Genomic DNA, 72,089 nt, shown 5'->3' with positions numbered 1-72,089 from the left:
CTATGCATTTTAATGAGCACCTGCAGTATACAACCTATTTTAACTTTAGTGCAATACAAAGCAATAACTACTTTTTCAAGAATGATAAAAATATCCTGAAGTCACACACCGAGTCTTCTTCTTCAAGTGGTAATATTCACATCAAAGCTTGACACCATTTAAATCTGTCATTACTGATGGCATGCCCAATGCAGAATGATACTGTTGATAAAGGATTTTTCCTGAGAAGAGATTTCCCCAACATATTTATAGATATGTTGTTTGAGTAAATTAAAGACTAGAGGATAATTTAATTAGGCAAAAATATTTTCATATCTGCTTTGATGCCAAAATTATTAATATATTAATCTGATCTAAAATAAAAAATTTAGGACATAAAGGTCAAAGCATGGAGCAAAATCATGAGAAATTCTTAGAAATCTAAGACAACTGATGTAAAAGGTATACTGTAGAAATGAGAAAAATGTATATATGTGTGCTCACAAGTGGGCAACCAAGATATGGAATATATGGAGCACTTGTTTGAGTAAGCACTCTGCAAAAGGTTGTATGCATGGGAATGCAATGCTGTAGTGCTCATTCCTGGATTCACATTTTAAAAAATGTATTTTCCTGTTGGTCAGTTGCTTAGAAAAGTGCTATACACTTGGTTTTCAGGGGAACTTATATCTTTGGTGAAGTAGTTGAAATTCAGTTTGTAATATGATTTTGTTTACTGCGCTTGATTAAGGTCAGCACTGTTACTACCCATGGACTGGAACAACATAAAATATGGATGCGCTTTTGCTGTGTTTGCAATGCGGTGAAACAGAAACTCACCTCTTGAACTTATCTGATGCATTGCATAATTGCATATATAGTCATACAGAAGAAATGAGAATATTGAAATAGAAATATAAAACATTTATTTTTACCAGCATATTACTGTACATGTTTGTTTTGTGTATAACATATATCCTTGGACCTTGAATATGATTGACATTTGTTCCCTCATATTTTTGTTCATATTTTCTTAGACATAGAATTATCCATTTCTGTACAAATATCTGGGACATTGTATGTTTTAAATAGATCAGGATTGAATGGCTACTTTGATGCAGTTGTGCAGACAGGAATTCATTTTTTGGGGGTTGAAGGATTGCGCAGAAGGATTGGATGGGTACACAGCGAGGAGGGGTGAAGGATACTCTTCCAGGCTTTCTGTAATCCTCATGTGCATGCATGTGCATGTATACTACTGTATATTTTACATGTTGTTGGTGGGGGGGGGCAAGCTGTGAATAAAAATCAACACACAAATATTAAGTTGCTTAATAGTCATAGGCCTCTAATATTCATGTACCAAAGCACAGACTGCTAGTATCTGGAATTTTGCAGTGGAAGAATACATTATATCAGCTCACACTTTGTTGATGAGTGGGAAAATACTGTTTCAGTCATTGTACCTGTGCAGAGTGCAGATAAGTCCTTGTGGCTTGTCCAAGGAAACTCTGACTTGGGCACCTTCTCTGGATCTCTGTTCCGCTGTTTGTAGAAAAACCGGTCTCCGTCCTGGGTTTTCTTGTTGATCCTTCTGCCTTTCTGGAAAGTTGTTGCTGGAGTTGGAAGCTGTGCTGGCTCACTGTTGCAGGATGATACATAGGCTACACCCGTGTACTTGTTTCCATGTTGTAGAACAATAGAAATGTGTAAACTTAATAAATAAACAGATCCCTTGATGGATCTGTTCTTTGGCCTACTTGCAGTATAGCTAATGTTATAAACCGCTGGTCGAGAGAGACACTGTCTCTATGCGTGTTCCTTTACAGGCAGGCTTTTAGGCTCTCTTTAGGCCTGTGCCCTTGGAGACAGTGCCTTGTGCATGTCTCTCCTTTTGAGCAGCAAATAAATAGAATGAATATGTACAAGCATGCAAATTTTACAGGTCCCTCAGGAAATACAGAAAGAACCCGGGTCCATGTGACCAGTTTCTCCAATCATGTGATCATGATGTCATTCTGACCTGTTGATCCAAAATCCAAAACCCTACATAGTGTTGATTACTGTGGTACTGGAAGCCTTGTATATCAGTTTTACTGTGTATTCAATTGTATACATTGCGTAGATAAGTTTAGCAATGTATTATAATAAGCTATAAGTTGTATGTTTTTTAAAAAGGCAATTTTATTTATCTAAATACCGTAATTTGTTTGTGTAAAAGTATAAACAATATATTTCTAAAATAGTAATTTATGACTTTACTGAAAAGTTACAATTAGCTCCTATGGGAGGTTTCATGTAACAAGCTAACAAGCCTTGATTCAATCATTATTTGACCATACATTTGACTCACAATTTGATGTCTTACTTTTACTTCTCAAACACTGTTAATAGCAAGTTCTGCATTAATCACCAATCAGTCTATGAAGGACAAAGAAAAACGAAAGAAATATATTTTGTACTTCAGCCTAATGCACATGCCAGATAGCATGCCACAGATCATGTTTTAATTGTAATCAATGAGTAATCTTTGCTCTTAATGCATAGATAGCTGTTTAATTAGAAGTTCTGTCATACCTGTTGGACTGATGAACACTGAGCCACTGATGCACAGCTTTGGTTCCAGAAATTAACAATTATAATATTTTGACACATTCTCTTGATTTAAACTTTTAATATGTAATCTGTATTATTCATGTACTTAGTATTCTCTTGGAAGAATAAAAATAGTTACCTAGAATTCAATTCGATGCAGTAATAAAAGTTCATTCAATTCATCATCAGAGTGGGAAGAAAGCTGGCTGGGCTTTTCTGGCACTGAGCTTGGCATTAAGTGTTAATCATGCTAGCTATCTTGGAAAATATGATCAAAAGCATAATTAATCCCAAGGAGTGAACACAGGCATCTTCCTTTCATCCTTACTGTTATTTATATTTTCTGTTCAAGTATAAGAAAATCAGCCTCCCACAAGAAGTTCAGAAGAATTATGTGAAACATAATTGCAGTTAGGTAAATGTAAGGGAACTATAAATACATAGATACAAAAAAGAGGCGGTTGGGTGCTTAAACCACCCACAGTGCTTTTAGCATTATTGCTAAGACCAAATTGAACCTGAGGTGCCTTATTAGGGTTACTTTCATGGTGTGCTTTTTCTCCTTCCTCAGTTGATAGTTATTGAGGCATATTCTGACAATTCTGGCTCAATTTGGTGTTTTTTTTTAATTTTTTTAAATGATTTATTTATTTATTTTTGCCATATTAGGGTTCTCACAAACAGCGAGTCACTATGCAAAGTACGTAATGCGGTGCTCACAATTTTCAAATATTGTTTCTCAGTATCAGGTGTGTCAGCCATATTTTCTGCTAGTATTACGTGTCAACGTTAATTATACATGTCCGAATATGTTAAGCAGAAGCCTCCATAACAGCGGCTCAAAACAGTGCCCTAAAAGGCTGAGTTGAAAATGTAGTGCCACTCATGCATATAAAATGACTCAGCTGACATGTCTCTAATCATCCAGTGTGTACGGTGTCAATGTGGTTAACAACACCACACAATTATGCTGTTGTGGCTTCGGTCACATCATAATTATGACCTTGCATCTAAATGCTTGTATAACTGAGCTCATATTCCGCCAGTTTAATCATATAGACACCAGAACAATTTCAACCTTGCTTGCCTCATTTGATTTCGCATATCTTTTCCAAGGTGAAAAGGCAAAGATGGAAAATGTGCTTGAGTAATGACTGTATCAGGGCTTTAGCATATGATTTATATTACATTCGTGGGAATTAGTGAAGGCTTACTTCTTTCTCAGCTTTATGCAAAATGAAAATTTATAGTGATCATATTTGTTTGACAGGTTGTTAGAATGAGATGGTATGATGATGTTTTGGATTATAAACATCATTAAATCATATATTATAAAATACACCACATTCCTCAGATCTGTACATAGGCAAAAGAGATGAGAATATGAGATTAAATTATCGTTGATCAGACATTAGTTTTTATTTTCGTTCATTTGTCATAATATCCGTCATCTCTGTGGTGATGCAAATTTGCTTGGTCGATAATACCACCTTTGTTTTATATCTTCCTGAATGCCGAAGGTGATGAATCCTTATCTCCATGGGCCGAGGGCAAATTTGAACTTCATTATGCATTCATGAAGAGTCAGCCAACACAGCTTATATATTTGTGAAGTCCAGCCTTCAACACCCCCCCGCTCTCCACACACACACACACACACACACTTCCCCATCTGCAGGGTGATGACTAACTCAGTTAAACCACCCAGCTCCTAATTGTCTTCCACCCCCCACCTGTGTGCAACTGTACTGTGCTTTCAAAGCGACGGGGAGCATCATGTGGGCCTTTCATATTTTTTTTTTTTTTTATATAAAGTAGTGAGTCACAGGTGTGATGTCACTCATTTCCATTAATCTGAAGTCTCTAGTCCCAATAAGTCCCTGGAGTCCATAATTGAACAGACACAAAAAATGTAATTGTACATGCCAGCCAGCTCCTCTGGATGTCATTGCCAAGAATAGCACTTATGGGACTATTGATATTCCATGGATGTCAGTTTAGGCTCGTGGAATAGAAACAGGATACTCTTAATGATATTTTTTTGTTATTGTTGTTCTATTGTATATCCTATTATGTATGCATAATTCATCAAGTCATTACTGTGCGTACAGTAAAAAATAAAATAAAATTAACTTTTGGGTCCACGAATTATTTCCTATACAAATGATCTAGTCAGTTAATTATTCATTGTCCTTCACTCAACACTAGAATAACTCAGGCTGAAAAAAAAGAAATAAATGAACAAAAATAGGCTGCTCAGCATTTCTGAATTTAAAACCACCATCTTTCCACTTAGGAAGATGGACTGCAAATAAACAATAGTTGAAATTCCTATGTAAAGTGACAAGTACACTGAGTTTATTTAACTAGTCACATGTGTCTGTCATGTTTGTTTGATTGTTTTGTAAAGTAGTAATCAAACTTTTCTACAGGGCTAAGCACTTGACATCCTTTGGTTGCTTTTTTCTTTTTTTTGTTTATATTTCACCTGCCGGCAAGGTAGGCCTTATTTAATGTCAATTGTTTTGTTTCGAATGATCACAATAATGACATATTTCACAAATTTGTTTAAATTGCTAGTTTATTTGCATTGATAAAATAACTTTTGTCAAAATATTATCCATTAATCTCCTAACACTGTGTGTATGTATATATTGTTGTGACAGTGGGGACTTTGTTTCACCAGTATGACAGCACAATGAAAGCATATTTCTACAGAGTGGTATTGTTGTCTTAAATGGTGTTGTGGGGTCTTGGAACGTGGAGTTCGTCTGGAGGGAGAGAGATAGTGGCTGCGTCCCAAATGACTCGCCTGTTCACTCATTCACTATTCCCTATATAGTGGGAAATATGTAGCACACTAAGGGAGTGAGCGGCAGAACGAATGTTTGCTTTGGGATACTGTTGTCATCACCCGGCGCCGCTACTATCTTTTGAATATCTGTCGCACAATAACGGAAATTGCGTTCATTATTGATGTGGCGAGAAAGGGACGTTGTCTTTGGTCCCTGATAAAATATTTTTTGAACGTAATATTTACATGTATATATGAAATTCTCGATTAAATATTCATTAATATTGGCATCGACCAAATGTATAGCAATATACTGTTCAAAAATCTTTTATCTGGGACCGAAAATGACGTTTTCCTTGATTTGCGCTGCTTCCGAGATTAGCTAGCTTCTTAGCTTAGAAAAACCGTTAACGTTACACTTGGCACTCTAACGAAAATTGGTGACTTTTTTGTATCGAATATGCAAATATAATTCATGATTTGACATAACTATGGACAACTTGCATTTATGCAAGTAGCTACCGCTCATTTTTTCCAACCGCCATCTTTGCTGAAAAAAAAAAACCGCAGTGTATTGTGGGATGTTGGGCTTCCGGATAGTGTACATAGCTTGTACCCTACATTTTGCAGTGCATTGTGGGGCGGAAGTAGTTCACTATATAGTGTGCTACATTTTTTTTTTCTCAGATGGGACACACTACAAAATGGCTGATGCTAAAAGTAGTGCACTATATAGGGAACAGGGAGTGATTTGGGACGCAGCCAGTGTCATTGTCCCAATTTTTAATAATTTGCAAACATTACAAGGCTTATCTAAAATATTGCTCAGGGATGAGCATTTTCAAGTTTAAAATATCAATAGGGCTAACAGCATTTGGTTTCACTGATGAACATTTATGTCAAAAATCAGCTGTAAAAGAATGCAAGAAAGCTCTTGACATGCGTTCTTATGATATATCCAAACCAGAGGAGTGTAGGCTAAATTTTATTTCAGGCAAGTGCAATTTGAAGCTCACTAGTTCATAAAGCGAGTGAGCAGGTTAAGGTAGTCGAATGCCTATGCCAATCTCTAGCCACAAAGCAAGTTTTTACAGCAACATAAATCCCCTCGCTATTTCAGAAAATCACTCAACAGCAACTTTTATTTCCAAGGACAGCATGGGAAGCTCCACGCACATCATTCTCATTTTTTGATATGTTTCAGATATGTTATAGGTAGGGCCAACAGTTTGTCTCCCCTTGTTTTTCGCATTGTACTTCAGTCCTTTGGCAGCCAGAGATTGCGATAGCCTGTTTCTCAAGTCCCTTCTCATTTACCATTGTCCAGTTTGCACCACCTCAGTAGTCTATGGCTGTGTTCCAAAGCTTATACTTGTGTTCTATCAAGAGTGTGTAGCAGGTGCTGAAGTAAGACAGCCATGTGATCAAGTGCATTCCAAACACAAGAGTACGACAAGGCAAGGATTTTACCGGAAGTTTTTCTTTGTGTTCTTGGAATGACTAAAAACAAAGTATGCTGCCGTTAGTGCGGAAATGCATATTTAAGCAAGGCGGCAGACTTTGGGTTGAATTCTAAACAGAGAGTGAGGGAGCGAGAGAGAGAGAGGGAGAGGGAGGGTGAGAGAGGGAGAGACCTTCCTCTGCATTCCCTTCCCAGTAGCCATTGCGTTTTCTGCTCTGTATTTGAGGGCATATAAGAACTTTTTACTCAGCCAAGAAAACTAACAACAGAAGGCAGGAGAATTTCATGTATGAGTGTAAGTATATATTATTTATGAATGTTTGTATTGTAGATGTGTTTCTTGCAAAGGTAAGAGGTCAGTAGTGGTGACGTCAAAGTACAAGTATGTGTAAAACTGAATGGCTTTTTTTTTAGTGTTTTTACACTAAATAAGTTTAGTCGTGTAAGTGTACTTGAGTCGTGTTAGGATTAGTTATATTTTTAAATGGTAATCCCTTAGTATGGGTGTGGGAAAACAACACATTGTGAATGATAAAGAGACTAGCATATAAACAGGTGAAAATGTATTTTTTTATTGAGAGAGTGTGGCACAGCAGGAGCTACACGGTTTATGTGTTAGGCCTGTAATTAAATAAAACATCCACCATGAGTGGTTTTGCTGGTGCCAGAGTCTGTGAGTTTATTCTAAGGATTCCACATTCTAGCTGTTTGTCTGTCCTTTTCATTTTAAACCTGCATATCCTAAGCAGGGAAATAACAGTGTTCTTATGGGAACACGAGAACACAGCACACAAGTATACAGTTTGGGACACAGCCTAAGTTGATTGGTGTGATTTTGTAAGAAGCAGTGGGAAATGCTCACATTAAAAATCAGAGCAGTTATATAAAATTGAACTTCCACAAAAAAGTTAAATAAAAAAGAAAAATCATGATTCAACTAATTAACTAATCATGGTCTTCTAAGACACCTCATTCAACTTACAGTAGAATCAGGTTTCTTTGTGCTGGGTTAAAAGTAAAGCCTGCGGCCACACCGGCACTTTTTGGATAAGATTGGTCTCCCCTGCTTTATATGGATGCATTTTTCTTTTTTACTGCAGTGATACTTAATCCTGGTCTTGGAGTCTGGTTTTCATTTTTTTCCCTTAAGATCAGGGACCAATTCAGACCCAAGAAACCAGGTGACCTGACTTAACTTTGCAGTCAGCTGCTTTAACTGATTCACTCTGTGCTACTCAAGTTCTGAGTAAACAACGATAGCCAGCAGACCCTGCGGCCCTCCGTGACCAGGAGTGAAGAACACTGGCTCAAAGACATGCTTTTCCTTTTCTTACCATTTAAACTTCCATCCATGTTCACTGTCCTTCCTGACTCTCCTCATATTAGATCAACTAATCATTTTATAAATGTCTCAATTAGAAAGTAAATGTTACAATTAGTCACTTGACTGTGCCATTCTAGTGCCTATGGGGACCCCTGGAGATTACCATTGAAATACAAGTTTAAATCCCTGCAGGTCACATGGTGGAGACAAGTTATAAATGGTGGCCCAAGTTATAGCCTATGTTATATTTAGCCATTCTTATCTAAATTCCAAAATTACATTTGCACCATTTTTTTTTCTAAAACTGTATTTAATTTCATGTTTTTTAAATGTAAAAAGAATTTAAATGTTCCTCAGAGTGACTGTTGTGCCAGTTTTGCCTTTCCAAAAGGCGATGTAAATGCATAGCCAGCACATAATGAACATTTAATGTTTGTTTGTTTTTCAAACACAGCTTTTCAGAATTCCAGTTGGGAATGGTTGAAAGCCAAAACACAAAGCTCTTAGGTTTTGTGAATACAGCTCAGCATTTACTTCTTGAAGGGGTTTTGCACTTTCATATAACATAAATAATTTTGTGAAGCCTACCCCATTTGGTTGAAATTCCAGTGTTCTGTAGGCCTATTCTGTAACTAGTGGATGGTGGGGCGGTAGTGGAATGAAAAGAGAGGGTCTAAAGAATTTTCAGACTCGCATGGACCACAGAATGTCCCTGCAAGAGTGGATGTGGGTACTGTGGTGTAGCTTGCACTTCTTGAAATTACAAGTAAATATGTAACAACACAAATTTGATAAGTGCAAATATGTCCCCAGACGATATTTTACATGACATATTTCCTAATGCACTCCAGTAGGCCCTCTGTTTTTATCGCTCTTTTTTTGTAAAACTACTCCTTTAGTATGATTACTTACTTATGGCAGTACTAATTTAGAGTTTTCTCCTTGCACATTATCTGCTATAAATCTTTAAATATTGTTTTAAGTGTTTGAATGCACTTTATTTAATATAGCTGGCTCGATGTATACTTTTTTGTAACATAATGTAGATCTTATGTTCTTTAAAGTCAATTAAAACACACTAATTAATCCCAAATTTCATTATCACTGTTTTGTTTGAAATGTGGACCAAATGGGAATCAGTGTGACAGAGGTAGTCTGGAGATGTTCTTTGTTCACAAAATTATGAACAGGCTACATACCATTCATGAAGAGCTTGGAGATTGTTGAACGTGATACATTGTCAACAATTGCATCAACAAATTTATAAAAGAAGATCCATTTGAAATTAAGAATATATTACAAACACATGCCATTCAAGTCTCACAAATAGACACATCTCAGCACACTAACACCACTTGGATGAAGAGGGGAACTGGTTGTCATTTGACATAAGTTGCCCCATAAGCTTACAGTCAAGTTGCCACATATTCCTACCATTGTCATCCCAAGTGACAAGTGACCTAAAAACTCACCCTGTGCAAACTGATGAGATCACACTATATAGACTACTGTCAAATGGAGCATCCCATTTTCAACCGGTATGACAGGAGACGAAAATCACTTTTCACTGCCACAGACCTCAGTTGCTGTCTAGTGGTGTAGATAAGAGCTTGAGGCATTTTCTTTCAACAAATATATTATAAACCATGAAATATTTGTAGATTTGCCATAATGTCTGGTTAAATTACTCTTGAATGGCTCTTAAATGACTCTCCTTCTGTTCGAAATTTGCTTACACAGTCTTAACAGAGAAGTCAAGACGGTATGCAAATGTGTAAATGTGCAATGTTTGGAAGATGCTTGAATGTATGACATATAGTTCCATTTCATCCACTGAATGACAAAAACAAACTGGATTACTTTTGATTACCAGGAATTTGAAAATGATTATTAAATATTATTGATGCCAATTGTACTTCAGAATACATATCAGTAACTGCAATCTTGAGCTAAATATGAGCTGAGAAACATTCCAGATCGATAAACAAAATCATTATTTGAGTTTGTGTTTGAATTAGGTAGATGTGGGAAGCATGTAGTAAACGGTACAGAGTAAAAACTCTGTAGCCAAACACTTCACGGAGACTGGCCCAGAATAAGGAACACTGGAGCATACGTTTCTCTGGGAAAAAAAGACACTGCTTTAATGAACAGGGTGGGACTGATGCTACGATGTATACAATGTCTTCCTCAGAGTCAAAAAACTCACTGGCTGTTGAGCACCTATCCAGTCCTCTTTTATTTAGCTCGCTTGAAGCATGTTGGGCATCGTTCTTTTTTTGCAAACAGCAAAAAGCCAGCAAAATGTCAAGAGATGTATTCATGTTTTCATCAACACACTGGCTTTCATACCAAAATATATATGCCAAATCAGTTGTTGAATGTGTTGCCAATTTGAGCTGTATGCATTGTATTCTTTGGATAATTTAACTGGAAGCATTAATATTTATTTGATGTAGGTATCCATCAGAAAAGTAATGAACAGCTCCCAAGTTCAGCATATTCTCAGTAATACAGAGCTAGAGTGTAAAACATGCAGAATCTACAAGGGGAAGAAAGGCGTTCTGCCTAAGTTGATTTTAATTTTTGAATCTGTCACTTTGAAAAAAACAACAGATACATCTTCCTGATTCAATTAAGGTGAGACTGCTGACATCGGTCCCTGTTAATAAAACAGTTAGTCTTGCATTGTGGCAATGATGGAGGCTAGCCTCTGAATGAATAAAACATTAGGTAAATATATTTAGCATAGAACAGCAAAAGAGCCACTTTGGACCACAATGAAGTCATACAGAATGTGAACATAAGCTAAAGATCAAGCATTGTCAAGTACCAGGCTTTATCTGTGTACATTAAAATTATAGATTTCATTTTTCCTTTGTTCCGATACAACATTCTCCATTCTATTGTATTATGCACATTGATAGGGTTGAACAATTTGAACAGCTGGAACAACATATTGAAATGCATTATGTGGTCTACACTTTTATATACCACACGTCTTAATTATTTCAAGAAAAATAGTCTTACTTCAAAATTTTAATGATTGCAATAGACATTTTTAAAATGTATCATATTTGATTCAGTAGGCATTTCAGTCCATTTCTTTGTTTGGTTTGTGACCACATTTGTCTGCTGAACTGATCAACATTCAAAGCAAGCTTGTTTTTAGAAATAAGAAGACAGCACATATTTTTATTTAACCATCAATTTTATCAAACCATCAAATGAAGCAAAATGGGAAAGGTCAAAAATTTAAAATACATTTTTAAAATCCAGTACATTTACATGTTTTTTTAAATGAAACAAGGTCAGCGTGTAAACTAAATTTAGGTTGTTTTCCTGTGTTAACCAGAAATTATATTTAAGCGTTTTTATGAATGTGAATTACTGTAACAGTCATAAGCCTTTCCTCAACTTTACATGGCATGGTGATAAGCATAGAAGCATTTCCACAGAGGTGTATCCCACATTTTCGACAGTACAGTAGATGTGTGGGAAGTGTGGAGTTGTGTGGTATTTGTATCTTCGCTGAGTACTATATCTGGTGGGGTAATTGACAAAGCCATTCCTTCTCACATCTGCCTATTCAAATGTATTAATTAATTAAATTAATTAATCAATATTTATATTTAGAGATATACATAAATATATAATGAAGTACATTACGTGTGTAAGTGTGTGTGTGTGTGTGTGTGTGGTCATAGTAGTAGTAGTGGTAATAGTAGTAGTAGAAGAAGAAGAATTGTATACATATTTCAATTAACTTGTCGGAATAACACTAAGGAATTGTTGCATCTTTTAAAGTGATATTCATGAGATAAAAATACAAGAGATTTCATTAAACACAAGCTCGCCGATTTGATTATTTTTCCCAAACTATTCCCTTTCATCTATTGCCAACAGAGGTCCTATAATATTCTGAAATTTATGTTTAAATTATTAAATAATTGCACAGACTATAGGGGGGAAAGGATGATCGTGTTCAAATTGGCTTGATGTTAAAAATTTGATTAAGGTATCTCATTTACAATGTTATTTTTTCAGGCTTGTCGGTGGTTCAGTATAATAAAGCTTGGTTTTAATGTGCAGCGTTTCCATTGTGGTGCACGGCAGGCTTTAGCCTGCACACATTACCTATACAATATGTAACAATTGTCTGCACAGCTGGGGAATTGCTGGTATTTATTAGAGGCTGGACACTGGTTCCCTCCCCAGGGGAAGGTTATATAGGGAATGCATAGAAATTCAGTCTGAAATTCGGCTCAAGGGTCTCACACGTGTGGAGCCCCCCAGGACCAGTGGCTGGGGGAGGAGTGTTTGTGTGCATGTGTGTGGGTGTGTGTTTGTGTGTGTGTCCCTTCTGGACAGCCAAGGCTGCAGCAGCAGCTGGGCTCGGACTGTTATGATACGATTAAAGGTCATGAAGTAACAGCTTTGCCCCAGGAGGGACTGTGTCATAAACACCCCCAGAGCTCTGGTTGGTCTGGAAAACCTGATTGGAGCAGAAAGCAGGTCAGCCGCCTGTTGCAATTCCCACATCTAGATAAGGAAAATATCAACATGTTGCTACACAGCTTTAAAGGAGACACATTCAGATGCCCCCTTCTGTTTTATTCAAGTGATTGGCTGGTGACTGAAGGAAGTGACACAAGATTAAATCACTGTGTAGTACCATACCAACATTGCCTTTTTATAGGCAGGTGTGGATGTGTCAGTGGCTACTCTCTACAGGAGTAGTCATTCATCTGATCTAAATTCAATTGCACATGCATTTCATATGCTGAAGAGAAAACTTAAGGCAACAAGCAGGAGCTGAAAACAACTGAAGTATAGGCCTGGCGGGGCATCAGTAATGAAGATACTGAGCACCTGGTGATGTCTATGTGTCGCAAACTAAAAGCAGGCATTGCATACAAAGGATATGCAACCAAGTACTAAACATGACTACTTTCATTTACAGAACATTAATATGTCCCGAGTATTATGGTGCCCTGAAATGGGGGGTTAGGTATAAAAACTGCTATAATTTATATGTGGTGAAACTGAAGTGCATAAAAATACCCTTAAATTACATTACAGGCATTTGGCAGACGCTCTTATCCAGAGCGACGTACAACAAAGTGTATAACCATAACCAGGAATAAGTATGACGAAACCCCTAGAGAGAAGTACCGGTCCAAGTACAGGGAACAACCGCATAGTTCAACTTGGACCCTGATGGTTAAACTGATTAACACTAACAACGAGAACGGCAACAACGCAATCTATGGATAAATAAAAATAAAAATAAATAAAAATACAAGTAGTCGTTAAGACAGTTGATGCGCCTAAGTCACCTATGAAACAAAGGCTGAGAACGCTGCACTCTAACTACATGTGAATTGTTTGATTATGAATCTAAAATTGTGAATTACAGAGCCAAATCAAATAATATGGAACTCTCTCTCTTTACCATGTATCTTTGGTAAAATTCCATGAAAATAATTCCGTTAGCCAAGTTAAATTATTATCTAAATCTGACATTGAGATGTGACACTGGCCAGCTTGCCGCAGAACATTGGGTAAAAACTTAAAACTGGAAGACACAGACACAGATGTTTACTGGGGAGAAATACTGCATAGCACACAAGCAATGTCTTAATGGTGTTCTTGCAATAGACAAAGCCATGCCAAACAAGGACAGTGATGCTGTTTATTCCATTTGTAAAATAAATGTTTAAATTTAATTCACAAAACAATGCAGCTCGAATATATGCAATGTCTCACAGGCCTGTTTGTGCAAGAACCGTTGAGAGGGCAGATTCAATAAAGTATTTATGAAAGAAATTCCAAAGGTCTTACATAGAACTTTGCAACCTTTTGCATTTAATCCAGAAATGTTCCTGCTTTTGTTCACGCTAAAGCTATGGTGGAAGATTTCCGTAAATCTTACAAGGTCGTGACCCGGAAAATTGAAGCAATGTCTAACACGGAAAATCAACTCTGGCTCTGTTCACACATAAGCGGACATAGAAAATTGCCAGTTAAGATTTGGGTTAAGATGCATGTATGAAAGGGGATTATTTACGGTTCATTACTAGAGGAAGAGGAGTACAGGTAGTGAGAGATAGCAGTCAAAATAGAGTATGAGAACAGTGAGGGGACATAGGGGTCATGCATTGACTGAAGTGGTGAATTATTACTTAATTATTTTATTTAAATTAATTTGCTTGCAGGGGACCACATTCAACCATTCCAGTACCACCACAGGATGCAATGTCCACTAGTAATGGACCTCCCATCTATCTACCCTAAGCTGTACTGTAGATATCCCAATAACAATAAACCAAATAGAGAAGAGAGATAGGAGATTGAGAGAGCAAAGGTAGAAGATATTACATTGGTGGTCTCCTGGGTGACACAAGATTTACACTATTTCTCTGTCCATTGTGTTTTTTATTGGTATTGTACTTACATGCTTCCTTTTGATGTAGGTTAGTGCACTACATTAAAAGACTATGTAAAACAGACAATGGGAAAGCACTTGAAACACCCTACACATATCAATATCAACAAATCTACACAATATCAAGTGCAAGTGGGAGTGGCTCCTCCGATACAGAATACAGATACAACAAAGCATGCCAATTACAAAATGAGGGACGCATTGGAGCATTCAGTTACTCTCCATCCAAACAAAACAGATGAGACAGACATTTATACAGCCATTGATTCATTGATTTACACATTCACATACAAAGCCAACAAGTAAGGCTACAAATTACAAGGTCTAGCTATAGAATATAGTTCAGGGCTGGTTCAACATGTTGTGAAGGTTCAACAGTTTTATCTAGTACAAAAATGAGGAAAATTGTAATATATTCAAATATTCATACTTGATAAACATGCTGGTGAGATGAAAGTTCTGAGAGTAAACTTGGAAAATTGGTATTGAGGTTTCCATGCCATCAAGCACTGGAACCCTTTCAAGAAGAGATGTGGAAAAGGAGCTTCTCTCAATCCTTATTTATCTCTCAGAAAATACTGAACAGTTACCATATATTTATGCAGATTCAAATTTCATCCAATATTTTATGACAAACTGAAGGCATTGAAACAAATAATGGTATTCATTCACAGGCAAGTGTGTGAGGGAATATTCCAGCATTTGCAAGAGAAGATTACGGTCAACTGCGACACCCACGTCTTCTCTGATTTGAATGCTGAAATGTCAAAGATGCTTTTAGGTGAAGCTTTTAGCATTATTATGGAGCAACTTGACTTGTCAAAAGACAACACTGTTTGTTTAGCGAAGGAGCAAAAAGGATATTATGTGTTATGGAAGGGCAAAGGAGGATGTGTTAAACATGCTGTCGACAAAGACTTGAGAGCATGCAACTGCACTTTCTATGTAAATTTTGACTTGTGCTCACATTTTGTTTTGTCAAAAGTGCCATGGTGGTTTGCAGTGACCCCGTATTAAAATGCTGACTGGAGAAAGTGCCACAAAAAGTCTTAGAAGGTCCTTCATAAGTCACATCATTCCTAAATGTATTCAGAGTGGAAATTACTGTATTACATCTATGTATCCAGTGGCAATGGATTTAGGTATGCTTGTCTCAGAGTGTGGAGGCAAAGAGTATGGAAACAATGCAGGTTACTGAAGAGTGTGAAATTGGTGACAGAAAAAAGCAAAGGCTTCTAAAAATCTGACTGGCCTAAAGATGACTAAGAAACCAAGGACCCTGAAATACAGAGCACTGTGAATGGCCAAAAGATTATATGACAAAGACACCAAGGCTAAAGCAGAAAACTAAGGAAGTAAAAAATTATGACACATCATACCAGTAATTTTTTATTTTCAGATCAAATTATTGATGTGGTAAATACAAAATGGGAGGGGAGGGGGGAATAAGGGCCCTTGCCCTGATGAACACGGTCAATAGGACCATATAGTAATGTAACCTATCAATAGAGTGGAAAAAACAATCTGAACCAATGTGTAATAATTCATTTGGAATAAATCATAATTCAGTGACTTTGTTCTTTTATGAAAAGCTGTTCTTTTTTACATCTCCTTTTTATATGGCGCCATTGTTACACAGTGTCTCACTGTGAAATGCAAGGGGAAAAAAAACAATCTGTACCAATGTGTAATAATTCATAGGGAAGTAAATCATAATTCAATGGCTTTGTTCTTTCACTGTTCTTTTTTTACATCTCCTTTAACACATGTGGCATTGTTTCATCAGCATTCACTCAAAGGAAGGAACGCTTTAATGAAATGGCCAATTTCCATATTAAAGTGGAAATTAAGAGGTTGCATGCATTATAAAAACCCAGGCATACAATGAAACCTATAATTTTAGTAAAATGCACGGAGAAGCTATTAAGACAAAATTAATCAAATAAGACAGACAATAGGCCTGTATTACTGTGCAAACACCCGGGCCTTGAAAGAAAGTAGACGTATGATGTGTATTAATGTGGATATATGAGTTGTTAACAATAAGTGATGTGCTTTAACACATTACTGCCAGTGATACTGTATCTACCACCTCTCGAAAAAGAATTTTCGAGAAAGCAGTTGATAAGCTCATTCAGTATGTTTGTGCTTTGCACTCAAAATTAAAATTAGCAAGTATTGCAATGTCTCTAAGGTTTTAAAGGTTCAAAGTTAAAACTGTCACAGCGATAAATGTAATTAATTTCTTTTTGTTTTCTCTAAGCAACAAGATTTGGTTTTCCCTTGGGGGTGGCTATCTTCAGACTGCATTCTGCCCTATTTGTCCTTATTTATAGCTTGGGACTACCCTGACTCTCTTTGGCAATGATACCGCTAACACCATTCAATTAATTAATTTAACAAAAAAATGTACATCTATTTATCCTTGAGACATACCGCCATGCACAGCAAACAATAGCTTATAAAGAATGTCACCTTGAATCTGTACATTTTGATTGGCTTATTGAATTCAGCTTGTGAATCTCAAATAGTCTCTCTGTTCACTTGGTTGTATGGTTGTCTGGTTGTCATTCTAAGATGTAAGGAAAATAGCAAGCATGTCTCTTCAGTTCTTTCTTTAAGTCTGTTATTTTAACCCTAGGGGACTTTCAACTGATTGCAGACCTATCGGGCCTGTTTCACAAAGCAGGATTAGTGAGTTTGCTGGATAACTGCACTGAGTAAAATCCGGAACTCTCCCAAATCTGAAACATGGACTGTAACAAGTAACAAGAGCTGTTCAGGCTTTTACTCAGCGCAGTTATCCAGCTACCTCAGCAATCCTACTTCATGAAATACCCCCTGGCAAATTTGCTGATTTTATTTACTATTTATCACACAGTTTACTGATTTTAGAAGGAACTCTTCATACCATAATTTATCCTGGAATAGCTTCTGAATTTAGTGAGTTTATTTCACGCAACAGCAAACTGAACATTATAACAACAGCTTGGTCTTATTCACATGCATCTAGTAATTCATTTAGTGGGGTTTTCATGCCTGCATTGTCTTATTGTGTGAGTAATGACAATATACTGTATTTTTGAGTATCTGTGGTTAAGTATCTGTGTATTTTTGAGTATCCTTAGTCTCAAGTTCTGTGGCTTTAAATAATTTCAATAAAAATTCTGCCCTTAAAAGTCAAAGCTATAATAATAATAATAATAATAATAATAATAATAATAATAATAATAATGTCAACGTGTGAAATGCACAGTCCAATTATAATGGACTGTGCATTGCATTGTGGGATAGAATAGTTAACATCCACAATCTCCACCTCCAACAGAGAAATAGCAGCGTTATCCCAAAACAGGGGTTTTGTCCAGTAAAAAACTGTTTCTGGCTCATATTTCTTACAAAAATTAATTTCACTCAAAAAGATACTGGACCTGGTCTTGTGAGACAGTATCAAACACTTGTACGCACTGCCTCCCACTAAAAGGTGTTAAAAAAATAACTTATTTGATGTACATTAATCCATGTTATTTTTTTTAAGGTTCTGACAACAGATGCTTTAAATGTATTGTTTCATCACCTCCCAAGTGAAAATTGCTGGAGATATCTCTCAGTCATTTATTTATTTATGTATTTATTTATTTATTTATAGTGTGGGATGTTTACAAAAATAAACTATGTGCAATTCACTTCTGGGAAATGTTTATAAATATTGTATGTTTCAGGGCATAGACAAACACTGCTCCCTTTTCCTTGATTTAACTGCAGAAAAGCTATACAATACAAGCTGCATACTAAATATATTTTGCAACCTATACAGGATGATTGAAAGGAAGGAAAATTGTGTCACTAAACCACAAGGTGACAGTTTTCCTCACACACATATTTTCCAGTGTGTATCCTATGGATGTTAAAGTAATATTCATGAACAAGAAACAATAGAAAAATGTGGTATCCAAAACCTGGCAATAATAGTTCTGCTAGAAGACTGTTCCATGCTAAATCCCTTTGTTGTCCAACACAATGCTGCTCAGGAGAATAATGATATGGATCAGGAGAAAAAAATGCTGCCAATATTCTGTTTTACAGCTTGTGTGCACATTTTCTCTGCACCAATGGGGCATATCTGAAATACCTTCTCAATCCTCTCAGTCTCACGCCAGGTTTATTTTTACCATTTATGGCACCGACAGCAAGCCCGTTGTAAATGTGAATCATTATTACATTGACAGGCAATATTTTTGTCCATATTGACAGGATGCGTGTTGCAGCATATCGCTCTGTATACCCATGTGCAGGTGAGGTCTTACAACACCAAACTGGGATTCAGTGAAGCTTGAGCTCTGCTTGGTCAGACGAGTGCTTAGTCCGTAAATTTCACAGTACTGAGTCCAACCACACACACACACACACACGTGCACACACACACACACACACACATATTGAACAGAAGGACAGCAAACACCATAGGCTCATGATATGACTGCAATCATAACTGAGGTATGGTATGATTGCAATTGTTACTTAAGTATTGTTTGCAATTGAGTATGGCATATCATTTTATTATTTTTTTATTTATGAAAAACATGTTCTCATGTGTTTAGTTATTACAAAGGGTTCTTGTAAAAATTGTAAAAACAAGACTAGGCAAGCCTGGGTCAGGCAGAGCCTGGATACAGCCTCTGTCAGAAACTGGAACCTTTGGCCTGTGCCTTTTTGTTCATAAATGATACTGCACCTTCTTTTCATGTTGACTCCAGACAATACATCCTATCGATCTTTATTCATATTGTTTAATGAATAACAAAACAGACTATGCATCCAAGGTATGGAGAGTACCATAACTTGCCTTACCTAAATATGGTCTCTGGCTACCGATAGCCAACCAGCTTCACCATTAAATGGACATTAGGTAAGTAGCTAGTTAGCCACTAGTAAGCATACCATTAAATGTTAGCTACTTGTAACTAGCTATAATATAGAAACTAGTAAGCCAGCATGGAACTAGTGAATGTTTTTGGGTATCCAACAAATATACAGTAGGCTATTTACATAATATTAGCCAGCTGCCTACAACACGAAAGATCGTTTCACATTCAGTTTTTTCTGTCCTTCAAAACTATACTTACCTGCACTGCACACCACTGCTGCTCACGCACGTTTCAAAATTGGATTAATGCCACCACCTACTTACACCACTACTCCCACATGTTTAAACAGTGGATTGACACCACCACCTACACCTACTTACACTACCACTTCCGCATTTTTCAACAGTGGATTAATACCCTCACATACACCTAATTACACCACCACTTCCACATGTTTCAACAGTGGATAAATACCACCACCTACACCTACTCAATCCACCACTCCCGCATGTTTAAACAGTGGATTAATACCACCACCTACTCCTACTCACACCACCACTCCTGCATGTTTCAACAATGGAGAGTCAGCAACCCAGTGAGTCAACTAGTCTCTTTGTAAGAGACATTGTTCTTATGTATTAATTATTATTATGGGGTGGAGTTTTTAGGGCAGTATGACATGGGTCTCTTCCATAGAAGTGAAATATAAAATATATTGGACATATATTGGACATAATTGAAGGTTAAAATATGATCAAATCCCATGGTGTTGCATACATGAATAATGCAATCCATACTGCAGTGTTTGCATAAGGATGACTCACCATCTCGATCACTAAACTCATGTTTATAACCCTAACCATAGTGAGTGTAAAACCATTTTTGATCTACATGCTGTATGTTTCTTGTTAGTGAGAAGCAGTGTAGAAACAATGGCCTTCATTATTAATGATGTGTTTGTGATTCAGCCCCACTACAGCTACTGTACATGGCACAGTACATAGAATGCCCATAAATTCATATCCAGCATGATTAATCATTAATATATTGGTGCATTTCTGAGCTCATTCATCCATTCAGCAATGAGATAATACACCAATGATGTCGGCACAAATATAACTTACTGCATAGCATGCTTAAGAGTTCATTATGGGAGTTAACGGGGTGGGATACTAGGCTCGTGCACGTATATGTAAAATTTAAAGTTTATTGTGATTTATAAAGAGAACATCTTGTGCCGATGAGCGTACAGACAATTTAAAATCAGGATATGATTGACAATATGCACTTTTCAGTACCATTATTTAACAACTGACATCACCCCTGCCTTCTAAAGATGTGAGTGCAGCTCCACCAGGAAACTCCCCCACCAACACCATTATGGAACCACAAGAAGCCTTCATTACTGAAAACCTGTTTGTGTTTCCAGTTTTCCCTACCTACACACATATATACAAGGATGAGAGTGGAATATGAATAGAACACATCCTTCCAGTGATATGGATGAAGGTAGAGCGACATATCGGCAGTGGGCTCTCTGGCAATGGAAGCAATGGAAAGAATGGCACATCTGAAATGTTTCAGACACAGTTTTAACATGGAACATACCAGTGGTAACCAACCCTGTTCCTGGAGACCTACCAGGTTTTCATTTGAACCCTCATTCTACAAATTAGCAGCTCAAAAAATCTGTAGCTGTTGAATGATGTTTGTTTTGTTAGGGTTGGAATGAAAACGTACAGGATGGTAGCTCTCTAGGAACAGGGTTGGTTACCACCAGAACATACGTAGTAAGAACAGATTTTAAAAAACTTTGATAAGGTGCCTTGTAGAGAAACAGGGCTTGTGAGCACTAGTGTATGGGGATGGATCAGAATTTTAGGCAGCTCAGCCACACACAGATTCCAAAAAAGAAAGCGAGACCCAAGTACATGGGACCCATTAGTGGGACTGATTTATAGATATGGGACAAGGCCATGATCCGATAACATACCAGGAGTAATACAGTACAGAAAACTGTAATGGAAAAGTTTCCTTGTATTATTTAATTTGGAAATGTTAGTAAATCATTCAGAAAAACTTTACGATAGCTCAGGGGAGTAAAACTGGCTTTCATTTAAGACACACTGAGGTACAGGACTATGATTTTTTTTTTCCACATGAGTGTGTGTCATGAATTAATATGAGTCTATTTTCAAATTCATTTGAGGGGTAACTTTTCTTTATCAGATTCTCAACATGCATATTTAGTAGTATATCTGTAATTAAATCTGGATTTGGAACCTTGTATACACATGTTCATTGTATGTATTCATTGTAGTTCATATATATTATTTGCAGTACATACATACATGTATGATACAAATTTTGAATGAAGATATAGAATAAGAAAGTTACTTAAAGAGACTAATTGAAAATATAGTTTAAAACAATACTGTATATACAGTAGCTGAGAATCAGCTGTATACTTTTTTTTTTTTTTAAGGAAATATTGGGACCCAATTCCAGCTTCATAATCACATGGCCATTGAAAATTCAAACTAAAACTGATGCTGCAAGATGCATTTTATGATACAGTGTATTTTGCAGGCTCGAGTGTAAAGCATGGAAGGATTTGTAGTATTTAGACCACAATCAAAATGAAGAAGAAAGTTCACTAAGATATAATTTGGACATATGCAACTTGTGACTTCAAGGGTACTGGGGTGAGGGATTTGTGAGGGTGGACAGTCATCGTAATGCATATAATCAAGGGGTGCTGAGAGTTGTGCTTGATATAAATTTCAAGTGTTCTTTTGCAGAAAATCTGGTACTAAAAAACAGGATTAATTTAATGATATATCAGTTATCTGATACCAAAATAATGTTTTAACCATTTCTCAGTTATACATAGAAAGAGACTGTAAATGTTCTGCCAGTAGTGTGGTTTAATATGTATTGCAATTGTGTATCTTGCTACAGCACTAGTGTACAGATGAGTGGCTATGGGGTGCAGATATCCTGAATTCTGTGTGTATGTTAGGACCTTAAAACTGCTCGGTATGCTGCAGTAAGAGTCAAAGAGGAATGCCAGGTTAAAGTGAATGCAATTTATTGTACAGGACGTTCAATGATGGTAAAATACAATTGTGAAAAATGTGTTTGTAGTGGAATGGTTATTTGAGAATTGCGTGCAGAAGGTCATATTGACAAGTTTCCTTGAAGCATTCCACTTTCCCTTTTATATACCCGAGGAGCAAAGGAAAACCGCAAGTCGTCAAATAAAGATACAATCATAACACAACAGTAACATTATTGATCCTGTTTGTCCTACCTCTGTAAGCCTATCAAACAGGGTTAACCTTTGTAGTACAGCTGCATGCTGGCCTGTTCACTTTTGAACGGTGTTCCAAGATCTTTAGCCAGCCCCCAATGTACCACACCATCAAAGACACCAACTTAAGCTTTACATAATGCTGATCCAGTGGAATGTTTAGCAACTGCCATCGCCGTCTCCTTATCAAACCTTGCTGACTCCCTGCCCGCACTGTAAACACAGACTGTTTTCCTTTGAGGAGTCTCATAGGAGCACACTTCTGTATACCGTCCTACATTTCAAATAAGATGCATCAGTTTTGTTGTAGTATCTATATTTCAATGAGATTGCCTAAGCAAACTTGCCATGTAACTTTGGTGCAACGTGAATAACATAGAACAGTTATTGGCACACAACCTGTTTTACAGTAGTTTCATTTGTTGATATTATCAATGGTCAAAGGTTGCTATGGTACATAAATAAGGATGTTATATAAACTCACTGAATAGTAAAACAGGTGAATACAGCACCCACTCATAGTAACTGCAATGTAAGTAATGCTAGAATTGCCTGGCTGTGTATGAACAATTCCCACCCTAATTTTGAATTCCCAATGTGGTATTTGAAATTGCAGCTGTGTTCAATGTGGTCCCTACTGCCAAATCGGCAGAGTAAAGACACATGTGGTTCTCCTCCGAAACATGTGCTCTCACCAATCTACTTCATTTCACACTGTAGACCAGAGGTTAAGTTTACATAGAATGGAGTCACGTAGCGATAGACCTTTCATATGCAGCTTTGTCATGCAGCCTACAGGCACCCTATCGACCAGTGCTGATCACTATGAGAGGTATGAAACGCAGATCCCTAATCAACTGAACCGTCCCATACCCTGGGCACGAGATGCTCTCTGGAGCTACCAGCTGCAGTCGGCACTGGCAGATTCTATCCATGACCGTGGGGCTCATCCCTGCACCACAGCGTGATGTCTTGACTGAATGCACCACCTGGTAGACCTAATCTGCTCTATGCTTAATTAAAGCACAATTTACAGTGCTATCTGAGTAAATAGTATAGTGCAGAGCTAAGAAACATGCAAATAGATATGTGTCAATTTCATTTGTTTCTTTATTGTATCTGTGGACCAAATTGCTATCTTGCAGTTCTCTATTTCCTCTAGTTGTGTGCTATCAGAATTACCTCGCACAACACAGGAATGTAAAACCTTTAATAAAAAATAACAAAAACTTGAAAATCATGAACTAATCATGTTCACCATATACAAGACCTTGAGCACAAAAGCCTGAATAAGACTAGCTTGTTCTGAGTAGCACATGTCCATGTTGCTATAGCTATTTGATTGATTGTTCATTGTCTGTTTTGAGTAATATTGCACATTCTGTTTAATGCCCAGAAAAATAAACAGTTGGCATTTCTGTTTCCCCAAATATAGGTTGCCACCTCCTCCGTGCAGGGTTTCTGTCTTTGTGACATTTGTGGAGCATCCTACACATCCCCAATTTTGACTATATGAGACATTTTTCCATCTCAAATTCTTGCAAAAGCTCTATGGGACTTGACGATTGAAAATGGCAACATAATGTCTCATATGCCTTTTTTTTCCATCTCTGATGTTCTCTAGGATTACAGTTGGCAAAAAAAAAAAAATAGAATATATTTTTACTGGATGCCATAATTCAGAGTAATTTGGCAAAAAAAAGAAGAAAGAAGCACATTTAAAACTGTAGGAGGAATGCTATTAATTTTTTTTCTTAAAAAACAAGGAATGCCAAGGGAAACAAATCATGATAAATAACAACAGCCTTGAATATGCCAAGGGCAAAATAATTACAAGGAGATTTAAGTAGAGATAAATGTTCTTCAATGGTGCAGATTAATTCTCACATATGTGCAAATCATGCCATTTCAAATAGCTGTTATATTGTTGTGACAACAAACAAACAAACAAACAAACAAAAAAATAAAAACATTCCTGTTCACATTTACCACCTCAATCACAAAACAATGTTCTTCTATTCTGCATCACTGAGAACTATCAAATTGTGCCTGCAAAGTTCTGCAGAAGCTGATGAACACTTTTTTGGGTGAATGTCAAATACATCACATTTCCTAAAGTATGCGGACACCCCTTCTAATTAGTGGTTTTGGGTATCTACAGTAGCACATGAAGCAATTTTGTCTTGGATTGTGATTGTTGGTTTATGAAACCCATGGTTGGCAAGGAAATTTCTAATAGTAAGCATTGTGCATGTAAAGACCTACTGTTCCATTTATCATTTGCAAATGAGGACTTATTTTATTTTAACTTTATTGATGGCTTCTTTTTGCTGCTGTTTCAAACCTCTCCAGTCTACCCATTGGGTATCTCAGACTAAATCAGCTTTTACATATCAGTAGTATTTAGATAAAACCTTCAGTTACACAGAGTTAAACTTTTTGGATTGTTCACAAAATGATAATTCGACAAACTCTTGAGTCTTATAGATTTTCTTTGCCGGAGACAATGTTACAGAAAGATTTTAGAAAGTTTCATGCAGCATTATTTATTAAACTTCCACTTTTGCTTCCATGTCGAGATCTGAAATGGCAGGTGCTCTAACATTTCTGCACTTTGGCCTTTTTCCTCTACTCATCAAAACCCAATCTAGGTGATTTTCTTGCCATCTTCCCATTTTCATGAAAAAATGTGCACCAATGATAAATTAATGCAGGGCTCATATCTTTCTGGTGAATTGTTTCCCACACACGAATAAGAAGACAGTTCTGTCACCATGCCCATTTAATCTGTGTGCTCGGGAGCAGTCTGTTGCAAAGATATTAACCCCTGTCTCTCCACGAAATGGGTTTGAACTCGTTCCTTAAAGGTTCAAAAATGAAATTAAAAAACACAGTTCTTGGCCTTATTCCCCCACCGTGTAAAAACATTAAATTGCTCATCTTTATTTCAGAAACGCATTGCCTGAAATATGCTGGGGAAAAATGTTTTCTATGGTCTAACAAAATCATGAAAGTTAGAAAAAAATTGGTATGTTGAAACATCAGGAGACGGCTTTTTAGCATGTGTAAGTTTTTGTCATACTAGGCCTATATAATTTCAATATCTCATAGATATTTGGAAATGTTATTAAATGGTAAGGATTAATTAATCATTAATCAACTGATCATGCATTCACTTGGAAAAAACAATTTATTTTCATGAAAACTGATCAAGAGCATTTCAAATGCAAATTTGCCTCAATAAACTGTATCAGTGCCACAGAAGCTCATTTTTGTCAATATAAATGCTTTTTATTCTATATAGATCTTTAAAGGAGCAACTGCTGATCTTGAATTCTGGAGAAAGCAGCCTGTTGGATCTTCAAAGTACAGTATGTGCCATTAATCGATACAGGGTTCTCAAGCCGCTCCCCCTGGAGTTCAGAGAAGACACGCTAAAACCTTTATACCTTTATCTGGAACTGGAAGAGGTGGGAAGGTAAAGCCCCAGCACTTTTCCTCTGAGGCCAATTCATACTCAGAAGAAAGGAATACTACACTGTCCAGTCTGCCACAGAGTTGTGAAAAAGTACTTGCCCCCTGATTTCCTCTATTGCATTTTTTTCACACTGACTGGTTTCAGATCTGTATACAAAATGTAATATTAGACAAAGCGAAACTGAGTAAACAAAAAACAATTTTTTCCCACGTCGCGCAGGCAGGACTGCCGCCATGGGCTATGCATGGCAAATTCTGGTCACTCACGGACGACCTTTGAAGGACGTTTTGTGAGACGCATGCGCAGGTGGTGCTTCGTTTAGTAGGACATTTAGTAGGACGCATGCGCAGGTGGTACGGTACAACATATTTAAGCACAGCTGTATCGCCTAACATTACTTTAGCTAACCCTAACATGTTATGGCACTCCACTGAACCACTGTGAGATCCATTATCACCAAATGGAGAACAATTCCCAGGGGCCAGCCTGCCAAAATGTCTCCAAGGGTACAGGAACACCTCATCCAGAAAGTCACAAAAGAACCAGAACATCAAAAGAACTGCAGGCCTCTCTAGCCTCAACTAAAGTCAGTGTTCATAACTTCGCAATAATAAAGAAACTGGATGAAAATGGGATACATGCAAGAACAGCAAGGCAGAAACCACTGATAATCAAGAGAAGCATCAATGCTCATCTCTCACATTTGCTGAAAAGCCCCTGTATGATCTTCAAAGCCTTTTGGGATGAGGTTCTATGGACAGATGAGTCAAAAGTGAGACTTTTTGGACGACACAGGTCCCATTATGTCTGGCATAAAGCAAACCTTGGTTCTATCATAAAGATCATGTACATGCAGCAGAGTTTCAACAGGACTTTGTTACTGATATACTATGTTTACTTCTTTAAATCCAATGTAGTTGCACAGTAATAGTTTTGTTAGTGAAATAGTTCTGTGCCCATAACTTTGAAGGACAATCAGAGCAATGTTGATGTAATGTGCTGCTGATTGGAGTGGTACTGGAATCCACTTATGTCAAAAAGCTTCATGCTTATAAATGCCACTTCTGATTTCTGAACATTTTCATGATTATTTTTCATAAAGCATTGAAACTTTGTTATGAAAGACCATGGGTCTCCAGCGGTATGCCACAGACTGTAATTTTACAGTATTTTCTTTTACTGTTTGGTAAATAGATTATTATTGTCACATGTAAATAAGCACCCCAAGAGGTAGTGGGGATTTGTAATTTGCCCACATTAAATGCTAGTACAATGCTCTGACATGTGGTTACCCATACAGTGAGAGTATGTTAGATCTTAATATTTTATCATTTACAACTCACATCTGTGTGTGTGTGTGTGTGTGTGTGTGTCTATATGAAGCACCCCCATATCTGTGAAACATGGCAGTGGTGGCTGTTATGGTTTGGGCAAGTATGGCTTTGGATACTGGCTCACTTGTTTTGATTGACGATGGATAGCATTGTATTCACCATATGGGTCTTCCTTGGCTTACCAGGCTTTTTGTGATTTCTGAGATCACCAGGGCTGTTTTTCTTCTTAATGATGTTCCAAACAGTTGGTTTTGGTAACCCTTAGGTTTGGCCGATGACTCAGGCTGTTTTCTTCTTATTTCCCAGCCACATAATGGCTTCATTGACTTTCATAGACACAACTCTGGTCCTCATGTTGGTAAACACAAATAATAGACTCAAAAAACAATCAAAAGTCTGGAATCAAAACTAGATACTGGAAGCTCTCTTGTGTCTGTACTAAGGAAGCAGTTGAACACAGATGACTGCTCAGAAACACCTGTGAAGCCATTTGTCCCAAACATTACGACATACTGAAATGTGGGGTCTTTTAATAAAAAGTGCAGTAATTTGTACAGGATGAAACCAAAATGTATAAGAATGCTCTTAAATAAGAGTAGAGAATGTGCACTTCAACCAATTGTTTGATTCCAAATTTAAAACTGAGTACAGAGCTTTTTCCCAGACATCATTGCGTACACACATATCACTAGCCCCTTTAAAAACCAACAAGAAAGCTGACGGCTTTGGGCTCTGAGAGTTAAAGGGGACATAGTATTGAATTGAGACAATTTGCATTCTCCAGCTCCTCTAAACTATCTGACCCAGGCAGATAATTAACTGATACAGACTTTAGAACACACCACAATCAGTTATCTGTCTGTGTCACTCATTCCAATTAGAGCCAGATATGCCTGGTAGTTCTTTCTTGAGAGAAAGTAGTAAGCAAAACAATATACTCTTCAGTTGCAATAGAAGCTATCAACAAAATAATAAATATCAAAACTGAAAAATGATTCACATTAGAAATGGCACCATTTTGATTTGTGACTATGTTCTTTTCCCTTGAGCGATAGTTCAGAAATACTATGTGAGCAAATCTGAGGTCATATTTCTATTTCTATTTGCAATGTGAGGATAGATGCATTTGATCTGCCTTGAATTATGATAATAGGTAAAGCAACTGAAAATCAATGTATTTCATTTTGGATTCAGGCCGAGAACTCAGGCTGCAGTTTCATACAGTACAGTCTGTAAATACTTGGACAGTGACACAATGTTTGTTCTTTTGGCTCTATACTCCAGCACACTGGATTTGAAATGAAAAAAAAAGAATATGTGGTTAAAATAAATACTGTTAGCTTTAATTTGAGGGTATTTACATACATTTTGGGTGAACTGGGCAAGAATCACATCCCTTTGTATATATAGTCTCCCATTTTAGGGGACAAAAAGTAATTGGACAATTGGCTACTCAACTGTTTCTTAGCCTGCTGTGTCCTTGCATCATTAGTTAATGCACAAAAAAGCTAACAAAAGGTTTAGGGTTGATTCAAGGCATGGCATTTGCATTTGCCATCTGTTCTATTTTTAAATGTTGTACAGGGGCATACTAGGTTTTGTTATAAGCTGTATAGAAAATATAATTTGCACAAATAAAGTTAAATATATATATATTTTTTTAAAGAATGATTCCTCTGATTAACCAAGCATGGTCTGCAATCAAGACATAAAGTAGAATCAGGTGTCTCAGAGCTGGGAGAAAACCTACAGCCACACTTATGTGCTACTCGAGTTCTGACTAACAGTGAAAGCCAGCAGACCCTGTGGCTCTCCATGATTATGAGTGAGGCTGAAAGATGTGCTTCTCCTAGCATTTAACGGCATACTATGCAGTAGGGGTGGAGGGAGATGCCACTGTTTGTATTTGTATCTGTATTTTTTCAACTAACAAAAATATTTCGATCTGAATTTGTATTTGGATAAAAACCAAAAGTGGGCATGGCGTAAACAGGAAGTGGGTGGAGTTTAACACGGAAGCTTACAGATCTTTACCATTATAATCATTTTTACCATTAAAACCATTATAATAACACCATAACTAGCCAGAGAAAAAAATCTAGTTGTTTTGCTGGTGTGTTAACTTTGTCATCTTGTGGGTTTAGGCAGGGTTGAAAATAGAGGAGATGTTTTTGATTGTAAACACAGGAGCGAAGCAAGGAAAGAAATCCTGCATTGTATGCCTTTAAACTTCCATCTGGGTTCACTTTCCTTCCTGACTATCCCCATATTAGATCAACAAATTGTTTTTGTAAATGTCTCAATTAGAAATTTAGTTGTACAATTAGGTGCTTGACTGTGCTATTGTTGTGACTCTGGGGAACCCAGGAGGATAACCATTGAAATAGGGGTTTAAATCCATGCAGGTCACGTGGTGGAGGCAAACTGCAGGTCTCATGCCTAGTCATGAGGCTGAACAATCAGAATGAGTCGATGAGAGTTGAGAGTCGATGTTTTAAGAGTAATAACAAAATAAAATCAACTGGTTGGCATATTATAAAGAAGCAAGAATTCAGTGGCGAACTCAGAAATAGGAATTATCTGGTAGACCACAGAAGACCAGTGTAATAGTGGATGGCTGAAAAACACTCTGAATTGTGAAGAAAACCCCCTTTTTAAATGTCAGATACTGTAGATCAAGAATGCTCTCCAGGATGCAGTTACTACCAAAAAGTGAAGACTACACCAGCAGAACCTTAGATGGTTCACCACAAAGTGCTAAGCACTGAAAAGCCTCAAGAACAGACCAGCCAGGTTAGGTTAGCACCCACCTCTCATCTGTGAAACATGGAGGAGGGAGTTTTATGGTTTGGGGCAAGTGTATGACCCAATCTGAATCCAACTGAACATGTTTCACTTGCTGAAGACAAGACTAAAGGCAAAAAGCCCCCAAAATAAACAGTAACTGAAGATGGCTGCAATACAAGCCTGGGAGGGCATGCAACCAAGTGCTAAATATGACAACTTTATTTAAGATTATGTTCATTTGTCCAATTACTTTTGGTCCTTAAAAATGGGGGAACCATGTATAAATAATAATAATAATTATTATTATTATTATTATTATTATTATTATTATTATTATTATTATTCATTAGAAGAAGAATAAGACATTTTACAAAATACTTGTTCATACATATATCATGGTGCTCATCACTACAGCAGATATAAATCTGGGCTCAAGAGATAGGACAGTAGGTGATGTAAGAACAAATCTGCTCCCTGTCTCTGACTGAATCTATGTAGGCAAATGGTTTGTTACCACAGAATGTAATCAATAGTGCCAAATAGGGCTTAATCTGATAAGTCTCAGAGAAGCAATTACAGTTCTTTACACTTGACTAATTGAACTGTCATGAGCACTAAAGTCTGTACAGAACAAAATGACAACACAGCCATATTCTAAGTTTAACTTGCCTGTGGTATGCATATTAAAGTCTGGAGTAATTTTCTCATGCATCTTCTAAGTTTGGCTACTGGCTATTGTTGATTACAAATGTGCCACTTCTAAATAATTGCTTTGGGGGGACAATTCAGGGAAATCTAAATGACAAATATGCTTGATATAATTTCAGCTGTTTATCTAGCTTGCTCAATGCCACTAGTACATCACATTGTTATTGAAACACATTTGAATATATTTAAATAAAAAATAGATTACAGTATTTAAATGATACATAAATCTTGTCGAACATCTTAGCAAGTTATCAAGTTATTGTGTACTACTTGCTGTTTATATATATTGTGTACCATTTGCTGTAATTGTTAATATAAAATATTTGTTTTTGGTGTACATGCCTTAAAAAGACATGAATGGAAATCATGCTTATATGACCTGTACATAACTGTGTGAACTAAACAATATTTATTAATCCTTAGGATTGGGAAAGTCGGGTTTCTTAAACCTCAAAATGGGTGTGATATCAGTGACTTTAAAGAATGATGTTTTATACACATTGTTGGGGTCTGAGAACAGTAGAAAATTAATCTCACTAAAAATATTTCACAGAAATATTTTTTGAATCTTTCAGTTTGGATAACTGAAAAATAACACAACACAAACACAATTATTTTAATTATATATATTAAAAACAAAAAATCCACAGACATAATCTGCATATAATCAACTGAGTTTCTATGATTTATAATGAGTACACATGTAAGGTTTAATAAGATTACAGCACAGCTGTGGTAAATTTAATGAAACCCTTGTTAAAGCATTATTCATGTTATCAGTTTAATAAAATGGGTAATAAAACTCAATCTATGTGGATAGCAACCGCTTTTATGAAAGGGGTTAGTTTCTCAGTTTCTTATTTACTCTGAAAATCTGTTAATATTGGATGCAGTCTGCAGAAGATGTCAGTTTGCCGAAGATGTTTTGGTTATTCTTTTGACAGAACTATGATTATCAGCTTAAATATTTATAAATTACACAGTGCAACTAACAGTACTAACAGAACAAAACATACATAAATGCTGATTTACGATATAGTAAAAGCATACAGATTTCACGTTTGCTCTCAGTGTAATTGTCATCTGTCCGAAAATGAATAATTTTTCAGAGGAACCACATACCAGCAGTCAGTATTTTCCAGGAATGGAGGTAACTGGAGGTCTGTGACTCTCATTACCATGTTTGAGGTGGAGATGTTGGGTAGTTAGAGATTGAATCATGGATGCATACAGAGGATAATGCATACAGAGAATAATTCCACTGGATACAATCACTTCCACACAATGAACTAATAGACTAGACATTTGATGGCATTCTGCATTCTGATGTGTTTCATGATTATTATCATGAGTTCAAAATTTTATCGTGCATTTTGTGATACATGCACATACTGCAATGTGTGCCTTGTTGAAATGGTTAATATAGACTCCTGAAGAATACCACACCAAACAATTAATCAATTAATTGATCATTTTTTTGCCGTCAATTGGTTGTTGTAAATCTGCTGAGTATTGCTGGCTCAAGCATCCTGGCATGCTTTGTGGCACTGCATAATAAACTTTTTTTTTTTTTTTTCACTAAGCAAGGAAACAAAATTAATTCAATAACTAGTTTATTCATTTTTTTTTTTATTGTAGTATCAGGACAGTAGAAAGTCATCTTTAAGTGGCAACCGTCTATTTTCCTACAGTTTAATATCATTCTGTGCTACAGAGAACACTGAACTGAATTTAGCATACTTGAAAATGTGTGACCCAGAGCTTTGAGCATGAAAAGATGGGTAATTTAAAATTGGTCTGACCAATGAATTACAACCATGAGTATAATTTTTTTTTAAACTCATTTTCATTGGCACAAATTCATTGGTCCCTGTAACTCAATACAGAGATCAAAGTAGTCTTTACAGAGATAAAGTGCTAAATCGATCTGTCGGGTTTAATAAATTGCATATGCCCTTTACAAACCAATAATTCCAGTTGATGAACACATGCTTATGCCGCACTGAAACAATTTAATAATGTGCTTAGATATTTTAACCATGTGCCTTTTGAATGATCGGGTTTGAAGTTTTAGAGGTGAGAGGGGGAGCACAAAGTATTAAAATTAGTGCCAAAGTCTGAGAGAAAAATACCAGGATAGTCTACATGTATTGAAGTATCAAGTATCTGTAATTCTATAGGAGGAATAAAACACCATTCTTCTAGGAGAAAGACAATCAAATCACACCTATTTGATGGGAGTGGGAAAACGCCTCAAGAGTTATTCAAATGGGCTCATATGTGGTATCTGAGAAGGTCATGGCATAGGAATAACATCAGTGTCAGGTTCCTCAAATCATAAGCTGACTACCCATTGGGAATGGTGGCACTGAAATCTTAAAGGGGAACTACATCCAAAAAATGTATTTCCCCAATTATTCTATAAGTCCATCATGAATATGTCCTCCCCCCCCCCCCCCAAAAAAAAAAAAGTTTATTTTTTAATTTTTAATCATCTGCTGTTTTCTAGATTATATAATGTAGTAATTCCAAATCTCTGAAAGTATTATTCTCCAGCCTTCTGCTGTTAATTTCTGGAGAATAGGTCTCTGTATGGTGTTGTCCAATGACAAGTGTCTATTTGTCATAAGTTTCGGTGGTCAAAAAGTAAGGTCAGCAGCTGTAGCTAGCTGGTGAAGAGAGCAAAGAGCTCTCTTAGCGTATCAAAATGCCGTATAAACACAAATAGTGTATCTAGAAGAGAAAAGAGAAAACAGACCAGAAGAGAAAGATACACAAGTTGCCAGAGTTGGAAGGTTTTAAAAAAAAAGGAGTTGCCAAACCATGAATTGCAACTCAACCATGTGAAAAAATCAACAACCATCCTTCCTCAACTTCTGGCATTCAAGGCATGTTTTAAAACTGAGATCGTCAACACACACCTCAGTCTCCTAACTTGCAAAATTAGTTTTGTGCATCATGCAGTAACCTTTGGTGAGGGGTATAGATTACTGCAGTCTCAGTAGAAACAGCAGAGCGCTGTTTAAGTGAATGAATCATTTTTAAAATTCAAATTGATCAAGAACTACCTGTGGAGCTGCCTCGGACAGGCAAGCCTGAATGGGCTGGCTATTGGTTACTTTCTGTCAAGCGCGTCAGAGCTCGGGAGCTGAAATTGAAGGATATTTCTGATAATTATTTAAATGAGGGCTCGCCAGATACCCGTCAAATGAATGAGTAGAGAAAGTGCTTTTCAAGGGGATTTGTGTTGGGTTTCTGATGGTGCCAGCCTGTTATAGTTTGAATTGGGCCACCGCTGTGTGTCTCAACAATAGTTTTTATTTATACAGCAAAGGGGCAGTGCTAAGTGATAAACCTTGATGATCCAGTAAAATTTCATATAACCATAATTCCACATGTGTTTCTTAAAGGGTTAGTTCACATTTTTAGAACCAGGTCCGCTGAGCTACTCACCACAAATTATGGGATAAATTGGGGGTTCAATCTCTCCAAACTTGTCTACATGCAGCTCACTCTCTGTTTGCTGTTAGCTTTGTTAGCCAAATAACACTGATATTGAACAAAAGCTGTGTAAATATTATGATCAATAAATAACACAAATGTCAGACCAATATATGTGTTTATAGAATGCAGTGTATTGTTTTTCTCTATTTTGGCTCTTCTTATCGCTGTAAAAAATGCAGAATCCTAGGTTAACACAATCTCTGACACTGATATTAACCTCTTGACCACAAGCACATAATTGAGCATGTGCATAAAATTAAATGGAAAAGATTGAGTCAATGATTTTGAGTTTTAAAAAAATCACTAAACAATGCCGGGCTATAAAGTGTGTGGAACACACTGTGCCTTAGTTGCTTAAAAGTTTCCCTGCCAAAATCTCTGTCTGCCAAAATCTTTGTATAAGCGACTAGCAAAGTATGTGTAAAATCTATCAGGCCAGATGGTTGTTCTTTACATATGGGAATGTCACAGAGTGTTATGCACAACATGTCTTATGTGCATGTATGCTGTGCATGCAGATTTTTCATTTATAACCATTGCTTTACTGGCTGAGAAACATTTAATAGGTTTTCCAGTAATACAACAAATCATTATAAAAAGTGTTACCTAACTACGATTCCCACACAATTATCATTTGCACACACAGGATGTGTTTTAGATCTAAATGAGCCAATCCAAATTATCAGTACCAAATTTAGTTCTGAGTGCCAGTATTTGATTAATGACAATAGCCTGAAATGAACTTGCAATCTAAAGAGCATGTATACTGGACAAGCCAGTAAATAAAGAATGTGGGGAAAGTGTCCTCAGAACTTTGATGAATGAGGTTTTTTCTGCATACATCCTGCCAATACTTTGGATCTCTGGAGAGAAGATGGAATGGCCACTGCAGACAGTAGAAGATCTTCTCTCAGTGTTGGTTATCATAAACAGACAACATCAGGCTGTCAGCAGCACACTTCAACCCATCAGCACTGCTGGGAGGCAGCTGCTAGAACTTATTTTGGAATTCAGTTCCTCCTTGTGCTCATGCACACCTCACTGCTCCCCCACAGAGTCTCCCCACTCTTTACTTCCAGTTTGACTCGGGTCTCATGGCACCCCCATTTTCAGGTTGCTGTGGAAGTGATGCAGCAAAGCTTGTCCTTCCTGCACACATGTAACTGTGTCTATGGGACCTGGCTAAAAATGGAGTTTATGTGTGGATTTGAATGTACAAAGTAAAGAGGTGACAGTCTCCATTGACTTATATCATGACAGGTTGCTGCTGGTTGTTACATGTGATTCCAATTTTCTGATGATCTTTCTCAGAAGTGGGATCAAATACCAAATATTAACAAATTGATTTATATATAAATCAAATAGGTTATACCTGAAGGATCAATTTTCCTTATTTGTAATATAAGCACATGCATAGTTATATATACAAAGTAGGCCTACTGACATTTTTATTTTGCCAGAGCAAACATAATTCCCATTAATGAGTGATACATTACAATGACACCCTTTTTAAACTTCAATGCAACATCAAAATTAAAGTTTGTTTAATCCACTGGTTGTCTGTCACAGTTCACTAATTATAATACAACTTATTTTAATCCTGGTACCAATATTGGTTTGTCAATGTGCAGGAGTCTGAACCTATTTTTTCTGTCCACCATCACCCTGATCTGAAATTGTGCTTTCAAAGAACACAGTATTTTGAATAAACTTAGTATTGATTTCACCAATTGAAATTTCACCAATAAATTTGTTTACATTCTTACATTGTTCATGGCAAGTCAAATCTCTGAAAAGTATGAAACTTTTGAATATACAATTGAAACATGTTGGCTCTCTATTTGGCACAAACAATATGTATTATTTATGATGTACTCACATAAAATGGTAAGATGGTGTTTTTAAAGGTATACATAAACCCAGGCTATTATATTATATACATCCTAAAGGTCTGCTTTCACTCACTAGCCACCAGTAGTGGATGGACCTGCAGTCATCAGAGCTGTCAAATCACTTACCGTGTTCCTCCTCCACCTAATAACCTGCTTGTTCAAACTATATCTTGTTTCTCCAGAACATATCCTACACCTACACCACGACACTTCAACTGTCCTGACCCAGAGCAAAACCAGATATCGTGTCATAAATCCTTGTTAAGAGCTGTGCAAATGCTAGTGTGAGGGAAGCCTATAGCCCTTGTGCTTCCAAGCCAGCCTCTTTTAAAGCACTGTGATTATGAAAGGCTTTCCTTGGGATAATTTTCTAAAATGCTTGCATCCACTTGGTCGCATTGCTTTATTGCCACTGTTTAGCTTGTCACTTTATGTTACTTAAGGCGTTACTTACTATTCTGCACTCATGGCCTTCTTTTTATGACTCTTGTGTTATTCACTTTATATGCCTGCTCAGTCGCTCTGGATAAGAGCATCCACCAAATGAATAAATAACAATAGGGAGATTAAATTCCTATGGGCCCTCTTCAGAAACCCTCCACAGGGACTTAAGGGGAGTCGAGAAGTGGCAAACACACACCTCCTTCCCTGTAATTGAACGGAGGCACAATGGATTACAGGAAAACATGATGCTTTGAATGACTTTGACCAAATGTTGAAGATTCCACTTTATTACCACAGTGAGTACACTGATTTTTTTTTTTTTTTTTTATGTAAGCTTACAGAGTCATAAATCTCAGTGTTGGTTTGACACAGCATGGCCAGCTATTGGGACCAATTGCTTTTCCTATATATCTTCCACCTTATTTATTTAGTTTGTTCAACGAGCTTCAGTGGCTGTGGCAGTTCTGGCAGGGCAGACCTATTGAACCCGAGTATAATAGATGTAATACATCAATGCATTTGAGCTGAACAGCTTTAATTAGGCCTTCCTGGTCATTTTGTCAATTCACCCCAATACCAGAGGGATTCGGGTTATAACAAACTGCCATACTGAATGCAAATTAGTGCTCTTCCATGGCTAGTAATGCCGCAAGGTTATACAACAAATGTTAACTCATCCTAATATATTTATTATCAAGCAAGGAGGTCACAACTGAATCAAAGTACATTGTGATGTGGGAAAAAGATCTGTATAAATACAAAATAATGTTTGTACTATTTCACATTTGCATTTTTGCAGACACTCTTATCCAGAATGATTTACTTAAGTGTGTACATATAGGTATAGGCAGTACTGATGCAACTTCATCGGGGTCACAACTGATGGTAGTAGTCTCAACATAATCTTATAAAGATACCAGGAAGTTACAAGAGGGAAGTACAGGAATTGCAAAGCAAGTGATTTTTATGATATTGTTTCAGATTAGTAAGGCCATGAAAAATGTTCAGCGTTCAGCATTAGCTAAGCAAATGTGCTATGCAAATAGATACATTCCCAGGCTTTAACAGAAGATGAGCGGGGATGCCAGGATAGGGAAGACATGATCAGAAGGCAGACCCCTATATAATGGCAGTAAGGTGACCGGTGGATGTGAACTGGAGTGGCCTGGCATTGGTGTATGGTTTTATAATAGCTTGCAGGTAAGAGAGTGCCATTCCTCTTACTGCACCAGAGGATAGGACAAGAGATTTGTATTTTATTCAGGGTGTCCACAATTGGTAGCCAGTGGAGGGGATGAGGAGGGGTTGACATACGTGTATTTTGGCTGACTACAGACGAGACGAGCTGCAGCATTCTGAATGAGCTGGAGAGGCCTGATGGTACCTGCAAGGAGACCAGCAAGGAAAGAGTTACAGTATTCCAGTCAGGACATCACAGAATAATAAGCTGGATAGCATATATAGTAAGAAAAGGACTTTACTAATGTTTTGAGTGAAAGACAGTGTGTTATTCATAATGGCAAATTGGGCTTTGGAACGTACATGTGAGAAAGACATTACACTTCTTGCAAAAACATAATTATTATTTTTTTTTTTTTTGCTTTGCTTCAGCAGCGGTCAAAGTCTCAAGTGCTACCAAGTTGTTAACCTTTATTGACAGCAGTTTTATGAGTCAGTATGCATAACTACCACAAGCTAACAGTACTAGCCAACAAAAAGATCCTTAATATTATTACAACCAAATGATCAAAAGTGTTTCATTATGGCCAATGGAAATGGAAATTTCTGTCACACCCTTTCATATTGCTGATTAAAACAGATAAAACAGATATTAATAAGATGGGATGTTGCCTGATAATATAGCTTTTATCCGTGGGTTTGTAAGCAGCTTATGTAACTACCACATAAGGCGCCATTAAACATGAAATGATGAAAATATATTTAATTACATAGGAGTCAAAAAAGGTACCATAACCAGGTACTGTTTGATCCCACGGAACATGCATTTCATTTCATTTCAGAGTGGACAAATCTAATACATTTTCTTTAATCAGTGCAAAGACTTATTTGAATGTCTTTTAAAAGAAATGCATAGGTTAATAGGTCTTGATAATCTACTTTTCCATGGTTTCAGCATTGACTTGATAACACATCACCCTGAACTATCAGAATCCATCAGAAATCAGCAAGTTTTCAAGGAAAGCAAGTTTCCAAGGGAGTAGCTTAATGAAACAAAATTTAAATTTGACACATTAATGGATTCATTTATTCATCAACAGTGCCAAATGCAATTTAAGTTGAGCTGGGCTGGGTAATCATAAGTGGATCCTCTGAGGACAACTGCTCCCCTTTCAATGTTCCCTCACTGTTGTCATATCTTTTATGACACCTCAAGAAGCATTCATCACTAGCATTACGCAGTCCAGCACATATGACCTATTGCATAGTGCAGTAGCTGTGGAGGAGCACATCTTTCTCAAGTGAATGTAAAATAAGGTGAGAGGCATGAAGTCGATATTCTACAGTAGATAAAGTAGATATTTACTGCAAATGACAGTATCTGTTATGATACTATCATTTGCAGTAACATATCAACTTTATCATCAATGAGTAGGTATTTGTGGCCCCGCCATGTAACATACAGTTAAATATAAAAGTATTGGGACAATGATACAATTTTTGTTGTCTTGGATCTATACTCCAGCACATTGGATTTGAAATAAAACAATGAAAAAGTTCAGACTGTCAGCTTTCATTTGAGGATATTTAAATCCATATGTGATAATTTGTGTAGGTATTGCATCAGCAAATGTTTGGTATCTTCGCCGGTGATGCTCTGCCTGGCCTGTACTGCAGCCATCTTCAGTTCCTGTTTGTTTGCCATAGCACTACCTCCATTTTTATAGATGAGGGTGGGGGTAGGTGTGGGTAGTTATTTACTTTCTCTACACTTTCCTCTGTCCATCACTTTGGTACAGGTTAATACTCATCTCATCTGTCCAAGACTTCGTTCCATAACTCAGTTTTTTTAATATACGTTTTAGAAAACATTAATCTGGCTGTTCTGTTCTTCAGGTTTATCAGTGGATTGCATCTTGTGATGAACCCTCTGAGATTATGCTAGTGTAATATTCTCTTTATGGTATTTTTTGACACATCTATACTTACATCTTGGGGAGTGTTGTTGATCTTTTCAACAGAAGAAAAGGTTTTTTTTTTTTCACAACTGAAAATATTCTTTGGTCATCCAGTTACATTACATTACATTACGGTCTACCAGGTTATTTGCCATTGATGAGCTCACTAGTGCTTTTGTGGTTCTTAACAATGTATAAAACAGTTGATTTTGACACACCCAATGGTTTGGCTAAATCTATGATCGATTGATTCAGATTCAGCCTCATGATGGCCTGCCTTACTGGCATTGAAACGTTGGTCCGCATTTTGAGAGACAACAGCAACTGACATGAAATGCAAATTACACACTTAGAATCAACTCTAGACCTTCTGTTAGCTTTTTTTTTGCATGAACTAGTGGTACCCTAAATGGGAGGCAGTAATTATTACATGGATTACCCAATGTGGATGTAAATACCTTCAAATTAGAGATGACAGTCTGCTCTTTAACCTCATTTTAATTGTTTCATTTCAAATCCAATGTGCAGAGGTATAGAGCCAAAACAACAACAATTGTGTCACTATTCAAATATTTATAGACTGCACTGTATAACACTTTACAATGGTAATTACAGAATATCAAAATAACTCATTCTATTTAAACTAATGTTACTGGTACTCTGGTACCAGTAGGTTAAGTGTGTGCAGACTATAAGGTTAGCTATACTTCCTTTCAGGGTACAAAACACACGTCTTGATTTATAGAACTGGATAAATGGATTGGTTTTTCTGACAAAGAGCAAGCAATGGAAGGTTCTAAAAGATCCAAAAGACAATTAAAATGAAGAATATTTAAAATATCCCATTGTATTTGACTTCTGAATCTTTCCAGAGTTTTCAAATGTCAAATTACTTTGACTTTGCTGCCTGAAAATGGGGCTGCTATGTATAAAAAGCACTATAATTCCTACATCAATCACTCAGTATGGATGTAATACTGGCAGGCTGCACTTTAACCTAATATTGTTTTATTTAAAATCCAAGTACAGATCCAAAACAACAAAAATGTGTCACTGTCTCAATACTTTTGCATTTAACTGTATTTTGATCCTCTGATTGTGGATTCTTATTGTCTTCTTAAGTTGGAAATGTTGGAAAGAGAAAGAACAAACTGGTGCATCACTGTGGACTAGACAAGCTGACAATGTGCATCAAGAGAATTCCCCCTTTCAAAACTACCACGAACGAAGAACCAATGGCTTCACATCACTGGTAATTACGGTTAATCTAAGGGGACAGCTTAACGACCACAGTGTTTGGCTTCTGTAAACAACAAATATCCAGCGATGTGGAAAATCAGCGGAGACTTTGAGTACATTTCTACAAATCAGTTCAATGTTGGGAGGGACACAATTTGCATCCTAGTATGCAGACAGCTGCTGCCTATTCTTTAAGGAAATAACACATGCTGTTGTGCTTTAAAACATCATCATGCACCAGTATTTATCTTCATATATTTGACAATAAAGCAGGAAATTGAGAGAACAGAAGGAAGGATAATGTGAAGTAATGCATCATTCCATGTTTGTATAATGCAGCATTTTGCTTTGCAGTTGCAATTCACCGATTCTAAGATTGCAACCCAGGCTGCCCCTCTTGGAGGGTTAGAGGGGCGGGGGTGGAGGTTGGGGTTGGGGGTGTGGGATTCAGTTTTTTATTTTTTATTATGCATGAACTGTCAGTTAAATGACTACTGGCACAGATCATTTTCCCAACATGTGATAATTACTGTTCCACTGATTTATTCATTCATTTTACATTTCCAAAGTGGGGAACAATGTGCATTAAGGTTCAGAGGTCTGGATTGGAACAAACAAGCATACAAAAAAATACATAAAAGAAGTCTCCTCCTCTGTCTTTAACTGCACCAACCCGACCGAGTCACAGATACACAAATTCATTAGAAACTACTGGTAGGTTTCTCCCATCAATTACTCGGACCGGATATTATGGTCAGGTGGGAGAGGGACCATGAAACGGTACAAATAATTTAAAAACCAGCCATCTGACAACCCTAGCAGGATAGCAAGATGTATGGTTACTTATAGGTCCAACAGAAAACAAGCCAACTCCAACCCCGCTTGTCATATCCATGCCAAACTTCAGCTAACGCCACCGAAGAAAAGCAATTCCAAGGTTAAATCTAGTTTTTGAACGAGCCCTGTCGGCTTGTCTATTTGCTTCTCTGTAGCTGGGCCATACAGTGGACAGTTTGCTGGAAACAAACACTCAGTTGAAATCTATTCCCAAACCCCAGGCTCAGTAGCCACACCCACCCCTCGTTGCACAGAAAACAGCCCCACGCACAGAAATGTCCTGAATTTTAGAATAACAAATACTGGTTGCCAGCACATCACAAATGCCTTAGCATGGTTATTTTATAATATTTTTAAGTTAAAATCCTGCATACTATTTCTTTAAAAACAACACACACCTCCCAAAGGAGCCAGTGTTGCTGGATGTTTTGTGCAAAATAGTAGTTAACCTAAATTAAATTAGAGAGACAATTACTAATTAATAATATTTTTCTTTAATGGTGATTAACAAATAAATGATAGCAGTACTTTTTTGCTCATAGGCACTGTTTATAAGAATTTTACATGATTAAAGAAAAATATGTGCAAAAAAGTAGCATTAATTTATAAGCCAATTTTGGAAAATATTATTGATTCCAAACGTGTTAGTAGCTAAGTTAGCACCAGGTTTAACAGCTGTTTGGTTTCAAGAAGTTACAATTAAATGAAGGCCTGCTGGGTGGCTCATGCTGTTAAGGTACTGTTCAAGGGATGGATGGGACTCATGACCTGGTATTGAATCCATACCCTGTCAGTAGCACACAGCCAGGTCAGGTCCACAGCCTCACGGGGTGATGAACAGTTGGCTCTTGTGTCACCCAGAGATGGGAGGGATTCAGCTTGCTGTGATGGTAATGTCTTCCAGTCTAGTCCTGTCTATGGTGTACATTTTAGGACATCCTCAGACCTCAGCTTCAGTTTTCAGAAATCAGACAAAACAGCATTTTTCTTCAAAGTAAAAAGCTTCATGTCTCAGGAAAAAAAGACTGTTAAGTCTAAGGTGTGATACAATTGGATGTGATGTGGTCACAGACTAAACTACCTCAGACAAAATGGTCTTGGACAAAAGGCATCAGACAAAACAGGCTTGGACAAAACTGAATCCGGCGAAGTTGCCACAAGCACAACCGTCTCGGACAAAAAGGGATCAAGCAAAACAGCATCAGGTGAAGCGATCTCAGACAAGAAAGCATCAGGCATTAAATGAATAGGGGTTGACTGTGGACTTGGAACAGCAAGGAGAGATCCGTCGCGAGAGGTCCCTTGTTCTTCCTCGATTAAATGCTAGACAGGCGTATAATATGAGGTGAAAGACCACCACTATTTTGTCATGCCAATAAAGCTATTTAAATTGAAAAAAATGTGAAACAAATACAAAATATAAAACCATAATTTGTCTATAAATACAAATAGTACAATAGAAGTAAAACCCAGGTTGCATTTGGCTTCAAATAATTAGTATACATATTATGAAAAAAGCTTAAAACCATAACAGGATTCCCTCACTAGCAAACATGCTAATGACGAACACTAGAGCTAGGATTTTAATTAATGAGAGCTTCAGTTAGCCTTAATAAGTCAGGCTGAAATGAACTCAAAATATACAGCCATTTGTGTCAGTAAAAACATATTCGACACAGTTGTCTTCTTGACCATGAGTGGCAATGACATATGTGGCCATCAGAAATTTAAAATAAAGTATTCAAGCCAAAAAAGAAAAAAACATGAAAATAATCATTTCATGTTGAGAAATACTGGACAAGGAAATACATGTTCAAGCTGATTATAAAATGCACAACAGTGAGATATAATAGACAATTACGTCAGTTTTGTAAGTATGAAGTAATACATATTGGAAGGTGTAATGATTATTACTTGTTTAACACAAATGCAAATTATTTCTTATTTTTTTCATGTTGATTTTACATGTATTACATGTTTGTTACGTGTATTATTCCAAAAAGAGAAATGATAAATGCTAACCATTGATTACATATGAAAACCATTGATGACATATGACATATGTTTCAGGGCATTTGTAACATTTCTCAGCATTTTCTGAAACCTTGAATTTTGCCAACATAGCTAAATAATCCAACCAGCATTTAGCCAACATAGCTAGCTTATCTATTTTGGGCTGGTGATACCTGGCTAGCTACTAAAGGAAAATATTCTAATTACATAATCCGTTTACAAGCAACCAGCTCTGGATGTCAGATATAGGCTTAACTAAAACCTAAATTAATCTAAGTCAACATGATGCCTGATCCTTTTTTTTCAGAGGCCGTTTCACCTGATGCAATTTTGTCCAATGCCGTTGTGTCTGTTGATGCTTCACCTGATACAGTTTTGTCCAAGGCTGTTGAGTCTGTTGCTGCTTCACCTGATGCAGTTTTGTCCAAGGCTGTTGTGTCTGATGCCATTATACTTATTGTAAGATTAATAGGATAACCATTAAAATAAGTATAATATATAATGTAAAAATATATCATATAAATATATGCACACATATATAATGTAAATATATAATGTAAAAGCATAATAGTTTGCTTAGTAAACAAAAAAAAAAAACTTTTGAAGGCTGTTGTCACTCATGATGGCTTTATTTGTTTAATCTAAACCAGTGAAGGTAGTGGAATACGGTATAACTGCGATTTCCTTCCCAAGGGCATATTTAAGCTGACTCGCAGGTCAACAGCAATTTCTTTAGTGATATACCAGTGAAGAAAGGTCTTGAATCCCCTTACAGAGAGTGGCTGTTTTCCACATTCAGGTAGCGTCTTGTATGTCTGTCTTGGGACATCATTTGGAGATACCTTGAGAACATTGCCCACTATAAACTAGGGTGCAAAATTATGAGCCAGGATCTTCCAGAGGTATCTGAAAGTGGAATGCAATTCAAAGAAAAATCTAATAATTTTGCTGCTTTTATCTTTATATATAACACAGATTAGACTACAGTCGTAAATGGCGTAATATTTATTTTTATAAAATAATAGTGATACACTGCAGTGTTTCATTGCAATATTTCTTATAAGAATGCAAAATATTGTTGTGCATGCTTTCATTGCCTTAGAATACTGCAAATGTAACAGACAGTGTATTTAAAAGAAAAAGAAAAAAATAATCCTTTAATGTTCAAAAGGTGTGAAATGGCTTTTTGGGGGAGATTTAGCCTGCTGTTGCATTGTGATGGATTTTTCTCATGCTTCAGGGTTCATTCAATGCATTCCGTTCTTAAGTGCTGATTGTGGTAAAGCAAGAGAACCCACATCTGTTATGCTCAAACACATAATGGCAAAAATAGGCCTCTCTGTCCTACCCAATGACAAGCTTATATATTGTAATGACACCCAGCTCACTAACTCTTCAATTCTCACCTGGGCTGTGGGAACATTAGCCATGCCCTTTGCAAATGTAGTTTAAATGTAACTTTGGAAGTCACAGACACACTACCAGAACTTTCTATACCTGAGTGGACTTCACATGGGCACATAACAACTTCACTATCTATCCACTTGATCACCAATGGGATGCCACCATAAATCACAGAATGAGATCAGCATTTTCTCAGCTGTTGTACAATTTATATGTACTGTAATACTAACATGCATGCATGCTGTGCACTGGCATTATCTCAGGCAGGGGATATAAATCTGACAGGATATCTCTCAATAGAAAACCATTAAAATCTGCTGCTTAGCAGTGTTGCGTACTCTCTGAGATAATAAATGGTCACAACAACATCCAAACTGCCAGATCTACAGCAATAAAAAATGCATTATGTTATGTCTGTATGAAAGGAACACCTGCTGAAAAAAAAAAAACATTATAAATAGATGCATACAAGAATATTAGGTGATGCAAGATTTTGAATATGCAGCACAATGCATTCTGGGTAAGGTCTGCACACTGTTGGTGTGCTTTCACATTAAGTTTCATAAGATGCCTCCTGACTGCCAGATTGGGAATCGTTGCGAACAGCGAAGGCACTGTACTTTTCTAGGACTGTGTCTGTCCCCTGACACACAAAGGCTTGTCGACAGTGGCAGATGGCATGGTGATCATAGCAGCCTGTCAGGGGGATAGACTCAGGCACCTAGCCAGACCTCATTGGCTTCACCAAAAACAAGGCCTGCTGTACATTAGTCTGAAGGCATGTCTGAAATATTAACTTCCTATGCAGGTCAACATTAATAGTGCCTTCACTCTTGACAGAAAATAGAACTATGTCTGATATTCAGTATACGGCCATTGCTTTGCGAGTGGATGGAACAGTAGACAATATATGGCAAAAACAAATTTAAACAAGTTTTAATTTTTTTGTGAGTCACAAAGACAGAGATATGGTGGCAGATACTATTCTCCCTTGAATGTATCATAGCTGGATGGTGCCAGTAAACCCAAAGTATGTCTGGGAGTCTTATGCGACCATAATTGACTATAGCATCACCCAGGGATGGTGGGTGGGTTTCGGTTGTCAGGATACTCCCTGCCTCATGCACGCTCACTTTTATGACCTGTCCTTGTTAATTCCAATCTCATATGTGTAGGGTAACAGCACTTCATAGCACTATTTAAATAACCAACCTTAATAAATTTTTGTATCTGCAGGTCGTGGCTACAGTTGATAACAACTTGTAACATGGGTTCAGAAGCAGTGGTCAGCCCAAAACCCTGTTTAGAGATTTTACAGGGTGTTTCAATTTTTTATTCACAAAACTGTATTTTGTCCTTATAGAAGTACAGTTTCAGCTGAGACAAAGGGCCAGTATGCAATAGTTGATAGATTAATACTCTATGATGAATTTCTGAATTCATATAGCCTCTTAACAGCACCCTTACTGCTTCTCATCTGCTTATCATGATAAATATCGCATTTAAATATAGAACTCATACAATATCAGTTGGGGAATGTCAGTACGGACTGGTTTTCATCAACTTTAGGCTACCCATCTCAGCAGGTTACATCTAGCTATCATAAACTATATTTTTTTGTGCCAAAATAGAAGCCACTTACAGCTCATCATATTTGAATTTGCCAAATCATAATTGATGCAGTACAGTGAAATCAAAGTTAGCTTGCTTCATTTTTCAAATACAAGGAACCTGCTGTTCATCACTCTGGATAAGTGCATCTGCCAAGTGATTGTAATGTAATTTAAAACCTTGATTGAACTCAACCGAACTAGTAAACAAGCTAGCAAGCCTGCTGTCTCCCTTGCTGAGAAGTGACAAGGACTTGGGAAAGTAAAATGAAGACACTGCTGTTTGAATCATATTATTTGTCGAGCAAACCATTTTTAAGGAGCATATTATCACTGTTTCTGAAACATTTGATGAAGTGTGTTGGCCCATACTGCCACCAGATGAATTAATTGCAGTTGTCAAACAAACCAGGGTTTAATTCTCACTAGCTTATATCTTACAGCTTGGTTCATTAGGTGTTTCTCATATTTGCAAAGCATGTGTGCAGCATTTTAAAACAAGTGAAGAAAACTTCAAAGGAAAAAGAACACTTTTGAAAGTTCATTATTTTTCAAAGACGAAAGCACATCTCAGTAACTCTACCCCCTTGTATTATGTGTGAGAGCAGCAGTAGCTAAACTAAATAAGGCACGTGTGACCCAAAAAATGTCTTGAGAAAGAAACATGAGAAATGTGTGATTAAGCTAAAAAAAATCACATAACAAAACAATTCATTATATCTATAAGCAAGAGACAAAATAAGCAAGGCTTTTCCTGACAGTTACAACTAATAATTGATGTATTTTCATATTGGCTGCTTCCACTTTATTACTTTATTACTATTACTACGCTTTATTACTATTACCACGCTATTACTGTATTTGTGTGTGGCTCAAAAACAACAAAAAATGCTTGAATCCAGACATTTTAACCTGAACGTATCTTTTTTCTTTCTTTCTCACAAATACAGCTTCCCCATCTTACAGCCGGCAGCTCTCTGCATGTCACACTTCTGACACAATGCTCATCTGTCTGCTCTCACCTCAGTGGGCTGTGCGAGCTTTAATTAACGTTCTAGGAGGTAAGGCCTTTTTTTCCATATGGTCATTGTGCTGGCTCTTCTGAAACTTTAATGCGCAAGTTCTTTCAGAACTTTTGTCGACAGAGAAATATTTTCTGATTTAAAAAAAAGTGTCAAGGACAAAATCGGCCTTTTAAAAAAATGGCGGGGACGTGTCTCTGTTTTGTCCCCAGCGGAAATTACTCCTACGGCTAGAAGCAATTTCAGTTGAGCTGGGTAGTATAAAGCAGCCTGCACGTCCACAAACCGTTGCTCCCCTTTCATTTGTTCTCTCACTGAGGCCCTGCATTTTATGACATTTCTAGAATCCCCCCTACTTGTATTGAACTGGCTATTTTCTCCATGTGTCATTCTTGTGTTTGTCTACGTAAATAGTGGTCCATTTCTATTGTAATCGACACACTGAGGCTGCATTCTTTAAGCCACTGAGTTTGTAATGTTTTGGTTTTTGAAAATGCAAAACATCTGAAGAATCTGCTCCTTCCTCACGGCTACACGACTATATGCACAAGCCCTTGTAATTTCCCATCTGAACTACTGTAGTGCTTTGCATTCAGGCTACGTCCAGGGTGGTCCAGGGTGTTGCTGCGGGCCTGGTCTTCAACATGCCAAAATGCACACATGCTGCTGCACTTTTGAACACACTTCAGTGGCTTCTGGTGGCTGCCTGCGTTCAGTTCAAATCCCTCACACTGGCATACCGCGATGCAAATGGCACTGTCTCTTCCTCTCTTCCAGACAATGATCACATGACACACGCCTATCCATCAGACCTATCCAATCGGCATCGTCCCACCAGCTGGCTCTCTTGTCCCTCGGAAATCACGGCAGCCACTCCTCGCAGTCCTGGCTCTTTCTCGGCCCTTATCCCCCAGTGGTAGAGTAACCTTCTGCAATCAGTCAGGAAGGCAGTTTCACTTGCTCAAAACTCAACTTTTCAAATTACTCCTCAAATGCTTCCATTTCACTCAATGATACATTCTTAAAAAATAAATAAAAAAATGACCCTTTTTCCTTTTTATCTGACAGGTCCTGAGGCAATGTCCTTACAGTGGCATTTACAGTATAAGAATGTGACTGTGCCTATTTCTAGCTCCTATTTCCTGTATAAGTAACAATAACAGTAAGTATTATAGTAGCAGGTTGTATATCTAAAAAAATGTTCAGTGTTTCATTATTTGCATTTCAGCTGTTTACAATTTTGTACCTTCACTAATTTACAGACCGTACCATGTACCGTACAATTCATGAGCATTTTCACTTATGACCAATTCTCATTATTATTCTCACTGCTTTTATGTTGTAGCGTGCCAACTTGAAGCTGAAATGGTGGCTATAACATATTTAACCAGCCTAAGCAGCTTGTTTGCTATTGAGATGGTTTATCTGATATCAAAGATTCAAGATAATTTGTTATTACAAATACAGATTTAATTGCTAAAATAGTAACGAAAAATATACTACTGTGCAAAGTATTGTCGTGTGAAAAACCAGCACAGCTCGACTTGAATGTAGTGAAACAGCCGTACCGTTGCAAGTCCGACAATGTTGTGATAACCATCTATGTGTGGACTAATTATACTTACGTGAGTCTTACGTGACAATAACTTGCCACTTTATTGAAGATTGGTTCATGCGTTAACCTCTGAAATGAGTGAAGCAGCATATAATCATTATGTAAAAATTATATAAATGCTTATTTTTTACTTTTAAAAATTTTAATCTCATGATCCACACTGATTCAAGTAGTGGAGTTTTTATTAACGGTATCCTACATCAAACGGTAAAAAAGGATTAGTCGGATTAAGACAGCAACTAGTCAACAGTCAAAAATTAGCATCGTTCACAGCCCTAGTATATATATATATATATATATATATAAATACTTACTTGATATGAATAAGAGACCATGCTGCGGGTGCATATTTAATATGTTGCAGTGCATGTGCAAATCAATAAATTTTGAGAGTGCCTGAGAATTTATTTGGTGATAGGCTTTTGGTACAAGCTGATACAGTGGTTTTGTTACCATCCTGTGGCTATTCCTCACAAGCATTCAAAGCACCTGCACCTTATCATAATAAACTGTTACCTGGGGATATTTGTGGATTGGAAAGGTAAATCTGGAGAAACAAGAACAAGAACAAGAACAATAATAATAATAATAATAATAATCTTTACCTAAGGAATATATTGGGTTGATTAATGCAAGATAAATGTATACCCACTGAATTATGTATGCAGAACTCCTAGATTGACTTACCAATTAATACAGAAGTGATTTATTTTGGATTGACCAACTCAGACATTGTAGACATTGAATTTGTATTTACTTCACCATATGTACCTTTAATAAAATTGAGACACATCCACTGGTATCCTTTTAAATTGAATGACTGCCTTAAAAAGAAATCATAATTAACATACTTTAAAAAGTTCATTTAAACTAGAGAGATAAAGTATCAACTGATCTTCTTAGATGCCAAGAAATTGTAAACAAAAATGTTAATTACCACTGTTTCTACTTCAGTGTCATTTTCATTACGCAAGGGCAGTCATGCATTGAAGTGAGACATTGCACATCTAATTACACAAGCAATCAAACTGGCAAAATGTAATATTAAATGTATAGATACAGTATTATATTTTCTATTTTACAAAAAAATGCACTACAAAAGATCAGAATGAGAATTTATGAAATTTGAGGCAATCATCCAAGTAGAGTGAAGCCCAGAACATTGAAAGATTGTATGGAATCAATTAGTTATTATTATTCTACAGTAAATTTAGGAATGATCGCAATTTCTCCTATGACTCAGTTTCTGATAATTAAGCTGTCAGTTGAAAAAAAAGCTATTAGTCAGTAGAACTGGAGCCCAGTCCCATGTTAAACAGCCACCAGACAGAGCAACACAAATATGGCTCTATATTCCACAATTTTATATTTGTAATGAAACTATGCACAGGTGAATAAAATGCATTAAACATAGCCCTCGCAATTTCAGGGCACCATGATGTTTGGGGCATATGAAAATTATGTAAATGAAAACAGCCATGTTTAGTACTTTGTACATGCAGTGACTGCTTGAAGTCTGTGACCCATAGACATCACCAAGTGCTGAGTATATTCTCTGATGAGATTCCCTGCCAGGATTGTACTGCAGTCATCTTCAGCTCCTGCTTGTTTCAGTGACTAGTTGCTAAAGTTTTCTCTTCAGCATATGAACCACATGTTCAATTGAATTAAGATCAGGTGAATGACTTAGCCATTCAAGAATTTTCCAGTTTTTGGCTTTAAAAAACTCCTTTGTTGCTTTAGCAGTATGTTTGGAATTATTGTATTGCTGGCCATCCAATGAGTTTGGAGGCATTTGCTTTAATTTGAGCAGATAAGATGCTTCTGTACACTTCAAAATTCAGCAGCCATCAGCAGTTATGTCATCATTACATTACATTACAGGCATTTGGCAGACGCTCTTATCCAGAGCAACGTACAACAAAGTGTATAACCATAACTAGGAACAAGTATGACGAAACCCCTAGAGAGAAGTACCGGTCCAAGTGCAGGGAACAACCGCATAGTTCAACTTAGACCCTGAAGGTTAAACTGATTAACACTAACAACGAGAACGGCAACAACGCAGTCTATGGAAAAAATATAAGCAGTAGTTAAGACATCAGTGAAGACAAGTGAGCCAGTGCATGCCCAAACCATAACATCCCCACCACCATGTTTCAGTGATGGGGGGCGGTGCTTTAGATCTTGGGCAGCTCCTTTTGGCCTCCACAGTTTGCTCTTGCCATCACTCTGATACAAGGGAATCTCATCTCATCTGTCCAGAAGACCTTTTTACAGGCCTCTGCAGGCTCTTTTAGGTAGTTCTTAGCAAACTATAACCTGGCCATCCTGTTTTTGCGGCTAACTACTGGTTTGCATCTTGCAGTGTAGCCACTGTAGTTCTGATTGTGAAGTCTTTTGTGGACAGTAGTCACTGACACATCCACGCCTGCCTCCTGAAGAGTGTTTTTGATCTGTCGGGCAGGAGTTTTTCTTAATTCTGGAGAGAATTCTTTGGTCATCAACTGTAGAGGTCTTCCTTGGCCTACCTGGCCTATTGTGATTACTGAGCTTTCTTCTTAATTATGTTCCAAACAGTCAATTTTGGTAGGCCTAAGGTTCGGCCTATGCCTTTGAATGTTTTTTTTTTTCCTTATTTCTCAGCCTCATAATAGCTTCCTTGACTTTCATTGACACAACTCAGTTCCTCATAATGACAAACATCAATAACAAACACCAAAGGCAATCCAAAGCCTAGAATGACTAGATACTAAAAGCTCTCTTATACCCACACACAGCAACTGAACACACCGGACTAACCCTTGGATACAAAGTGAGAATCTCCACTTTAACCATATGTGAATTGTTTGATTATAGATATAAAATTGTGGAGCGCAGAGACACATCAAAAAAAAAAGTTTTTGTCCCAAACATCATAACATTATGGAGATATATATATATATAGTATGAATAAATTAAGATGTTATATGAATATGAAGATTAATAATGAAAAAAATAATTGGCTATAAACATTGGGATCCTTAAGTTAGTTGTTGTTCAATGTAAAGCAGTCACCCCTGCAACATGGATCTGAACATGGTTGTGAGTAGGGTGTCATAAGTAGCTTTAATGCTGATATCAATTTGAGAGGACAAAAGCCTCGGGACTTTTGTTATATATGGTAATGGGAAGATAATTTGTACGCTGCAACCCATCTGTAGCTTTGGTGGGAAAAAAACACCTTAACTGCACTGACCCCCTTTAAACAATTATGTCTTTGTCCTCTGGAAGGAACCTTGCCAGAAGAGCAGCATGATCTGTTTTATGAAAAAGGATTAACATTCATTTCTATACCCTGCCGTATCACTCCTTTTTCTAATTCGCTGGTATAGCTTTCCTTGTGTAAAAGACCTTGATGAGCCATGTTTATTCATAGACTAACCTTTTTAAATAATACCAAGAGCTCTCCAACGAAAACCTCCCCAGCATACTTAATGCCTCATCATTGTCTCATTATTCAGTCCTCATGTTACTTTCTCCACTTGAGATGCAAAACATGAATTGTAACTGCTCTTCTTAATGCATGTTTGTCTGGGCTGAGGTCTCCTCTGCAGTATGTTCTGGTATAGTTCTGCGTGCCGACCACAGCTGCCTCTCCCATACACTGAGCAGGGGGCTTGAGTGGCGGTGGTGAGTGGAGCCGCAGTGATTGGCTGAAGCCTTATTTTTCTGTTCCCTTTTATCTAATGGACTGGCCTATGTACATATTCAGACTGCATTTCAAATTCTTGTTTTCTTTATTTTTTTCATCGCTGATTCTCCTTTTCCACTGTCAAGCCAGAACCGTGGGGGGTTGGGGCTGCACTTTTCCCTTCCCGCTGCGCCCGTTTTTCAGTTAACTGCTTTCAAGTTTTGAGACTCGGTTCACCCGTGGTTGCCGTTTAAGTTAATTGTGAGCTTTATTTATGTCAATTTGCACAATTTAACTAGACACTATATTATAGCGGGTGGCTTTCACAAAAACAACCAGTTTTGTTGTGTTAAAGCTAAATCTCAGATTGAGGATGCAACTCAGAGGTGTTAGCATATTATTGACTACAACTTTATGGAACAAAAAATATTTGATAGTGTGTCGCTTATAGCTTGGAGAGAGTTTCTGGTGAATGCTTTCAATTCACTTTGTAACATCACACATTTCAAATACCATGTACATACTTTATACATTCCAAAGGACTCGACTGCGTTATAAAGTCATTTGAGTCTTCCAGTACCAACTTGATGTCTTAGGCAGAACCTATGACCTTGATTCAATCAACAGTTTTACTGCATTACCTTTGACATATCAAAAAAGCTGCATAAATTAAGCAACACAGGCAATGAGCTATAGTCAGTTTCTGAATTATTATTTCACTAAACATAGTGACAAAATGATCAGTCATCAGATGGGCTTTTGACCATACAAAGGGATCCAGAATTATTGGCACCCTTGATAAATATGCACAAAAAAAGCTAAACTAAACAATAATACGGTTTTATTTTCCAACATGTGTAAACTAGTGTGCTTGATTAATGATTCATTGGAATCAACCAAAGTCTTACATTTTTTAAATAAATAAAAATATTTCCCCAAAAAACAGGTTCCACAATTACTGCCACCCCTGGTTTAATACTTTGTGAAAACACCCCTGGCAAAGATGACAGCCATGAGTCTTTTCCTATAATTGAAATGAAAAGGTTAGAGAATGCATTTGGAGGGATTGTTGACTATTGCTCCATGTAGAACTTTTCAGAATCATTGATATCTTTGGGTTTGCTCTTATGGATCACCCCTCTTCAGTTCAGACCACAGGTTGTTGATGGTATTTAAGTCTAGAGACTGCGATGGCCATTGGAAAACATGGATGTTGATTTCACTTAAGCATTTCTGTTTAGATGTTGATGTATGCTTGGAGCCATTGTCCTGCTGGACAATCTACCTATGACCAAGTCCTAGCTTCTAAGCAGAGACAACCAAATTTTCTGCCAGAATGTCCTGGTACTTTGTTGAATTCATTGTGCCATTGATCTAAAATAGATGAACTAAATTAAGTAAAATTGTATTGTCAATTTCATTTTCATAAAAAATTAGATTACTCAATAAAAAATTGAACATTGAAGCATGAGAGTAAATGTATTGAAATAAAAGTATATAATTGTCCCATATGTTTGAACATAACATATAGATTTATTGTCTGTGTCATTTATTATATGCAGCGTTTTTTCTTCATTTTTATTAAGGGTGCCAATAATTCTGGAGCCCACTGTACCTCCATACATTATCTTTCAAGTTCAGTTGTCTGTGCTAGGGGACAACCCTCTTCAATTCAAGCTACAAATTTTCAGTTCAAATCTGGAAACTGAGATAATCATTGCAAAAACAATAATTTAGTGGTGAACCTTTTCTTTTTATTCTGAAATATACAGGATCATTGGCCAGCAGATATATCAATTTGTGACCAGAAAATATGGGAGATGCCAGGGTTTTGACCAAAATATCTGGTCAATTGCTGGAGTTCCTGATTCCACTGACATTAACAAGAGCCTTTAGAACCATGGATGCAAAACAAGCACCATATTTCATAGTAGCTATGCCGTTCTTTTCAACATAATCCTCAGTCTTCTGACGTTAAACCCCCAGCTGTTGTGTGCTGCTAAAAGGCTCAATCTGATATATAAAAAAACTATTTGAGCTGAAAAACAGTGTTTTAAATTAGGATAAGAGTTGACAGTGCCAAGTCACTCTTTCTTGACCTATTTCATGACAGTGCTTTCCAACACACTTGCAGAATAGGATCAAAATGGGTAGCATTCCATAATTTCAGACAAAATGTTCTCATCACTCAGCAGGTCAGTGAGGTTTCTGAAGATTCAATCATTCTCTCAAACAGCCTAGCAAAATATTATCATCAGCAGGGTCCTGTGCATAGTATGTTACTGGTATTTTCTTGTTACTGTACATGTATTGCTGCTATTGGTGATTTATGCTATGCAAAGTAGTAATTGTGCATTAAAATTTGCAGAAATATGTTTCTACCCTGCAGAGGTTGTGTAAACTTCTTTTCACTTAGAAAATCAACAAATAAATTGTTATGAGGAGCCCCTGGCTAGTTGCAACATAAAACATAAAAAATCTAGTTTTTTTTTTATAAAAGAGCTGAATTTATTTACAAAAAATAAATAATTATATTTACAAAAAGCAAAAACAGAATGTGGCGGCGTGGCCCCCGGAGGGTTCCTACAGAAAATTGTCCCCGCCCCCTGTGACAGCAGGTGCTGAAGCCACCACAGGACCACGATCAGCACAAAGGCTATGTCGGCCATCCACTGCTTGTGAGGCCTAATGAGATCAAAATGAGGGGTTGCTTCTCCTCCCTCACTTCAGCTAGCACCTGTGGTATCAAGCCAATGGGAGGAAAGGTGTAAAGGAGGCCCTCAGGCTAGCGATGGGCTAGCGCATCCACTCCCAAGGGGTGGGGGGTGAGTTGGCTTACACCATTGCAAACTATAACAGGTCATCCCTGGTGTTCCAAAGTGTGGCCACGCCTCTACTACCATGAGTAGGTGAAGACACCAGGGGGAGGGGCCACCCCGGGACAAGAGATCTGCCCTACGGTTCAGCTACCATGGGAAGAAAGCACCCAGAGGGAAAGAAAACTTGTGGGTATACCCAAGTCCAGATCCTGATGGTCAGCCGATGTAGCATATCTGCTGCCACCCTGTTGGTTTATATAAGCAAACGCTGCTTTGTTCTCACTCCTGATTAGAACGTGTTTGCCCTGAAGATAGGGTGCAAAATGTTGTAACGCTAGCCACACTGCTGCGATCTCCAGGGACTTTGAACGTGAGTTCGGTAAACCCGCTCGCTGTCACGTCATTTTAGACCACACCTCGTCCCTTGGTGGAGGCACATGTGTACACAGGAACGTAAGAGGAGATGCCATCTTTCCCCAGTGCGACATAGCTCTTCCAGCTGACTGCGGAACGCAAAACAGCTTTGCGCAGTCTCTCATGGGGTCAAATTTAATTCGCCTGAGTTCTAGTTGTACTGGTCTCACGCATAGCAATCCCAATGGGACTACAGTGATTGCTGCTGCCATTAGGCACAGGCACATAATCGTGATCCCACTGATGCGGCATCATGGGAGATACCAGCAAGTGCAGTCTTGCAGGGAAGCAATTATCCCCTGAGAGAGGCACACCATCATTGACAGTGAATTCAGCTCAAGCCCCAGGTATTGAACATGCTAGCTTCAGGTGAAAACACTTTTGTCACAATTGATGATGAACCCCAGTTATTTGATGTGGGGTATGTTTGACAGCTAACTCTCCAGGAGGGGCCTGAATGAGCCACTCATTTAGGTACGTTAGAACACATATTCGCTTCAGATGTAGTGGGGCAATAGTAGCACGCACCACCATCTCGAAGGTGCAGGGTGCTAGGGACAGCCTGAACAAGAGTTTGGTAAATTTGTGTGCTTTCCTCAGAAAGGTGAAACGAAGGTACTGCCAATGGTACTATTTAAAGTTGAAATAAACGTTGTTTAGATTTACAAGCATGAACCTGTCCCCCTGGCTGATTGAACTCATCACACATTTGTGTGCTAGCAGCTGAAAATGCTGTTTCGCTAAATGATGATTCAGTGCCCTCAGATCTAATATTAGTCTCATGACACTGAGCCAAAAAAAACCTCTCATTTCATTGTGTTTGGGAACTAAAAAATCATGTTTTTTGCAAAATGAGCCTCAGTCTCTAGGGAAAATTCACTGCTTTGGTGTGGTGTGGGTCATATTCATTCCTCTTATTCCTAGAAAAGGAAGAGGAGGGATTGCAAACTGTAAAGCCTGCTCTGATTATAATGCTGAGCCATGCCGTCAGTATGCATTCCTGGGTCCACGTGCTGAAGTACAGCACAGACCTGGTTGAAAGCACTTCTGACTATACCACAGGCTTCTGAATTTCCTGCAGAAGCTCAGCTGTGAAGTGGGAGCGGGGCTGACTCCAGTCCACTTGCCCGGGATGCTGCTTCTACACTCTCCCAACACAAGTCAGGAATGCTTCTGAGCTTTCGGCTGGGGAGGACGAGCTCTGGGTGTAGCAGGATAGAATGGCTTTGTCCAACCACCCACAATGGCAACTCTGACTCCCGGGCTGCTCTTCAGATGAGATGATCATCAGGGGGTAATGACTTTTAGCCTTAGTGCAACAATCCTGGCTTCTTGCATCTGAGGCAAACAAGACAGATGTTTCTGTAGGGTGGGCCTCTCCTCATCCAATAGTTTAAACCTCGCCTTAGTCAGCGCTGGACGAAGAGACCGTCGATTGAAACTGGAGAATCTAGGAGGGGGGCTTTGTCTGTTTCAGGAAGCTTCTCAGCCACAAGTGCCTGAGAGATGCCACACTCCTGCTCATAATTTGTCCAAAACCCATGTGCTGTCACCTCAAGGAGGTAAACAATGAAGCTTGTATTCTTCCTCAGCTCCACGGACACATCATCTGGGCAAGAGGAAAGCATGGATTCAACTTAATTTGCCTGTGCTATTGGCATAATAGCCAAGTTATTTGTTGTGTCAGCCCCTTGGGAACCACAGACGAACGACCATTCTGGGCTTCCTGGTGCTCCACCTTGCTGTGCGGTTGAGGAGATAAGCAGCTAAAGAGTCCTCAAGCCGTGGAACTCATTCAGCTTGCAGTTTATGTCGGCCTTCCACTACTGTTAAAAAAATAACTAAATGAACAACACCACCATTAGCAATCATCAGCATTAGCAAATAAGCAGAAATTTACAGAAGTTTCCTTTCTAGAGAAGAGTAGTGAACTCTAGACCTAGGCTTCAGGCTAAGCAAAGGCCAGCAGATGTGAGCATGAAGCATGGCTTCATGTGATATAGCTCTGGTGGTGGGCAATGTAATTGAAAATTAATTTAGATGTACCATGTGACCACCGTCATCTCTTGTTCATCTCATCTCAGACAGCATTGGATGAGGAAAACATCAAGGTCTTCACTTGAGAATCAGAACCGATGTTTATCCTACACTGCACTGGTTTAGTGGAGAATGATCTTAAATTGAAAGATCAGTTTAGCAAATGTACAGCAAAATATAAAATAAATTGGCAATACCCGGCAAAAAAGCACATAATAAAAAAGTTGAAAGTGGATTTAATTGTTCTGCCTCCATCTGCTATAATGTGCTTTGGGACGATAATTGTTCCAGTGAAAAAGAGAATCCTGACATTAAACATAAAATGCGTTTCTACCACCACGCAGTCATTATTCATAGTGAATGAAAAAATAAACATTGATGTACCAATAAAAACAACAGCTGTTGATAGATTACACTGTATGTCAGCTCTAAAATGGCATGCAGTGTTTTACTGTGGGGAACACAAGCAACACGTGGTGCAAACAGCAAGCTTTCATAGGTTGGTGAATGAGGCAGTACCCAACACAGTGGCAAATCAAAGTTTTTGGAAAATGCCAGGATATGCAGTGCCATGAAAAAGTATTTGCCGAAATTCCTAATTTTATCTATTATTGCATACGTTTTCATGGCATTGTTCTACTGAAGGTGCAGACTAAGCATACTCCTAGCTCCTCCTTGTAATACTATTTGATTGTATGTTCTAACTGTGCATGACAAGGAGTCATCTGCAAGCAAACAGGTGTTTTGCTCCATGCTGTCACTGAGGCCAGAGAATGTGTGAGCACGTGAAATATTCAGTTGACTGATTTTTGAGTGCTTTGTTTGGTAAATGTGTAATCCGTGTAGGTAAGTTCATTTGAGCTATGCAAACAACAGATAAAAAGGAAAACGTATTGTAAGTTTAGGATGAACAGCAAGCTAAAATCACTATGCATGGATGTGTGCTTACAGTACGAGTAGATCTTGCATCATAATGTGAAACAGTGCAAACCAGATGCTGCATCCTATGTCAAGGCGTCACAGTGTGTCCAGCAGTAATTTCCCCACATCTTACCACAGTGACAATTATTTGATTAGATCTAGTCATTACTCAATTTTCCTTTTTTTGGTCTCTAACATCAGCCTGCAGAGCCATCACAGAATAAAATCCTGAAATGTCAGCTCTTGAACATCTTCTCACCCATATTCAACATACACACAGCTCTCCCTGATACTAACCTTAGTAACTGCACTGGGACATAAACAATAAATTAAGAATAAAAACAACAAAAATGTTTTTATCCCTTACTAAGATTCAACAATGCATGGAAGCTAAAAAGATGCATCAGACTTTTGCTCTACTGTAATAGTGTATTTACTGTATGAGTACAATTTCCAGCAGCCACATTTTTTTTTTATTAATGCAATTGTTTCAGTGATTATGTAACAAAGGCTCTTCTCCTGAATTGATTCTGCAATTTGTTTGCTCATCAGAAACATGCAAAGTAATTTCAAAAAATATATTTAAAAAATAAATTTCTATCTTTGTAAGACGTCTTACATTGTGCTTTTCTAACAACATGAAATCAGAAGTGTTCATTGAAATGCACATTTTCTTTAAAATTGAAAGATAATAAGAAATAACTGATTTCTCCATTTGAATCCCAGCAGATATTTGCTATTTTCTGCTTATGTAAATAATTTTCCACAGCAATTTGGAACAATTCCAGTTAGAATTATTTCCACTATTCTGTTTTAATCCATTGGGCCGAAAGCAGGGGTGGGCAGTTAAATTCCTGGAGGGGCGGTGTGTATCCAGTGCTTTGTTTCCACCAATTACCCTGGCTCAATTAGGTATTTAGCACTACAAACCAATGCCTATTCGAAGATTAGCCCATAATAAAACATTTTATAAAAAAATAAAATAAAACAGTTATTAGCTGTGATTTGTGAGCCCATCAATAAATCTAGTTAAATGCCCGATTGCATATGATTGGACTAATTAAATAATTAAGAACAGAAGTTGGCAAAAATACAGAAACATGTAAAGACCCCCCCCCCCCCCCCCGTCCAGCCCGGGTCTGCAGAGAACAGGGCTCAACCATATCTGGCCCCTTGCGTCAGTTTCTTCACAATAGTTTTAGAACTGAGCTGGGCAGGTGGAGCTCCACAATCAATTGTGCAAGCAATTTCACTGTGCTTAATTTATATCTACATTGTATTGTCCTTCTCCTTAAAAAAAAACCCAGCTTTTAATCCCCCATTTTAATTAAAGTTATGATTGGCAGCCCGTCCCACTGGCACAGCATACTCTGTTTATTTGAGAAGGTACCTGCTACAGCGGGCATCCTTAAAATCACACCTGGTTGAGGCGAGCTGAAGGCAATTGCCCAGTGCCAAGGGACTCGTGTTAATGGTCCAAACTTGTGGTTCGGTGATAAAAAGACCATATTGTACAGTGAAGTCCGTTGTACCTTCTGGACGGCTGTGACAGAAGTTAGGTAAAATATGCACATTTTATATGTCTCTAGTGTACTCCATACACACAGCATAAATGCCTATGCCAATAAATTCAAATTGGCATATGGTGTGTTACTTAACGTCTGATGTAGCAAGTGATATTGCCATGACATGGCATACAAAATAGCGCATATGAAGTTCCTATTTGCAGTTATTGCTTTGCATTTATGAATGCCGATGCAGTACTTATAAATAATTGTATATAGTGCAAATGACGAAGTTGCATAACGCTTATTAAGGACTAGACATAGGAAGTGTTAGTATATATCTTTAAATTGATGTCACTCAGAATAACTTTCTGGCTCGTGTAACTGTAAACCAGGATGCTTTATTGCTGTGTTATTCTCATACCTCAATGTGCAAAATTGAGGGTGTGGAAAATGTCTGCAAGCTCATGGCATAGTCAGAGTCCCAAGCACTGCATTAAAGATGTGTTATTCGACAGAATGATTTATTTACTCAGTTCTGCTCTGCAAAGTGTTTTTGATAAATGGCCCAATTCCCATTGAACTGTTATCAAAGGAGAGAGGCAAAAACAGTAAACAGTTGAGCACCACCCTCCAATCAGTTCTTGCAGATGACAGCTTTAGATCAGAGAGCAGGTGTCTCTTCTCCCTTTCCATTACCAAAGGAATATGAATTAAATTGATAGAAATTCTCATAAAAAGTAACACATTTTAAAGTCCTGTTTTTTTTTCTTCTGTCGTGGGCTTTGGAAGGCTATAACACAGTAGGCAATGCAAAACAGCACTAAGCTTGTGACAGCACATTGTGAGAATAAAGATAATTTACTGCTTTGAAATGGATAAACTGCGGCATACTGAGCAAAAGTGGACTTAATGCTATTTCATTAATTCCCCGCTATTTCCAAAAAAATACATTGTGTCTTGTCTCACATAATCAGCTGTATTTCAGTTTGCTTGTTTGTTTTTTTTTTTTTTAATGTATTTATTTTTATTCACAATTACAAAATTTCAAGTTATTTTATAAATGATTGATTATAAAATATTCTGTGAATATATCTGCAACTAGCATCTCCCCCTTCTTCAGTAGACTCAATAAATAATTGGTCAGGTTTGTACAATAAACAATCCAAATATAAATGTCTTGCAAATAAGCATTAGGCATGACATGTATTAACTGCTTTCAAAACAAAAGTGCAGATTGTATCTTGTGTTATTTGTAGCACCATAAGACATCAAACACTAGCCACCACCTAAGCTTTGACATTGCAGAAAACAAAAGACATTGAGCAAAAACAGAGCTGTTATAAATACAGTATTTATTTATTTTTTGTTTGTTTTGCATGGTTTAATTTCAAAAAGTAGTGCATAACAAATATGTCTGCATAAAACATGTCTTCCTTTGCAAGGAGGTGAATGTCATTACCAACTAATCGTGTTCAGAGAACAGAGTTTAAAAGGCCTTCTCTAAAACATCCAGCTATTGTGTGTTTTGGCATGTGTATTCGTGTGTGTGTGTGTGTGGAAAGGTTGTGGTTGCTATTGCTATTGAAACCTTTGGGATACGGGAAGGAGCACAAACCAGGGGAGTGGTTCAAACACAAATTCAATACAAATTAACAGTAAACTTTTTCAATCAATTACTTATATTTTCTGGTCAGTACCATTAACCGGACCTGTACAAATTATTTGAAAACCACACATTCCAGCCCGAAACCGAGCATCTGGAAACCATAGAGAGACACAATGCTAACTTATAAATAAAGGCTTGCTTCTGAAAGTTTGAAAAATTATTGTATTGGTAACCAAACCCTTGCGTACGCATGCAGATTGTTTCAAGTGTAAATCGTGTGAGCAGTGGTATTGGATATGAATCACTTTTAAAAGTAGATGTAAAAAGGCGGTCAAAAAAATTAGGATATAGGCAAAAATTAGAAACTGGGCATCAAGACCTGCAGTGTAAACACAGCCTTATAGTCATGTAAGACTCTGTATAGTTAGTGCTGTCTACACATAGATGGTTATCATAACATTGTCGGGCTTGAAATGGTACAGAAAAGACGACTGTTTAACTACAGTACATCGCACCGGGGTATATTTGGACTCGGCAAATGCCAGTAGGTCCCGAAACCCTTCGCCCTCTACCATGCTTATGGGGAGCATGTCTTTAGTTGCCAATTTAGCAATTAAATCTGATGTGGTTTCAGCTGGACAGCTGTCACAGCGATGAGGTATCACTACCCCTTGGTTCAATTTGAGGTGTAAACGTGTGGTATGCCAATTTGGCAGCGCATATTTTGCCTTGAAGTATTTCCATTGAGTATTTTCAAAACCAATCCACACACGGCACTCTTTTGCAAGTTGGGCATCTTTCCAACTGACAGTTAATAACCTTGAAGTGAATGACTACAAGTCCCGACCCCCCCCCTCTATTACCCATTTAGAGCGGTAAGCCTAGGTAACATTAGTGGTCTTTTATTTTGAATGGCTTGAGAATTATAAAAGAAGAAAATGACTTTTGATTATTTAACGTTCAACATGCATGCTCTTGACTGACAATCAATAAAACAAGAAATTGTTCACATCCCTAGAATTAGGCAATTTGAGAAAAGTTCAGAGTCTTAAGCAATCTGCCCAGTGGTAATGTACATGTTGTTTGAAGTAGAGTAGACATATACTTGGCTGTAGCAGTTGTCAAAGCTCTGTGCTGATATACGATGTTATAGACACCTTGATGTTATAGCCTGATCTACTTAATTCCCTGTATTTTGTGGCTTTTGGGAAACACAAACATTTCACTTAAAACATTGCGATTAATTCACACATTCCATTTGTCTTTTAGCAACTCATCCAGCATGTTTAGTTGTTATGATGACACCTATCATACTTTCCAAAATAAATAAACAAAACATTTTCATGAACAGTAATACCAAATAAGTCAGGATTAAAACAGGAAGATAATTATATTTTCCTACATTCAATCAAGTAATTGCCTCTTTTCCAACTATTTCAAAGAAATGTGATGTTTATACGTGAAATTGATGTGTACAGTCTTCACTAACGTCTGCACTGAGACCCTATAATGAATGTCTGATGGAGTACAGCATATATATTTATCGAAGAATCCCCAGTGATTTCTCCTCATGATGCACATACATGTCTGTTTGCATTATATGAAAGGATGCAAGTGCATTTTCCAAACCTCTAATACATTGCATATTCATGAAGCACCGGAAATATATTTGTAAATTGTAATATCACAGATATTTGATAGTTTGAAACAAATAATAATAAAATCCTTATATGTGGGGCCCTTTTCAGGTCTCGGGTTGAAAAGTGGAAGTATATGTATGTGTAAAACTTGTAAAATTATGAGGTCAACTACAAAATACATCTCAATTCACGTACAGTATATTGGCATTCTTTTCCTGCTCTAATTTAATCGGCTTTTGGAAATCTTCCTGTAAATTCTTACATATCAGGAAATGATGAAATAAAAGAAACAAGTTGATAAAATCCCAGTAGTGCTTATCTTATAAATACAGAATAAGAATATGATATTTTCATACTCACTTTATTTCCTAATGGGCACTGTCCATTCAATGCAACTAGATTTTGTTCTGTGCTCATGTTCGTCAGCTACATGTATAACAAAGCCACCCGGAAAACAAGATATTTCACGTTTGGCAAAATCATGAGCATTGCAAAGAGCATGTCCACCATGTCAATTTAGAGACAATAAGTGGTATCAACATAATTAGGGCAGGCCTATATTTATTTTATTTATTATCTGCTTAAAGGGTAAAAAATAATTAATGTGCATAATTTCTCAGAACATAGAAGGCAATAATGAATGAAATGCATTAGAATTTTTGTTTTACAAGTAGAGCCCAATGTTTTTTCTTATGCAGATGACCCATTTAATAGAAAAAAATCATATTGACAAACGCAAATGTATAGTGAGGCTGAAGAGATCTTGGGAACAATAAAAATGGTTATGAAATCCCTTTGTTAATTGAAATGCAAATTCATTTTAATAACCTTTGCTGTGAGAATACAAAGTACATAGTTCAGTCAGTTAATTGTAAGTCTGTCATGTATTTTAAAATAATATTAATCTTGTTAGCTCAGAAACCCTTCAGAGCAGGTAGCTTCAAGTCACTGTTAATTACAGTCAGTGTTCTGCTGCATGCATTAAGTGAGGGGGAAAAAGGTGTGTGTGTGTGTGTGTGTGTGTATTAGGGGTTGAAGGAGATGCTACTATTTGTATTTTCATCTGCATTTGTTCAACCAACAAAATTATTTGGAGCTCTATTAGTATTCAGATAAAAACTGGAAGTGTGCATGACATAACAGGAAGTGGGCATAGTTTAACCTGAAAGCTGTATAAAATGCCAAACATTCCCTGGTTTTTACCATTATAAACACTGGCACTGCTATTGTTGAGATACTAAAGTATTAAAGGCATGGTTTTACAATGACACCAATAATAATCCAGTTAACAACAGGCAATTTGCTTTTAAAAGCTGCATTTAACAATGACCTATATGTTATATAGAAATAACAAGCACTGAGGAAAACAAACATCCATCCATCCATCCATTATCTAGACCTGCAAATGACAACACCAAGATTAATATGCAGATGTGAAATTAGCTCGTTAGACTGTTGCTTGTTTTTGTTTTTGTTTTTTTTTGGTAATTTTACAGCGCTGGAGTGATTGAAAAGTTGGAAAGGTGTCGCATGAGTAACTTTTAAAGTCCGCATAACCAAGGACAGTGTCATGAAAAAGTATCTGACCCCTTTCAGATTTCCTCTTTCATTGCATATTTGTCACACTGAATGGGCCAAAACACATTTTTTCTATTATTAGATTATTGAATGGAGATTGAATTAGATGTTTGTCAATGGAGATTGCATGGCTGTATGCTTGATTTCATGCACCTGTTACCAATGAGTGTGGCTGAAATAGTTGAAACCACTCATTTGAAGGGGTGTCCGCATATTTTTGTAAATGTAGTGTCTATACACTATAAAGTATCAGGACACCCCTTTGTCTGGGGCTGTTTTTCCTAGTTTGGGCTCGGTCCCTTAGTTCCAGTGAAAGCAGATCTTAATGAAATGGCATTCTAGACTATTCTGTGCTTCCATATTTCTGGCAACAGTTTGGAGAAGGCCCTTTCCTGTTTCAGCATGCTACATGTTTTGTCAAGATGTTTGTGGAAGAATTTGACGGGCCTGCACAGAGCCCTGACTTCAACCCCATCCAACACATTTGGGATCAATTGGAAACCCAACTGCGAGCCAAGCCTAATTTCCCAATCAGTGCCCAACCTCATGCTCTTCTCACTGAATGGAAGCAAATCCTGCAGCAATGCTCCAACATTGAGTAAAAAGCTTTCCCCAGAAGAGTGTATGTTCTTATAGCAGCAAAGGGTGGATTAACCCCATATTAATGCCCATAATTCTGGATGAGATGTTGGATGCCAGTTGTCTACATACTTTTGGCCAGGGGGTCAGCTGGGCCTGCTCAGCATTTCTAAACATGCCACAGAGCATGATAGGATGTTACTTGCTTTATTGTATTATGCAGTACACCTGTATGGAAGCATATTCATGCATTATGTTTCACCACTCATTCATTCAGGTTTTTTCTTTGTCATTGTCATTTGTCACCCATCTGTGTGTGTATGTATATGTGCGCGTTTGTAGTTTGGACAGTGATAAGTTGTGTTGTTTTGGCTCTGTACTCTAGCACATTATATTTGAAATGTAACATTGAATCTGTGGTTCAAGTGTAGCCTGTCAGGCTTAATTTAAGGGTATTTACATTCATATTGAGTGATTTTTAATGTCTTATTTAGCAAACGCCAACCTGGCCATTTTATTATGGAGGTTTCCCAGTGATTTTCATCTTGCAATGAACCCTCGACGGTTACGCTGGTGTCATCTTCTCTTTATTTTAGTCTTTGACACATCTATGCCAACATCCTGGAGAGTGTTTTTGATCTGTTCAACAGTTGAAAAAGTGTTTTTCTTCACAATTGAAAGTATTCTGTCATCAACTACAACTACTTCTGTCATCTACCAGGTTGTTTGCTATTGGTGAGCTCACTAGTGCTTCCTAACAATGTATCAGTCAGTTGGTGTTGACACACCTGAAGTTTTCGCTATATCTCTGATTTATGTATTATGATTTTTCAGCCTCATTATTTGTTTACTTTATTGGTATTGCCACCTCTTTGGTCCTCATGTTGAGGGGCAACAGCAACAGATGCCAAATGTAAATTCCGGCCTCTAATCAACTCTAGACCTTTTGCTGGCTTTCTTGTGCACAAATTAATGATGAAATAACACACAGGTGGCCAGGAAATAGCTGAGCAGCTATTGTTTGATTACTTTTGGTCCCTAATTATGTATGTATAAAAGGGCTGCAATTTCACCAGGGTTCACAAAATAAAGCTTTAAGCATGAAAATGTGGGCATTTCAGAGTGGTCTGACCAATCAGTTTCAACCATGAGTGTCAATCATTCAATGAAAACTCATTTTAGATGATATAAACCTCTTATTTATGGTTGCCGTGTTGACACAGTGTAATCACACAATATTTATTGAGATAAGGCAAAGGGTTTGATTGAACTGCACATTCCCATAAACTAGCTAAGTGCATTTGATTGATTCAAGAGTCTTCTGTTGTTCATGTGCCTCTTTTGGGATCTGTGGTCCTCTTGTTTCGGCATAAATAGGCAGATGATATCTCTAAAAAACTGTTAATCTGACAAAAAGGAAAAATAAACACTGCAGAATTTGATTGAGGCATGTATGCATGAGAAGATCACAGATTGCAAAATCAGTGGTAGATAATAAATGCATTTTACTGAGTGACATATGGGCTTAGTTTTATCTATGGAGTATCAGTCATTGCAATAGATTTTCTCATTATTTATTTTTTTATTTTTATGGAAACCTGTGATATGCCTTTTGTGATTCATATGAGATTTTCCAGTCCCATCTGTACTCATGATTGCTTAACCGGTGCATACAAGTGGACACAGATTACTTTGCTGTGTGTTTTTAAAGGATACTAGTACAAGCAAGGACTGGCATTCTGAATAGAACTGAGAGAAGGAGTAGCACAAACACTTTTGACACATCATTCACTCACTTGTCATTCACTCAAATTGTTTTTATATTTAATCTTACTTCTCCACACATTTCTCTTTCCATAAATTTGGTACAAGTTAATACTTATCTCATGTGTCCATAAGAGTATGTTCCAGAACTAGTTCTTTAACGTACTTATTAGCCAACTCTAACCTGGCTGTTCGGTTATCGAGATTTACCAGTAGTTTGCATCCTGCAGTAAACCCTCTGAGGTTATGCTGGTGTTGTCTTCTCTTTATTTTTAGTCTTTGACACATCTGTGCAAACATCCTGGATGGTGTCCATGATTTGTTTGACTATTAAAAAAAGGGGGGGGGGGGTTTCTTCACAATTGAAAGCATTTTCAGCCTTATAGAGTGGTCATCCAGGGTCTACCAGGTTTGCTATTGGTGAGCTCACCAGCTCTTTCTTTCTTTCTAAAAATGTATAAACCAGTTTATTTTGACACACCCAGTGTTTGGATAAATCTTTGATTCATTGTGGTGTGGGGATGGCTGGTTTAAGCAGCCACACCTGCCCTGGGTCAAGCTAATTAGACCTGGCCAATTGGATAATTGGTTAAGAATTAGATAATTGGCCAGGCTAATTGGACCCAGGAACAGGAGTGGCTGCACCTGTGCGTAGTGAGGTAATCACTGCGCACAGGTTAAATCTGCCATCCCCACCCACACAGGGGAGCCTCTCTGTCATGACAGTTTTAACATCTGCTCCTTGGCAGTAACATCTTGCCAACCCTTGCAAATAAATGTGGACTGCTTGAACATCATCTCCCTGTGTCTCTGTGCTGGAGGGCCCCAAGGAAAGCCACTTTGGTGGCCTGTGGCAGGCGTGTTTGCCACATTCATTTATTCTGATTTTCAGCAGCATGATACACTACATGGCAAAATATATGTGGACACCTGACATACATCTCATCCAAATTTAAAGGCATTAATATGGAGTTGGTCCATCCTCTGCTGCTATAACAACCTCCACTCTTCTGTGAAGGCTTTATTCTAGATGATGGAGCATTGCAGCTAGATTTGCTTCCATTCAGCCAGAAGAGCATTCTTGAGGTCAGTAACTGATTGGGAAATTCGGCCTGGCTCGCAGTTGGCTTTCCAATTGATCGCAAAGGTGTTGGATGAGGTTGAGGTCAGGGCTTTGTGCAGGCCAGTCAAGTTCTTCTACATTGTTCATGACAATTTATGGACCTCACTGTGTGCGTGGGAGTATTGTCATGCTGAAACAGGAAAGGGCCTTCTTCAACCTGTTGGTGAAGCTCAGAATAATCTAGAATGTGATTGCTTGCTGTAGACTTAAAATTTGCCTTCATTGGAACAAAGGGGCCTAGCCCAAATCATGAAAAACAGGTCCAGACCAAAGGGCGTCCAGAAACTTTTGGTTGTATAGTGTGGGCTGCTTTACTGTCATTGGCACTTCTTTGGTCCTCATTTTGAGAGACAATAGCAACAAACACCAAATTTAAATTACACATCTATAATCAACTCTAGGCCTTTTGTAAGCTTTCTTGTGCATGAACTAATGATGCAATAGCACACAGCTGGCCAGGAAACAGCCAATTGTCCAATTACTTTTGGTCCCTCAATATGTATGTATAAAAGGGCTGCAATTTCTACAGGGTTCAAGCAATATGGATGGAAAACCCTCAAATTAAAGCTGACAGTCTGCACTTTGCTCTCATACTCATTATTTCATTTCAAATCCAATGTGCTGGAGTACAGAGCCAAAACAACAACAATTATGCCGTTTATAAATCATGCATAAACCAGAGCTGTCATATTTAGATTTAAAATGCATAGCTGGTAAAGTTTTGTGGAAAGAAAAACACTGAATAATGTTCTGATTAATGATTAATGATTCGTGTTCCGTACCAAGACATGATGATATATGGATATGTGGCATATGGAAAGCAAATGCCACTTCCAGAATTCTCTTGTGTAGTAGAATAGAACAGCTAGCTCAGACATACCTGAGCATTCCAGGCATTTCTGTTTAAGCGGATCATGTTTTTTTTTCCTCAACAGGGAACATTGAAAACTGAAAACACCGAGCATTCACTGCTAAACTCTAAGATGGATAGGCTTGTGTTTTCAGCAAATAATCCCTCAAAGGATTTTGTAATCCAGATTGTCAAACTGAAGCTAACTGAAACAAAACTTTTTCATCACAATGTAGCTTTTTTTGTTCCCCAGCTTGTTCTAACACAATGAGAATATAGTTTTAATCGTTAGGTTAAAATACATGAACAAGAGTGTCAGTATAATACCTAGATTGTTTCTTTAATGTTTTGACTTAATCTTTTTTCTGTACTTCAAGGCACTGTCACAAATGATAATACTGTCAGTCGATTTACTGACTGTAAATAAGAGTTAAATACTGCTTTCTGTATAATCACTATCTACCAAGATTAGGTAAAAACTTTGAGTGGAAGGTTCCTTTACCTTTGTGCCTTTCTTGCACCCCCTTGTGGATATATCATATGGTATGATTCCACTCAGGATTTACTCTCAGTATGGGAAGTGTCCGAGCAGTGAATGGCAGCATGCAGTCTTTTTTATGCTAGTGGAACAGTTATGTTTAATAACTTTCATTGATTTATATGATTCTAATTGATATGATGCTTTCCTTTTTGTTAACAGAAATTTGTAGAAGATTATCAAAGGCAGGGGGACTGTCTTCAACTCTCGTAGTGTGGCTCTATATAGGTCGCTGTCTATCAAACTGGTGCAAACGTGCCTTTTGCCACTGGATAGCTTACTGAGAATGCAGTTGTGAGTCTTGTGATGGTACTATTGTATAAACATGTGACTATTGACTGCACAACCAAATCTCTGTATGTGTGAGCTGTTTACAGTAAACAAAAAAAAAAACACAATATTTCACTGCAGTAATTAAGATCAATTAGGCAAGTTAGACTAATATATTTATTAGCCAGGTTCATGACAATTTTGCCAGTGACTAATGCAGAATACAGAAAAATGGTTGAATAGCCAAAGCAGGTGCAATGTGGGATGATGTCTATATGCAAGTGTTGCACAGGAGGTCGTTCAAATGAAACTCCCAGAACCATACTACTTCTCTCCCTCTAAATACCCAAACCTCAAAGGAAAACTGAAAACATCAAAGAAAGGTACAACCACAACACAATGGCAATAAGTAATATAAATAAAAAAAACAAAGAACCTTCTGTGTTATCGCTGTGAGTGTAGCGTACCATATGAATGCTGCCTTGGAGATAATTATCACTGTATACTTTTGATTTGTATTCCAAGGTCTTCAGTAAGTGCCCATTGCACTCCCTTATTAATGATACCACTTTTTCACTGATGCCATCAGCTTCTCAACAACATCAGTTACACATCAGTTAGTTCTATAGAAATTCCTGTTTTACAGTACACTATATTTAGTTCAGTAAGGGAAATGCAGTTCTGGGAGCTGCCACCCGTAGCCTGCTTACCAAAGCATCTGACTGTGTTTGTGTTTGTGTGTGTGTGTGTGTGTATCGGGGGGGGGGGGCTGGGTTTGTAAGGCATTTTTGGGATGAATGCTTTTTTCTTCACTGGATACTGCTGCCTCCCTGCAGACATTGTAAACACCTTATGCTTCCTTTTGATGGTTGAAAGGGCATGATCGTGTGAACCACCCTACAACACACAAGTGCATTAAAAGTATCCCATACACTTTATGGCAACGCAATAATTACACTAGT

The sequence above is a fragment of the Anguilla anguilla genome, chromosome 3 (genome assembly GCF_013347855.1).
Source record: "Anguilla anguilla isolate fAngAng1 chromosome 3, fAngAng1.pri, whole genome shotgun sequence".
NCBI lineage: Eukaryota > Metazoa > Chordata > Actinopteri > Anguilliformes > Anguillidae > Anguilla > Anguilla anguilla.
The sequence above is the reverse complement of the archived record's forward strand: the minus strand, read 5'-3'. Positions refer to the sequence as shown.